Here is a 72,089-nt window from a genome sequence, read left to right as displayed (position 1 = left end):
AAACAAGCCCAAACCATGATACTACCACCATCGTGTTTCATGGATAGTTTTTATGCTGTAATGCAATGTTTTTCTTTCTCCAAACATAACACTTCTCATTTAAGCCAGAAAGCTTTTTTGGTCTCATCCATCCACAAAACATTGTTCCAATAACCTTCTGGCTTGTTCAGTTGATCTTTAGCAAACTGCATATAGTTATTTTTCTTTTGGAGAGCAGCTTTCTCATTGCAGTTTTGCCATGCACACTATTGTTGTTCAGTGTTCTCCTGATGGTTGACTCATGAATAGAGATGAGCGAGCGTACTCGCTAAGGGCAATTACTCGATCGAGCATTGCCTTAGCGAGTACCTGCCCACTCAGAAGAAAAGATTCGGCTGCCAGCAACGGGCAGGGAGCGGCTTGGGAGAGCGGGGAGGAAGGGAGGGGAGATCTATCTCTCCTTCTCTCCCCCCCCCCCCCCCCCGCTCCCCCCTGCTCACTGCCGCAACTCACCTCTCACCCGCGCCGGCAGCCGAACCTTTTCTTCCGAGCGGAGAGATACTCGCTAAGGACAATGCTCGATCGAATAATTGTCCTTAGCAAGTATGCTCGCTCATCTCTACTCATGAACATAAACATTAGCTAGTGCAAGAAAGGCCTTTAGCTGGTTAGAGGCTACCTTGGGTTCCTTTGTGATTTCATGGACTATTATATGCCTTTGTCTAGATGTGATCTTTGTTGGTTGACCACTCTTGGGGAGGGTAATAATGGTCTTGAATTTCCTCCATTTGTACACAATCTTTCTGACTGTGGATTGGTAGACGTAAATTCTTTAGAGATGGCTTTAGAGACTTTTCCAACTTGATAAATATCAACAACTCATCTGAGGTCCTCAGAAATTTCCTTTGTGTGTGCCATGATATACTTCCACAAGCGTGTGTTGTAGTGATCAAACTTGAATAGAGCCCTGTTCTTTATATAAAACAGATCACCCAGTCACACCTGATTGTTATGGCATTGATACAAAACACCTGACTCTAATTTCACTTTTAAATTATCTGCCAATCCTCAAGGTTCACATACTTTTGCCACTCACAAACGTGTTATTAGATCATTTTCTCAATAAATAAATTATCAAGTCTAATATTTTTTCACTCATTTATTTGATTTGGTTCTCTTTTTCTACTTTCAGGACTTGTGTGAAAATCTGATGTAGTTTAAGGTCATATATATCTAGAAATATAGGAATTATCAAAGGTTCAAAAACTTTGAAGCACCACTGTAAAGTCAGAGTGCTTGCCCCAATGAGGGTGACTCTGACTGTCCTTAAATGGCAACTGGGAATGTGACAACAGTTTGGATGTTACATAAGTAATAGATTGACAGATATACATGGAAAAAATATAACAACACCCCAGAATCTATACAAATATATCATAAGACAGACTTTCCTGAGCTGTGACATTGAACTGAACTAGGGCCTTTGACTGGACCAGACACACCTTTAGACTGTGAGTATAACCAGTGTCCCCTGAGAGGAGGAGCCTGTATAAACGTAAACAAACAAATGCTGATTGGCTGGCTGGGATACATAACTGCCAGCCGACCAATCTATCCACACATAAGCAGAAAAATGTCCCCGTCAGTGCCCCATACCAAAACAACAGTGAGCATGTGATGGGATGGCGTGAGATCACCTCCACCAAACCCAGTGGAAATTGTCACACAAGTTCCAAAGTTTTCTGTATGAACCAGTGGAGGAAAGATTCTTTTCAACCTACTACACTAGTAAATAAGAGGATGTTTACCTGGAATCAAAAAATGGCCAGATGCTGTCACATACTGTTTCCAGAGTCAGGAAGGGTATCATCTCTGCTTAGGAAGAGCACCTAGAAGGTGAGTGGGAAGACTTTTAAGGCCATGTTGCTCCTCTCGGAAATAAGACAGACTCTCCAAAGGAGCAACATGGCCTTATAAATCTCCTCACTCACCTCCTGGGTGTCTTTTCAGACACCTTCTATGTGCTTTTCATAAGGAGAGAGGTTACTGACCCACAACACAGGACTCTCAATAGTCAAGCCAGAAATCCCCTTCTCAGGGGCAAAAACCCTGCAACAGTTGTCCGTGTATATTGTATTCTGGCTTTTAGTCAATTTCCAATCATTCTTATAAAGACTTGTATAAAGAGTCTGATATTGAATTGCAGGAATGCTATTGTTCCATCTTCCTTAGTTTCATACTTTTTCCAGACACCCAGAATGATACATGTGACAGGTTATGCAGTGATACTTTGTTTGCCCATACATTTTAGAAAACACACAAGGAAGAACAAGTAACTAAAAAATGGCTAAACTGAAGAAGTATGACTTTAAATGTGATGGAGTTTCATGGATCTTTTGGGACAGATTCTGCAATGAAAAACTGTGACAATTTACAGTATCAATGGCAATTTAAAACACAATACACTTGGATGGGATTTTCAAAACCTCAACTGCAGATTTTCAACTACGCTCGTATATGTTTGAATTGCTATGATTGTCTTTCAATAAAGGAATCCAGAAGAAGTGAAATGCCAGTAGCTGACTGCGATGAGAAGAGTCAAGTTTGGATATTCAATGCAGAAATTGTTGGGATAGTCATGGGTTCAATCATATCTACCAGGTTTACAGGTGCAAAGTCTTCAAACATTTCAACCTCCAAAACATTGCTCACAGTCATAATATCTTAGATCTTATTCTAATATGTCCGGACATCCATTGTTTTTTCCTTGCAGCATGGTAGTGAAGCACCAGAGGGAAGCCAATGCTAGAACTGATCTTATTGCTTTCTATGAGACCATTTCTGCCATTCAATGCATCAGTTGTTGTGCTGGACCTCTCCAGAAGCTGGATCAAAAAATGTGGACTGCAGCGTTTTTCTGTTTGGCTGTTTCAGGCTATGGAAACTAGTCCATTGCACAAAGTGTAATAAAATGTCACCACTTGTGTCTGGCTCAGGAATGAAATAACTGGATGGACATAATTGATATATGTGAACCAAGACAGGCCTACATCATCATCATTTTGGTTACAGTATTGCAATGATTTTGCCAGGAGAGCCATTATAAGATGAGAAAGAGATGTCTTCATTTTGAGGTACCTTCCACTAAATATTCTAGGAGTTTCTCAATTAATAATTAATTTATTTCATATTATTAAAGCATCTCCAAATTATAGGATTTGAGTATCCCTCTGGGTGCCCTGAGAATATTAGCACATAATACAATAGTGATTACTGCACCTTGCAAATTTAAGGCCAGCTACATACTATTAACAGTAGAGTCATCTACAGTCTGCTTATGGATAACCACAGTCATAGAGTAAAAATCCCCATATGCTAAGACACTCATGGATATGTTGAACTAAGCAGTGCACCAAAAATATAATTTGTAATATAAGCCAAGGTAATAATTTGGGCAAGCAGTCTTTATATGCTCCCAAACCTAAGCTGCTAAGTCCTTTGGCATGAGAAAGTCACATCATATCTTGCTTGCTCATATAAATATCAAAATATTTTCTTTATTGAATGTTACAGTTCAGGGTATAACTGATAATCTTCTGAAAGGGTTGGAAACTGATGCGGACTGTCAGTATTTACAACCGCCCACTGACATAACTATAGGGGATGCAGGGGATGCGGTTGCACCCGGGCCCAGAAGCTCTAGGGGGCCCATAAGGCCTCTCTTCTCCATATTGGGAGCCCAGTACTATGAATAAAGCATTATAGTTGGGGGCCCTCTTACAGGTTTTGCATTGGGGCCCAGGAGTTTCAAGTTACGCCTCTGCAACCGCCCATCATTGTGAATAGTTGACTGCAGGGTTGATAACCAGAGATTTTTTGTTTTCTTGGACAACTTATCCAAAGATTATATGAACGGCCAACATTTTTTATAGACACATGAAAACAATGCTGTACAATACAGATTATAAGTAATATATTTCTATAGGTCAGAAACTGATATGACTTCATTACCAGCATCTACTGTGAGCTGTAAAATGATGATAATTACAGTCATAACCTGCTCAAACACCACCAGCCTCCAAAATATTCACATACACTTCTAATATAATGTGAACTGTGATAATGATGATAAATGTACACTATTATTTTAAGGTGCTGGGTGAGCATTCTGATGGGTATTTGGTTGCATGTATGAACGTTTGAACCACAGAGCACCTTGACTAGGGGGACGTTTTATAAGGAGGTTGATTACAGACCCTTGTGGCAGTAGTCACAAGGAAAGTGTGTGCGTAGCACTGGCCATTAAGGCATACAACCCCAGGGACATGTAGTGTACGAACTAGAGCTGCACACCATAAACAGGCTACAATGGACTACAAAAAAGCTGCAAGACTGTAGGAGAATTGAGCATGCTGTACTGCCAGAGGAGTAGCGCTGGAGATTGTATCTAGTGAGAAAGTCCATCCTATGAGAATAACAGATCAGGTGGATCAGACCTGGAAGGGATCCTGTGAGCGGTTGAGAACCATCTCCCAGAGAGTTCTTGGGTGATCCACAAAGGACATTCTGTAATAGGTGCTAATAGTATTGTTGCCAGCACCCATCAGTTTGTACAAGGATTATTGGAGCCACTATATAAAAACATTGCTAAACTGATGAAACAACTAATTTGCAAATGTTTGAGAGTAAATTTACATTTGACATATAAATAAGATTTCTTTTTTGTGTTCCTGGAAAGTCTCTTGATGAAATAGTAGTCAAATCAGAAGATAAACTCCCCAGTAATTGGCAGCCATGTCCGATTTGTTACATAAACAACTAAATATACAGTAAATAGTTTCACTGTATCAAGTACAAGACTTCTCCATGTGTGCTTAACTTAACCCTTTCATGTTTACATTGCTTTTAGTCATTTGTGAACAAGTAAAAATTTAGCTTTTTGAACAATGGAATATAAAGGTGTAGATTGTTAAGGTTTTGATGATTTCGTATACTACCCCATGAAAAGCAATCCATTTCATTTGTAGGCTGAAATAGGCAGAAATTTAAAAAAAATGTCTTCTCTCAAAACTATGACAATAACATCTACAGTTTGTGTTTGCCCGTGGCTATACATTAAATAGATAATGTGCAGACACAATCAATGATCTAAATGTGAAAAACCCATTTAGGTTATGGCCACATGGGGCAATATTTTCATCACAAATCCATGGCAAAATCTACATCTGTTGCATGCAGATGTGTCACATTTTTCTGCAGCTTTGCCCCAAAATTCACCCTATGCAATTCATAGGGTAAAATCTGTCATGAGCATCTGCAGCATAAAATGACATGCTGTGGATTTAGTAGTTAACATCTGCACTGCAGATCGATTCTGCTATAAATTCTGAGCTGATGTTTTGCATAGCATGCGAGTAAAATGTATTGAAATTTCAGCAGTTTTTGCTGCTGCTGTAAAATAAGGATTTTCAAAATGCAAATCTCCAGTGTATCCGTCCCATGTACATGAAACCTTAAACGTCTTTATCTTGTTTACACAGCAACAATATATTCTGCAGAAATGAGACTACAATCTAATTTAACTATCTCAGACACACACACTAAAGCCCCATTTACACGCAAAGATGGTTGTTCAAAATTCACTCAAAAGACAGTTTGAGTGACAGTTTTGAGTGATCATTTTGATAGCTACTAATGGGCACTAATGCCTGTTAGTAGCTAATTAACCTTCATTTGTATTTAAATGAAGCTCCTGTTGCTGTATGCAGATAAATGTGGGTGGTCTGTTATCTGCATACAGCTCCATTGTTCTCCTGCGGGACAGCAGCTGAAAACAATGTTATAAGCCCTTCCACAGAAAATCACAGCGTGTGGTCCCTGCTATCAGCAGTTCGGACGAAAAGCTTATAGTGGTAGCATTTACACGCAACGATGACAGCTCAAAAGACATTGTTTGAACGAATTTTGAACGATAATTATTGTGTGTAAATGGGCCTTAAGCCCAGTTTCATAAAAAGTCAATTAGCCTACAAGTATAGGCCCATTTACATGCAAAGATAATCTTTCAAACAACTGAAAGATTGAAGGATTTTGTGATCTATTTGCATAAAGTGTTAATCATCTTCATTTGCATGTAAAAGGGCCTCCAGGAGCTGTTTGCAGAGCTCGGCATGTGATTAATCACACACCCAGCTGTGCAAACAGCTGCAAGCTTCTGCTTGTGGCTGCCAGTAGAATACAATGTTATCTGCTGACTCCCGTGGAGATAACAGCGTGCTATCTACTGACAGATAAATGTGTCTGCGTTACCTGTTAGTAGTTGAACGATGGATTTTAAGTTCACCTTAAAATCATTGTTCAAACCAAAAGTGCACGATGGCAGTTTTCACGTGTAACGATTAGCGCTTATTTTCGGTCTTGAGAGGAAACCCATGCAAACAAAAGAAGAACGTGCAAACTCTGAATGTGCTTCCCACAGAGCCACTATCGTGCCCTCAAGCTCATCAAATTTGTGCTTTAGATTTCCTTTGCTCAACTCAATCATAAGAGACAAACAACAAAAATCATGGTAGTGCTGGAATTGGTACATTACTGACACAAACGGCACCAGAAGGACCCCACTGACTATAATGGGATGTGGCAGCTTTCCGTCATGTTACCCAGAATTTTAACAAACAATATAGCACATAATGCTGCACTATTTTGACAGGGATTTTAGACTAGATCTATAAAAGAGTCTCCAAAGCAGATGTGAAAACAGCCATAAAATGATTTTCCTGTCTTTGAGGGCTCTTTTACTCGACCGTATGCGCCATAAAAAAAAAAAATCGCATGAATGAAGAATTCCCACTTATTTCCTGCCGTTCACACAAGCGGCTGCTGCGTATCACCAAAAAAATACGCTGCAGTGGGGAAATTCCTTGATCGGCAGAAATCCTCGGAATGACTACTAATTAGAGATGAGCGAGCCTACTCGGCCACGCCCCTTTTTCGCCCGAGTACCGCGATTTTTGAGTACTTCCGTGCTCGGGCGAAAAGATTCGGGGGGCCCCGTGGGTGAGTGGGGGGTTGCAGCGGGGAGTGGGGGGGAGAAGGAGAGAGAGAGGGCTCCCCCCTGTTCCCCGCTCCGTCACGCCTCCCCCCGCCCCCCGGCGCCCCCCGAATCTTTGCACCCGAGTACTGAAGTACTCAAAAATCGCGGTGCTTGATTGAGTAATTACTCGAAACGAGTAGGTTCGCTCATCTCTACTACTAATGCTTAAATAGAGGGAGCTGTCTTCTTTTCCCATCCTTAGATGCAGGTAAACTCCCTCCCTCTCCCTTTTTTTCAGCTTCCCTGGGAGTCTTTGGGAGCTTCCAGCATATCTCTGCAAAAAATAGGGCAAGACCTATGTTTGGACGCAGCATATAAAATCAAAAACGGTCGCCGATGTGCTATTTTTACACGCCCAAAAATCATTCATGTGAGTGAATACATTGGAATCCAATGTTTCAGATGGTCGAGATTTTCATCTCATTTTTTCACACGGGTAAATAGTGGTGTATATACGGTCGTGTGAATAATGCCTATAAACGATATACTAATGGTTTAACTGCAGTAATATTAGTCACTTACTAATGTGGTGTCTCACCTGCAATCATATGAGCATGCTCCCAGTGTTATTCTTTGCCTGTATAATCTCCTATACTCTGAACACCTAGTTATCTTGGCTATCTCCTCTCCCTGGAATAAGAGATGTCACATATCACATGCCTCTAATCGCCACTGCTCTGATTCTTCCTCTTAGGGAGCTTTCAGGAACAATATCATTCAAAAAATCATTTAAACGAGCAAAATTGAATGTAATCATTCAGTCTAAACACGATTCAACGACTGAACGTCAGTTGTTTGTTCTTTGCTCATCATTCATTTTATGCAGGATAAAAATCATTGTTGGCTCATTCACTTGTCGTTCCGTTTAAACAGCAAGCGTTCAGTCCCTCTCATTCACTAATGTGAAAGATTGAACAATACTGAACGATTCTCATTGAACAAGTCAATGATGAATCTGCCTGCCTAATCAAGGCTTCACGAGAGGGAACGAGCTAGCACTGATGTCACCAGCTCGTTCACTCATGCAAATCAGAATCGGCTGATCTAAAAGGAGCCTTAAGGCCCATTTACACGTAACGCTGACACTCAACATTCGTTCAGATTAATGAATTTGAGCAATAATTGTGCAGTGTAAATGCAAAAAAAATTGCTCACTGTTCGTTTGCAAGTCATTAGCACTGACTTTGTCAGTATAAAAACTAACGATGGATTGCGGGTTTCTCGTTCCGTGTAGATGTTCCCTGCTCATCGCTTCACTTAGAAGGTGAAGTGCTGAGCGAGAAGCCCGCGATCCAGCAGCGAAGTCTGTCTGTCTAAACACTCTGCATGAGCGCTAATGACCTTAGCGGTGATGTCAGCGCTCGTGCAGTCGCTTACTCGACTGCTGGCCTGTGTAAAAGGTCCATTACCTGTCTCTAGAGGAATTGTGTATCTGGGCAGCAGATACTACAGCCAGTGAGCAAAAGGATTGCAGAGCAGACAGAGTAACTGCAGCACTACCATACAAATTGGTGTACAGGAGCATGCAAGCAGCTGTAAATATATGCAATGCTTGTGAGAGGCTGAAAGAATCATGGAAAGTATAGTCCTTCCCAGTTATAGTCCCTACCACAACAAGCCCTGGCAGCATAGAAAAGCTAATATTTTTTATAAACTCAGAAAACACCTATAAATTACCCTTGAGCATTACAATAATGTAAGAAGTATTTCTTATACATGAGATAAGTATCTTTGCTCAAGCCACCTATATTATAGTTTACATACTATGCTATGGTGCATTTTCTACCTTGCTTATGATGTCCAGCAGAGCACAAAGCACTTGTGTTAAGCCTCCTGCCAACGGGCGAATATTCACTGGGTTCCTCGCGGCGATAATCTGGCTACGGGGAACACAGTGAATGCTTTCCATAGATTTACTATGGAAAGCGCAGCCCTGCTGTCCACAAGCGGAGAATCATAGCGATTCTCCGCTCGCGGGATTTAAGTCGCAGCATGCTGTGAATGGCCACGATTCTCCACGGTCAGCCTATCTGTCTGATAGGCTCAGCCCGGAGAACTGTCAGCTCTCACCAGCTCCCGGACAGCGGCTCATCTCCGCAGGATATCGCTACGCCCGTAGACAGGCAGCCTTACCCATAGCAGAGATTTCAGAATATACCCCTTAGGCTTTATTTACACAACCGTAAATGCACAGCTATTTAGCAGTGTCAAAAAAATCTCCCAAAAATCACGACCATCTGAAGCATTAGATTAAAATGTACTCATTCAAATAATGGATTTGGGGCGCATAAAAAAATGTGCCAGGAAAACTAGCACATCGGCCACTGTTTTCGGTCGCTGATTTTATATGCCGCATCAAAAGATAGGTCATGCCCTATCTTTTGCCGAAATTCACAGGAAACTCCCATAGACTTCTATGGAAGCGGGAAAAAAGGGAGTGGGAAGGAGTTACTCGGCATACAGCCCTGGGAAGAGAAAACAACTGGCTCTGTTTAGGCATTAGTAGTCATTCCAAGGATTTCTGATGATCAATGGATTTCCACGGTGCAGCATGTTTTTTTTGCTCTTATGCAGCATCCGCCGTATGAATGGCAGAAAATATGCGGCTAAAGTTCAGAACTCGGTCGCGGCAATTCTTTTTTCATGCGATTTTACATTGCATATGGGCATCCGTAAAAACGCATATGGTCGTGTGAAAGAGGAATTAAACATACACACTTCTTCAACTGGGCAATTATCTCATAAGTCAACTGCTAATTGTTTACAATGGACACTTATCGCACAGGAAGTGTATTCCAGTGTGGCGGGTGCCAAACCCACAAAAATCAGTGCTCCCCTTCAGCGCAAGGGGACTTTTTATTACAACCAGAACTTAAGGTATATTTAGATGGAACAATTATCATTCTAAAACTCGCTAGATTGTTCGAATTTGAAGATAATCGTTCAGTATAAACACAGCCAATGATCGAATGATATAATTCATTGTTCATTTCATGCAAACATGAAGATCATCATTGGCTCATTCACTAAGCGTTTGGTTTAAATACCAATCCTTCTGTTGTTCTCATTCACTTATAGAGTGAATGTGACTGAATGATTTAGCAATCGAAGAAGCAAACAATTTATCAGTTTATAAACAGGCCGCACAAGCGAACAGGCAAACTCTGACATTGTTCGCTCATTCGAACAACAAATCGTTCCGTCTAAAAGAGCCCTTACAGCATTATCAACCACTGAAACATAGTATTCATTCAGCTGTACAAGGAAAGGCAGGGTGTTGTTTATTAATTAATTAATTCATAAATTGTACCTCCCTCCTCAATGGCTTCCTAAGCGTCCACCTACCTCTTGCCCTGGTGAGGGCCATACCTAAATAAAATGCATCTAGTACAAGGGAGGGAGGACTTTTTATTACACTATGAGCAGGCCTCAGGATAGTGTGTCTAAAAGCATACCCCTCACGCTCTGTGTTCTTCACAAGTCAAAGTTTGGTAGCAGTCCTCAATGGCCTGTTAAGGATTGCCCTAGGTGCCACTGGAAAAGGCAAAGAAGAAAACCTACACCCATGTTGGATGTCTGGAGCAGAAACACAGTTCTAAGTAATTATTCAGTGAGGTGGGTTCACAAACGCTAATTAAATAACCAAAGTATCCTGCAACTGTCTCCTCCTAGAAGTACATAAAACATGTAGATAGAATCATTGCTGAATGTATAGATGATTCAGTTCTACAAACCTCTTAACTGTTATTACTCATACATAACATCTTAACATAAAGACATGTGAAAGGGAATTACACACATTCTGGTAATAAGCCTGTTTGGGGAACCAGAAACGCTAAAAGTAGTTGCCCAGGAAGAAACATGCGTAAAATGTTTTACTTCCAAATGAGTCCTAATTAGGAGTCTTAGGAAAAATAATTAGTGAAAGCTGACTCCCCCCTTCCTGTCTCCAGATAGCAATTACCCAGCAGGAGTGGGTGTTCACTCAACCTCCTTGGCTCAAAAAGCCTCAGAAGTCTGTATGTTTAAGAACAAACTATTTTTGTGGCATGATTGGCATAGTATGGAGAGGACAGTTTGCCTTGCCATATACCAGATACTACAGTATTTTAGACTATTTCTACAAGGGTTGTCACATTGCTAGAATATACAGTATTGCCTTGTTTAATTATGCTGACAATAGTTTCAATAGTGTCACAATGTAAAGGTTAAAGCATGATTTATTGTCACAAGATAATAATTACACATGAATGAAATTTGCTCTCTCTATTGGTGCTCGTGGGTGCTCAGAATGATTTTTAAAACCTCCAATCGTCATGTATAAATGGGCCTATTGTCACATGAGGTGAGAAGAAAAAGTCAAAAAGTTAACCATAGGCATTAGATAATCACAGCCCAAAACTAACAATTCCAATGGCTGACAAAATACCTTTTTTGTTTTATTTGACATTACTTTGCCTAGATGCAGAATCCTGAAAAGTTGATCTGACATGATGGATTTTTTTAATTTATTCATCTGTTCATAGCATGGATGACTAGTTGTGTTCAATCACAAATTATGATGCAGCATTTTTCCCTTCTTGTTTCCTATTATTTATTGTTCTCTCTTTAAATAAACCATTTTCATACAATATTTCATTAATTGTCAAGGACATGTGTATATACATGTGCAAAATATACATGCGCTTAGCACCAAGAATAGAGTGTGTTCAATGTTTTCATTCACACTATCGCTTTTGCGCGCTATAAAAACACAACATGCTCTATTTTGTGTGCATTTGCGCACCTAAGGAGTCTATGCGGGAGTGCAAATATGCATCCGATTACCACAAAATTGTGCAATGAACTTCGCAATTTCGCAGGGAAATCGATAACACTGGGAACTAATTAGGCTGCACAGTCTTTTTAATCAAGGGCTGGTGTCTCCGGCGCCCAAAGCAAACGGTCCCTGGGAGTACAAAAAGTTCAGTTAACAGCATCGATATGCATGCGATGGAGCCTGATAGCTTGACTGTTACAACGCAAAAAGTTGCGCTATTACGAGCGTATCTACACCTACACTCATAGGAAGAAGCCCTAAGGATGGCTTCACATGAGCGTTTGTGCAAATATGCTCACCACAGCACATGTATTTGCATTATGAACGAGGTTGATGAAGTTAATTTGCGCGCATCTGCGTATAGTACTGTAAGTTTTGCACATACAGGGCCAGTTGATGCACGCACGCAACACATCCCTTCCGAGGATTAAAAGGCTATTTAGCCTAATGAGGTCCAGATGTGTTCTTTTTTTCAAGGAATTGCACAGCATATTGAGCATTTGCGCACCTCCAATTGACTTCTATGAGGCCCTTGGTATACAAATCCACCGTAAAATAGAGCAGGTCTTCATTAGAATGAATCAATTGACATCAATTGGCATTCTGCACGCATATTTTACGCACGCAAAAACATGCGGAAATATGGTTGTGTGAAGAAGCCCTGAGCCTACCTTCACTCGAACTGGAAATGCTGCAACAAACACTGGAACATTTACAGTACAAGCTATGCGGAGGGGATTTTAAAAAATCTCCTTCACATGGTGTGGAAATTAACTGCAATGAATACATTGTTTTTGAAAAGCACTGCAGGTTCTAAATCCGCAGCATGCCTATTTATATTGCTGATTTATGCTGCAGAATTTAACCCCTGAAATAAAAGGCTTAAATTCCACAGCCGGTTCACAATTTAAAATGCGGATAAATCCATACCATTTAGGTGCAGATTTGGGCACCCGGATTTGCAACAGGATTGCTGCTGGCATTCTGTTGTGGAATGCCCTCAGTGATTTTGCCACATGTGAAGGTACCTAAACATGTGGATTTTTATGCAGAATTGAAAATAGCTTAATTCTGCATCAAAATCAGCATTAAGACATGTGGATTTTGGTATGCATTTCCACAGCGACAAATTCCATGGTGTGTTGTGGAACAATTCCATTCTCTTTAAAATCCTTTATAGGCCAGTAACTTAATAATATCAACCATAAGATGGTTACTTTTACAGGTTTACAGGAATAATATTGTAAAATGTATAAAATGTTATGCTATTCTATTGATGATTGTAAATACAACATTTTTAATGTAGCAGGTGTACACTACACAACATGACACTAGGGTATCACAAATACATGATAGATTAGATAGAATAGATTAAATAGGATAGAATAGATAGGTTAGATAGTTTGGATAGGATAGGATAGGATAGGATAGATAGATAGATAGACAGACAGGCAGAATACTTACACTTTTCTTTTTCTAGTCAAAACCAAAAGTGGATCTGAGAAAGGAGACTGTTCACTTCTCACCTATTTCATCAGTCCCTGGTTTTGGTTAACAAGCAAAAAATGTACGTAGAAATAATGATAAACATCCCTTGGATACACAGACACTAATGTGCATGTTTAACTGCTATTAAATTGTGATACTTCACTTGTTCTGTTTCTTGTTCATAATAAGAAGTAAAATAAGAAGAATATTAGAGAAGAAAACTAGATGCAGACACTACATCCTGTGACTGTAGAGCCCTAAAATTTCCATTTGTAATAATTTGATTCCAATGTTACATATACAGTTTATTGACTTTTTTTACATTTAGCAACTTTTTGAAATAATCTTATATTGCTCTTTGTTAGGTCCTTTCCTTATGCTAATTTCCAGAATTTTCTCTATACTATTGTTGATGCTGTTTCTTAGTATTATGCTGTCCATTTTTCCTATGCTTGCATCCTCCCAAATCAGGTTTGTGCTTTGTTTTTTCTTCTTATTTATGTTTAATAATTAGTAGATGGGTAAACAAAAATAAGCAGAAAAAATATTATGAAGCCTTTATTTCACCACAAAAACATGTACAGGTTAATTAATTTTGCAAACACGGTATTAACATGATACACAGATTTTTATAAGAGTGATATAATACTGAAAATCACATCAAATTGCAGTCAGTTACCTAGACCAAGGAGATAGTGTATACTATTCATAGGTTCTAGCAATTCATTTTCACACACCAAGAATCACACTTCTGCTGTTATTTTATTATTGATGTTAGTTTCATGATATCGAGTAATATCTCATGGTTATATTAACATAAACATTGAAACATAGCTCGTATGCAATTCTATACAAAGCTTCGGAGCAATCTGTCCCTACAAACTACCGATTCCAGTGTCCTTGTTTACTTCAGTGTGAAAAGATGAAATACTATAGAAGTGATTATAGTTATGAGCAAACTAAAGTGATTACCATTAGACAAGGTCTAATAAAAGTTAATCTAGTCTCTATTCTACCAGATTGTTAAGGCATTATGAGCAAATATTTACTTGACAGAAGACAGAAACCTGTATGCGGATTTTTTAATTATAGATATGTATACTTAATCTTCGGTAACTGTGAATTAGCGGATTCATATTAGCAAAAGAAAAACTTAAGAAAAACAAAATATTACTACTGCATTAAACAGAGATCTCGTGTATCAGATTGATATTTGATTTTCTTTTGAAATACGCTAGATTTTTCCCCCCCCCTTTACTTGACAGATTATAGAAAAGAACTGCTAAGGAGTTTTCCCATACACTTGCATTTGTACAGCTTTCCAATCTGTTTTGCAGGATACCAGCCGTTTATTAAAAATGTCACAGACTTACGTAGATTACAAAAAAAGGCTTCTGATCACACCAGAGTTCTACAATCGAATGAACAAAATTCTTAGATAGATAGATAAACTAAAGTGCTACAGGAGCTAAATTAAAAATATTCTCCCTTAGTATTTAACATTGATTATATCTATTTTTTTACATTGCAGACCACTGTGACCACATTTCTTCTGTTTTCCAAAAGCCATAATTCTATCACTAGTATGTTCCATATAAAATACAGCGATTAAAACAGAGAAAGCCACCCTGGAACCGTTTGTATTAAATCTGCTAGTAAATTATAGCCGTAATATCCCCATCGTTATAATGAATCATTGCTGTACTCATCGTCATAGTTCAGACGGATCTGGTTACCTGATTTTCCACTGAAAGTTTATAGAATATTGTTTCATTCTTCAACTCTTCTTTACATGTTTTTATGATGCATGGAATTCGAGGGCTTCCTAGGCTGCAGATTAAAAAAGAAATAAAGATTAGATAGATAGATAGATAGATAGATAGATAGATAGATAGATAGATAGATAGATAGATAGATAGATAGATATACAGACAGACCTGGATTCCCCCGGATCACTGAATAGAAATGTGTACAATTTAGTAGATCCAGATGTGGGTCTTCCTGACAATTGTCCTTGTACACTCTGGATAGAAGCCTCGGTCAGTGTTGGTCCTTTATAGTTCTGAGAACATTATTGCTTCTTTAAACAGCGTCGGGCTGTTATCTGTGTGAGCCACTACTGGGTGCGGAGGGTGAGGAGGTTAATGTAATTCTTCTAATTTCTGAAGAGGTGTTTGCTGGATGTGGATTCATTGTGACACTCGGGGCAGATCACAGAGGCTCACACTCCACACAGCCGCTTGTGCTCTAATTATCATCATATTTCTAGCACCCTTGATATACTGTTGATAGGTAATTATTATATTGCGACCTCCATACTTCTGTTGAGTAGATGTGACAACCAATGACATTCAGAAAAGAAACCCATCTTCTCTCAGCATAAACACATTATCAGTGACGATGACAATGGTATGCTTCAGATCTAATGGCTGAAATAACTACAAATATCAGCATGCTCACGCTAACTACCAGAAAGCCTGCTCTCCTCCAGAGTACTTTCCTCTCTAGCTTTATAAAGTACAGTAGGGAAGCTGTGCAGTCCATAATGTTATTACATGGAAGTAACTTTGTTCCCATGTTTTCTATCATAGGAAATGCGTTCAAACGGCAAAACCCAAAGAAAAACACAATATATGACTAAAATAAATGGCTCTCTTGTGTTCATTGCGATATTTTTCCTGTCGAACCCACTAAATAAACAGTGTATATATTCGAGCAGTCTATATGATATATACAAGACAAATTCCACTGTACTGCTTTATTTACTTTTCCTGGATTGATTGTTGCCTACGAGGTGTCACACTAGCACAAGTGACATAATGCAATTTATGCTGTGCCAGCTGCCTGCACATGTGCATGTATATGCAGCTTGCAGATAAGCTGGAACTGCAGAACTACCAGCATCTCCTACCAGTCAGTATCTGGCTTGGGTGTGCAATCGAGCAACGATAGAAACATAAATAGAGTCGAAACCCCTAAGGTAAGACGCAGCAATAACAGCACAGAAAGTGTTAAAGCTTTATGTACTGCTAAAACTTGTTAGTGCATTTAACAAATGAAGCAGTAAGTCCAGAAATTCCTCATAGTCAGGTCTCAGACCTTCTGCTGGAGGAATTTATCACTATGTTTTAAAGCTTGTCTATGTATCAGAAATGATGGATTTTATGGAAACACTATACTGTGATATGGATTCTGCCTGCAAGCAGAAATGTCATTCCCAATATGGTTATCTAGAGAAAAGGGAAATTCATCAACAGATCATAATGATTCGCTTAATGAAACGCCTTGTGGATTGTGGTTGCTGTTTACCAGGCACTAATCCCGGGCTGTATTTATTAGGATGCTGAGTGACTTTATAGGACTGGTCAAAATCCTGCCATGAAATATGCCATGCACACAGCCGCTAGCTCTGCACACAAGAGAGGAAAAGCTTCAGAGTACATGCAGATTAGAAGCCCACCTATATATTAAGGTAGTGTTGCCATGCGCTTGTGCTTTACCCACTCCCAGCTCCCAAAGGATCAGCTTTCAGTGCCTCTCGTTTCTCTTGGCTCCTGGTGCTGTCTGGCCATGGAGACAGGGCATGAAAGCTCAGTCATGAATTGATTCGTGTGTACTAGACCTTTGCTGCAAGCAGTAAAATATTCTTCCGATGCCTTTTATGATTAAAATAATAACAATAATCCTATAATTATAGCTGAGAATAGCTTGTACATAAATAGTTAACTAAGAGATGGTAGAATAAGGAGCCATATTAAAAAGAATATTTACCAATTGATCGGGCATATATCTATGAGAGATCAATGTTGAGTATTTGCAAGAGAGGATGGTTGTTAGGAAGGGAGGGAGGAAGGGAGGAAGAAAGGGAGAAAGAGAGGAAGGAAAGGAGGGAGGGAGGAAGAAAGGAAGGAGGGAGGAAGGAAGGAAGGAAGGAAGGAAGGAAAGGAGGGAGGGAGGAAGGAAGGAAAGGAGGGAGGGAGGGAGGAAGGAAGGAAGGAAAGGAGGGAGGGAGGCCGGAAGAAAGTAAGTAAAGGAGGGAGGGAGGAAGGAAGGAAGTAAAGGAGGGAGGGAGGGAGGAAGGGAGGAAGGAAGGAAGGGAGGGAAGGGAAGGGAAAGGAAAAGAATAGAGAGGCCAACCAAAAAATCATAAGGAAGCCTTATTCACACGACCGTATATACGCAGGTAATTTAGCTGCATCCCAAAACATTGCGACCATCTAAAGCATGGGATTCCAAAGTATTAATTCAGATGACGATTTTTGCGTGCATAAAAAAACTGTGCCTGGAAAAATAGCACATCAGCAATCGCTTTTGGTCACTGATTTTATATGCAGTGCGAAAAGATAAGTCTTGCCCTATCTTTGGCGAGATACACTGGAAGCTCCCATAGGCTTCTATGGGAGCTGAAAAAAAGGGAGGGGAGTGAGATTTTCCTTGTTCTATTTAAAGCATTAGCAGTCATTCCAAGGATTTCTGCCGATCAAGGCATTTCTGCGCTGCAGCGTATTTTTGCCTTTACACTGCAGCCGCCCATGTAAGTGGCCGAGAATACGCTAATTAAGTTCGGAACTAGATCGCAGCTTTTCTTCATTCATGCAATTTTACGGTGCAATTGGGCGAACGTAAAAGCGCTTATGGTCCTGTGAAAGAGGCCTCAGAATCATGAGGTAAAAGGTTTCTAGACAATTCATCTTCATGATTTCACATCCAACAGCTACACCTACTAGAAACATCTTGCAGGAAAGATCCAGAATTGCCCATGCAACACCTCATGGTAAATGTATCATTGTACTACATAAAGGCTTTGGATGTAGAAGCAAATGTGGATGCACTGCATGAACAAACATGAAATGCCTTTCCCGAGCTTCCAAACATTCAGAAGGTGGCTGCACTGAAAAAAAAACTATACAGTGATTGTTTTTTTTTTCTGTTAGGCATCTTCCCCTTTAGAAGTTACAGCCAAAAACTAATAATGTGTAATATTACATATACTGTACAATACTGTGAAAATAAGAATAAACCTTAGGGTAACAATTGTATATATCAATCTGGCAGGAAAATGTGTTATAGTCTAGTATGACACTAAACTTGTTGAATTGATTCCTTTTGAATACATGAATGATGTAAGATCCAAATTCAATAAACAGGATTTACAATTCAGGTTTTGCTTATTTTCATACAATTAATCAGAAAATTCTTCCAGAATCTTATAATAGCATAAATAATGGTGAAGACATTATCCCTTTTCCTTTCCTACTTTTTTATACTTTTGTCTGAAGGATAAACATGTAAACATGATAGAAAGACATAAAAACATTTGTGTCAACAGGTGGCCCACAGTATCAATGACTGGAATGATAGTCTAAATTGACATAAAGGGCACCTTTACACTATGGGAACTCCTGTGCTATCCTGTTTACAATGTTATTTTTCCTTTTTTCCATGCCTTGTCAAAAGAACATGGATCCCATGAATTTTAAGGGATGCAGACTGATGCGAAACATAAATTTGCAGGAATAGAGGCAAACATAATATCCATTAATGCATTCTGTATAAAAAATACAAAACCAGAAAATTATACGGCAAAATTAGGCAGTCATGAAGATGCCCATATTATGCCATGTATTCTGTAAATTGCAAAAAAAAAAAGGCGCAGATGAACAAAACAAAGTATTCTTAGGACTCCTGCACACTTGCGTTTTTCTTACGCGTTTTTTTCACACAATTGTCAATGGGACTTTCTAATGTTAAAAACGCATCGCAGAAAAATTGCAATTGTCCCATTGACAATTGCGTAAAAAAACGTGCAAGAAAAACGCAAGTGTGCAGGAGCCCTAACATTAGTATCCTGCAACCTGCTCCATGTTGTTGGAGAACTACAAGTTCCTGCTGACAATTTGCAGCATTTAAGGCATGCTGGGATTCACAATTTCACAACAGTTGGTTGTAGCAATGCATTTTTCTGGCCAATAAACCTATATATATTCCAAAACCTCTGGCAGTATTAAGTGACCTATTAGAAAATATCCTCCAGTCCAAAACAAGCTGATCCTTTTATTGTGGGATATTTTCACTAAAGACTGCTTGTTACACTGGTACATGAAGGTGGCTGCTCCCAACACCTACTGTAAAAATCAACTTCCACCTATGACTCTGTAATGACTCATTTAACCATCACAATTTACTTGGATACAAGACTTTAACTCCTTACGCACTCTTCACATGAGTGTATGCATATTTGTGTGTGCCTGTGCTCAGCTTGTTTTGGACTGGAGGATATTTTCCAATAGGTCACTTAATACAGAGTTTTTGGAATATATATAGGTTAATAGGATGGGAAAAAGGAAGGACTACAACCAGCTCTGCGTATTTGCAGAATGAGGGCTCCATCGCATGAGCGTATGCATTTTTGCGGTCACCACACGTGCCGTTAAATCGCGTGAATAAAGAAATTATGCAATCAAGTCCGAAGCTTCATTAGCGGTTTCTCATCCATTCACATGGCTAGGTGCGACGTATTTGCGAAAAAATATGCCGCAGCCCGGAAATTCCTCGCTTGGCATAAATCCTCAGAATGACTTCAAATGCCTAAAGAGAGGCACCTGTAAGCTTTTCCCAGCATTGGACGCTGCTAAACTGCCTCCCCCTCCTGATTTTTCAAGCCTCCATAGGAGTCATGGAATTTCTATTAGTCTATGGGAGCCGCCAGCATATATCGATCAAAAGATAGAACCAGAACTATCTTTTCCAGACACACATAAAAGTGCTGCCGGAATAGTCAGCGTATGTGCTACTTTTCCACATCAGGCGATTGTTTGTGGCGCAAAACCGTCCATGTGAATGAATGCATTGGAATCCAGTGCCTCCAATGATTGCAATATTCATCTGGGCGTAAAAACGTGGCTACATGACCTTACCAAAATGCTGGTATGAATAAAATCTGAGGCTGCCTTCACATGAGCATATATACGCAGCTATTTACCTGCGTAAATACGCCAGGCTAGCTGAATGAATGTATTGAATCCAATGCATTCTTTCTGTTGACCGACTTATTTATGCGAGTAAATAGTTGAGTGTATACGCTCGTTTGAAGGCAGCCTGAACTATGCATTTTTACATGCACATCAACATATTTTAGGGTTCTTTCACACGAGCTTTGTTTTGACGCAGAGTAGGTGTGTCTAAAAGAACCCATGGTATCCTATGGGTTCTTTTAGATGAACGATTTTTTGACGCGCCGAAAACATTGTGCCGATTTTATACGCTGCATTCAAAGAAAGGTCTTGTCCTATCTTTTGCTGAGATACACTGGAAGCTCTCATAGACTCCTATGGAAGCTGAAAAAAGGGCGGGGAGGGAGTTTACCTGCATTCAATGCTGGGAAAAGAAGACAACAAACTCTATTTAAGTAATAGTAGTCATTCCACGGATTTCTGCCGATTGATGGATTTCCGCACAATAGTGTATTTCTGTGATGAAATGCAGCGGCTGTCCATGCGAACAGCAGAAAATATGCAGCTAAAGATCAGGATTCGTTCGCAGCAATTCTTTGTTAACGTGATTTTATATTGCGTACGAGCAACTGTAAAAACGCATACGGTTGCGTGAAAGAGCCCTCAACTACAATTTGTTGAACTTTTATTTACTGTATTCTTTATTCCCCCAAGGGAATTTGAAGATGTGATAGTTTGATAGTACAGTGCATTATTTATGTAATGCACTTTACTGAGCCTATGACAGAAGCCTATTAGACTTTGTGAGATGCAGGCATGGTCTAATAGGCTGAGTTATGGGACAGACATAACCTTTTGTCAGGCTTATGGCTGTCATGGGAACCCATTGGTACCTTGCAATCACACTGCAGGTTGTTGATGGGTCACAGAAGGTTTCTCCTCCCCCTGTCATCTGATTGCATGCTGCAATTGCTATTGATTGTGGCATGTAAGGGGTCAAGCTACCAGGATCTGAGATTTCTCTGCTCCTGGCTGTTGGAGCAGAAGCCTGTCTATCAGAAGTGAGCTGAACTATTTCCTTAAAAAGATGTATGTGCAGGTTTAAAGCCCACTAGTGAGCTCATTAAAAGGCATATTGGCGTTTACTAAGGGGTTAAACTATCCATTACCACATCACTCCAGGAGATTGACAATTCCACAGCTACATAAAGTCATACAGCATTACTGGTGGAATTATGACTTGTTATAATAGTATTATTGAGGGTTGTGACATGTACATAAATGCATGAAAAACACATGTATACATTTTATAGTCGTACTATTCCTAGTTTCCTATGGTGGATTGCTATTATAATACTTTTTTTCTGTACAAGGGATTAGTATATGAAGAATCTCAATCAGAGAATTCCACAAGGGGCATCAGCTTGGTAAATAGCAGAACAAAACAGCCATTATAATCCCATCCATTATGAGTATATTATACCGGTTCTATATAGCAATACTTGCCTTGTTATGTGAGATAATAGCACATGATACATTTACATGTGTTTACACATATTACAGATGCCAGTTCTGGAGTATTCTCCCGCCACCCATCTTTTTGCTGTTATTATGTCAATATTTGCCCCATGTAACACTTAAGGAATCCCTTCTCCCTAATCCCTACGGACCTTTCGTTTATAAACCATATTTTCTCTTCTGTAACCACTGTAAAGGTTTCTAGCAGTTTTCTGGTAGTTTTATTTCTGAAAGCTGAGAAAAATGCAAACAGACAGAGCTGAGCCTTTCAAGTCCATTTCATTAGTTGCAGGAATTCAGCCCTGTGTATTGTGCTGGCTCTTCCAATTAATGAGTTACTGATGGAAAAAGCATTAACTGGAAAAAGAGGCATTTTCCCTTGCTCTCCCATATATGCAAATAGTGGTGTGATGAGAGCGTTTCCCAAAATATACAGTGTTATGGGACAAGTGTTAAGTGACATTCAGCTTTAAAGTGTCATCAAAACACCTTTCTATAGTATAGGCGCAGCTTAAAACTCTGCTTCCAGGATCGCCCAGTATGAAAGTTAAAGCCACCCAAGTCAGTCATCAGTATTACAGGTTCCCCAATACATGCTCTAACCTTCTACTATAAAGTCACGCCATGCCGTGTTTGTTTCCAGTAATTGGTCCCCTACTTTAGCTTTGCTGGCTCTTGGGGGCTGAGAGGATTTTTACAAATACCACACAAGTGGCATATTTAGCATTCTCTTCCCACCAAAAACCAGGTGTGAGATGTGTTTTCATCACAATATAGATAACAGGGGTGTATGGAGCTCCCCAGTGAGGGCTATGCGCATATAGCATTGTGACCCAGCATTCACTAAACATATACACCGCTCCAGAGTTTACCTAATAAGAAGCCAGAATTGTTGTATTTCCATCTCCAGAGAACAGAGGCTTCCTTCCTGAAATCTATATGTGAGGTATGTACTGCATTGGGAACACTGCACTATGCAGGTTTCCTACAATTACAAATAAGAAGTTAAAAAGCATTAATTAACACATCACAACATGTAATAATAATTACGGAATTACAGACAATAGTAACAGATAAACAGCGTAGAAAAGTGTGTTTAACGAGATGTTGCGAGATAGACGGAGATTATGTTTAAAGTAAAAAGACAGACAGATAGCACCATCTCATAACATTTATTGGACATTTTGTACAGGTAGTTATGTACCAGCTATTTAGGCATCATTGTGATATTTGATAAAATACATATGCTGCAGTGTAAATTTCAATTTTCAATTCAATGTGTATATATATCAGTGCTTAAAAGTCTTAGGCAGGTGTCATAAAAATGTGACAAAGAAAGGCTGTTTTCAAAAATAGGTGCCTTAATCTGCAAAGGGGCAACCATCCCAAACACGCCAATCTCATTAATGACTATCTTCAGTGTAAAAAAGAAAAATGAGTCCTGGAAGTGATGATATGGCCCCACATACATGAAGAGACACAAGAATCTGAGTAAACCTACATCTACAGAAGATCTATGGTTAGTTCTCCAAGATGTTAGGAACAACCTCCCTGCCGAGCGTCTTCAAAAACTGTGTGCAAGTGTACCTAGAAGAATTGATGCTGTTTTGAAGGCAAATAGTGATTTGTTTTACATTTCTCTTTTGATCATTCACTTTGCGTTTTATTAATTTTCAAAAATAAACTATTAAAGCTTCTGTTTTTGAAAGCATTCTCACTTGATCACTTTGATTTATTACATTGAACACGTCCTTTGTATGGTGGAAAAGATGCCACCTGCTACCGTTGATCACGGAGAACTATAGGCATATTACAGTTCTTTTCATTTGATTTCATGTAGCTGTCAAGCCCCTGCTCAGCTGCTAAAACATATATAACTAGTCTAATTACGTTTAATTATACCACTCTTAATTTCAGCCACTAATCACACGGGAGGGAAAAGCTATAGATATCTAGCAAATACTATCATCAGAAGCCAACAACCTCTTCATTAGCTTGAATAGCATAGGAAAACAGAATCCATCTATTATCAGAAAAGATGTTATAAAAAGAAATCAGGTGGAAAACTGATTTCATATAATGCAAAAACATGGACTGCTGGTATACAGATCTCCACGGTATTCTACAAGGGTCCCGACAAATCCACTTACGGAAATCTCCCATCACAGAAGGTGTCACATAAAGTATGATGATTGGTATTATGTATGCAGCTGTAGGATTTAATGCAGAAATGTGAGTTCATTTCGATCTTCTCTTTATCTATAGTGACGTGCAGGCGGTTTGTGTATTCAATAGATTGAGGAAAAGCTCCAATGCTGAACCGGACAGAGAAACGCAGTAAGTCAGCCATAGACGCTGCCAGGTGCACAATGTGAACACCCAGCTATGTCTTGGGCTAGGCAAGAAATCACTGACCGAGCAAAACTGTATCTTAACGAGCTGGTTATAGTGATCAACAGCCAATATCACTGTTGTGGAAGAGGTGCAATACACAAGTGACCACCACCAGTATATCTCTACAACATAAGTATATTATTAAGGGTAGGTTCCTTGCGCACTGTTGTACACCTACTCGCAAAAAGGGCTGTTGTTTAAATAAAAAAAATTTTTAATATATATATACACATATTAATAGTGAGCATTGTTTTCTTGTTATTACTGTCATGTATGTATGCTGAAGTTCAAAGGAAACCAATGTCATATCTATAATCTATCAACTCCATATCTATCTACCTAGTATTTATTTATCTACATATCTGTCTATCATAATCTAAACCATGCTTCCATGCAATAGCGTGCATCGATTTGGTCTGTTCTGGGTCAGTGAGCACTTCCCATCAAGTGTTTGTGTTTAGTGACAGGTTTATCAGATGCTACGTGGAAATGAAGAAAGGTACAAGATCCTGTAAAACCTATATATGTCCCCAATGAGGTATATAAATAGAAAGGTTAGACGAGGAAAGAGTTAACGTAGAGCACTGCATTTTCACACGGATATATATTTGATAGATAGATAGATAGATAGATAGATAGATAGATAGATAGATAGATAGATAGATAGATAGATAGATAGATAGATAGATAGATAGATAGATAGATAGATAGAGTTCCTAGTATACATTAAATATTAGGGATTCTTAATATACTTCTAATATTGGAATGTGGCAGTGATGATGATGATGACTACAGAGAACTGGTTTGCTGTGTTCGGGAGTCATTCACCTGCCTGTAGACAGAAGAGGCGCTAGAGCAGTGCAGACACCTACACTCATTACCCAGGGATATGATGACTTGTTGCTGAGGGAGGTGTTCCTATACTTTTCCATACTGACTGCCATTAATTAAGCTGCCATCCTTGCACATTACAGACTATCGTACATTATATTTAGGAAGGAGCAATGATCTGGATTCACTTGTTCCCTTTAAACAATTCAGTAAAAAGAAGCCGGATGCCAAACTTCGTGGTTGGTTGGTCAATGCCATAAGAAATCCAGCGCTGGATTTATAGGGCAGAGAAAAAGGAGCCAGGACTGCATGCTGTGATGAGAACAGTATAAATAAATCCGGGACTACTGCTGTCTCATCCAAGCGCCAAGTCTCCTCTGAGGACAAGTGAATGTTTTCACACTGGGAGCGATCAAGTAAGTAGAGGTTTTCTTCAGGCACATGGACTTCCTTCTATGGATGGGGTACAGTAGATTGGGGAGCTCAGCTGTACATATACTCCATCAGGTGACTTTATTATGTAATACACATTATATATAGACAGTCATCGTTCCAGACTTATTATTTATTACCCATTAGTGAATAATCTGTAATGGACAAAATACGGCCATTGACCATAATCGAACACAACTGGCATTAATAGTGTTATTATTACAATATGTAACATTGATGTTTTGTTCATGTTTCAAATATTCAATTGTTAATAATAAATGAAGTCGTCCCTACATTTACACCATAAAGGCTTGAAAATTGTGCATACATACTAGTGCACTTACAGATAGATTAGATAGATAGATAGAATTATCATTTTATTGTATAGTATTAAATGATTATCCGCCATAGACATATACATATACTCACCTTGATATTAGTAATATATTAAATTCTGCGTGCATTTTTTAGAGAAGATTTTTTATTCTAGATGGAAAAAATATCCCCATGCTAACAGTTCCTTAAGGAATTTTTATTGCTCTGGAATTTCTAGGGTTAATAATGTGTAGGCTTCACCCCATTTCTAGGCAGAAGGAACGTGAGTGGCATTGGGTGCATTCCTTTAGAGCAATGTGAGGTAAAGCAGCCCGAGCTCGATGACCTTGTCATTTACCCTGTAGATGTGACACATTAACCATTGTTAGCAGGACTCAGGTCTGTAGAAGGTATGTGATCATAATATTTGAAGGTATTTTCCAGCTCCACCATAATGATCTCTTGTTTCCTGCAATGTAATAAGTGTCAGCAAATATGGTTATGCTGGGTCTGCTTTCCATCTAGAGGAAAATAAATAAATAAGGAATACATTGAGGAAAGTGGAAGGTTGTAGCAAATAAGTCATCTGATCTGTTGATGTGAGGATTAAGTGATGGTTAAACACAATATGGTAACTGGGACTGTACAGGAAATTTGCCTGGTGCTCAGGATCTCATTACTGCAGAATAATAAACACACGGATTGATGTCTCCCGTAGAATATACTGGGAATGAACAGGTACATACACATCTCATAGACGAGCACTATTTGTAACAGTGGTTCACAACACATTCAGGACTATTCATGTTCCATTAAATATTGTAACAATGTAGCTGATCTTGATAGAATTGAATAATTTCATCAGACTGCAGTTTCCTGCCCTGGTTGGCCATTTCAGTGTACCAGCAACAGGAAAAAATAACAAAAGACTCAAAGGTGGGTGTTGACGTTTTTAAGAGTGATAGATTAAGTGCCCTTTAACCCCTTGGAAGCCGGGGCATAGACCACTGTCTGTTGTGTACAGAAAATGTAATTGATGACATCTCATATGAAGAACAGGAGTACTGTGCTGGTTTTATAGCCAGCTCTCATGTAAGGGAGGTCATGTCTGTTATTTGGAGGACTCTTGTGCAATTCACAAAGGAAACAGGTAGAGACATAAATTCTAGGAAGATGTTACGGAAATGATTTTCATTCTGTATCCTGAGATGTGTCTATCTCACGCTCCTTTGGAGACATTTGATTTTAGTTAGAATTTAAATGATGCTGATGATAATAATAATTTTAACAATAGTATAAACATGATAGGACCATTTATAGAGCATTGACTCTTTAACATCCCATATACCTGTGCAGTATATCAGTTGTATACTGAGGCATGTCATCAGGAGTGCGTAATAAAAAGTTCGGTACCATGTTAGCCAGTAGAGAAATAAGGTAATTTTGTAGAAATGATACATTTTAATTGCTAACAAAAGGAATGATGTTGCAGCAAGCTGTCGAATCTACTTAGGATTCTTCACCAAGATTCTAGCAAGACAGATCTGAAGAATCATAGACATAATGTGATAAATTTGCACATAAAACAGTAACAGAAAAGGATGACGGAGAGAAAAGTCCTGCATTACACCTTTGGGACATATAGCAGAATTACTTCTAGGCTGCGCTAATGCACTGGATTCCAGGCCTGTCCCTGGGCGCTAGTAAAGGACTCTGAAGCCTGAAGCCAGGAAGTGTTGACTTACCTCTGCCTTGTCTACCTGTCATATACAGGCGTAACAACAACTGTCACAACACATAAGACGTACATATACCCGGGACCTACAGAATACCGGGATATATATGTGTGCACACACACACGTATATGATCATATAGTGTGTGTGTGTGTGTGTGTGTGTGTGTGTGTGTGTGTATATATATATATATATATATATATATATATATATATATATATATGATCATATAGTGCCAAGTTTTAAGATATGTAATAACAATATTAATGATAATAATAAGACCCTCTATGTCAAACCACGCAAGCGAAATCAGCCTATATATGTACAATATGTAGTGTCAATATAGTGTATTACTTCTACGCCATTGGACCTGTTCTGAGCACTCATTATGGGCCTAAATAATGTGTATTATGTGAGAATATTACATGTGGGAAGGAAAAATACTGTCCATGTTGTATACAGAAGGAAGAGTAATTACGATTGTGATATGTAGGCTCTGATAAGAGATTCAGTGATATTAGAGTAGGTGAGGACAAATGATAGGTTAGAGGAGAGCTAATCTGATCATGTGATTTATTAGAGCTATAACTGTAAATCTGAGAGGAAAGGGGGTGAATTAGAGGTGTATAGCTAAACATAGCAACATGCCTGCCACGTACATTCCTGATTGGGGGGATAGATGCAAGCACAAGCTGGAATATAACCATCACACACCACGTGCCCCCAGGGTTTCAGCTCCATATGCAAGTGATATAATATGATGTGCCTAATATATGACCTGTTAGTTATTACAGAAAACCAGTTTACGCCCCGCCATATCACATATTATGTTTACCCTAATTTATTACATTGCTTCTATAAAAACTGTTCTTACTTGTCCATCCTACAACTCAAATTATAATAATTATAGTGGGAGGAAATGACACCGAGTGCATCCTCTGGTTATGTGTACAGATGATTGTGATAGTATGCTTGGAATAATAATATAAATGGATAGTAGAACCGATATTCTGCAGACATATGAGCACTGCTCCATTATTCCATGATGAGAACATTGCAGCGACTCCTAATGTGGAAAATAAAGTGACCTCTGAATTCGATCTCAGCTCTGCTAATTCGATAATTTGGAGAGAAGGACAAGATATGGTTCATTTATTTAGCACAATTAGGTCCTATGTTGAAAGCACATTTGTCCTAACTCGTTTTAATATCTAAACTAAAATCATTAGCCACAGGTCCATCTCACAGTAATTACCAGGTCCTATGGACTATTCCGTGCAATACTATTTTTGTTATCAATGCTCCTATGCACTGTATATTTGTCAGAACACATGGAATGTATATCCCTAAAACCTGGTAATTCTCAGGAAGCATCGTGATTGTGAGAGCGCTCGTGAAAGGGCCATTTCAGCAGGTAATGTGAGGAGGATACATCCCGGAATAATCCCCTATTAATGAGATCCGCCACTTTTCTACACAAAGGCCTTCTTTCCCACACTAATATCTCGATATTTCAGCCAGAACCCCATTGTATATGCCAATGAAATCTATCTGCACATCACTTTGGGGGACTAGACTGTACCTGATATTTTCTAAGTGAAGATACCACTTCTGCACTGTGTATATATGGTACGCAAAAAGTCAGCGTGGAGAAATGCTACAAAGCAAGAATGCTTTCAAAAATAGAAGTATTAATAGTTTGTCAAATACAATACAAAGTAAATGAACGTAAAGAGAAATCTGACTCAAAGCAGTATTTGGTGTGACCGCCCTTTGCCTTCAAAACAGCATCAATTCTTCTAGGTACACTTGCACACCGTTTTTGAAGGAACTCAGCAGGGAGATTGCTTTATCCATCTCTGAGAACCATCCACAGATCTTCTGTGGATGCAAGCTTGCTCAAATCCGTCTGGACCTTCATATAATCCCAGAATGGCTCGCTGATGTTGAGATGGGGCTCTGCGGGCCCATATAATCACTTCCAGGATTCCTATTCTTCTTTACTCTGAAGATAGTTCTTAACAACATTGGCTGTATGTTTGGGGTAGCTGTTCTACTGCAGAATAAATTTGGAGTCAATCAGATACCTTCTATTTTTGAAACAATTATTCAGCATTTTTTGCACACCTGCTTAAAACTTTTGTACAATGCTGTATATATATATATATATATATATATATATATATATATATATATATATATATATATATATATATATATATATATACACACACTATATGGTGTAAGCGTCATATATGAGAGCTCCAGACATCCTCACTGTGGTGACGTCCACTGTATTTTCCAGTTGGCACTTGGGATTGTGATTGACAGGGCTCTATTTAAATCCCAATCCAGCAGAACGTGCAGTAGTCACATCAGGCAGGTCCAGGAGGCGGGCAGCTCCCTGCACTGACACTGGTGACATCACCCAGCTCTTAGCTGACACTGGGCACAGATATGGGCTACACAATCACATCATACCGGTGGATCAGTACAGGGGAGGAGGGGGTGCGCCATAGGTTTATGTTGCTTAGAACAGACAATGGAACTTACTGATCTACAGGACAGAAGTGGTTGAAGAGACTATTGGCATCCTGCTGTAGTAAGGAGCACTTCTCTATGTGTGGGTGATAATTTCCTTCCCTTGAATGGTGTCACAGAGGGACAATCTGTAAGGGACGCTGCTATTTTTGCTCCCTTATGGAAGAGAGCAGCCCTCTGTCCCCTAAAGCCAATGCTTTCAGTATCGCCTCTCTGATTTCAGCCTCAGAACAAGTGGACACAGAGGAGCACAGCGCTGCCCTGGAGAAGCTCTGCAGGTTCCAGTGCCACCCCATGAGAATGCACTTCAGTGCTGTTACCAGGGATATGGAGGGTAAGTGTCCCTGTCACTAATCATTCCCATAAGTAGCTCTCATCATCACAATTTCTCCCTGGCATCTCTGTAGTCACAATGTCCCAGACTGTCTATGCTTGCCAGCAAGTGCCCTTGGTAATGCCCTGGATCAGAAATGTGTAACGCAGGTCCCTAATAATAAACTTATCATATGCCTTAATTCGCTCTTGTCCTCATCTTACCCTCTACTAGTCTCCTGTACAAATGTACAGCACAGAGCACACTAGGGAACACATATAAGAGAACTGCCTATGTAAAATATCCCCTGTATCTGCCACAGTCAAGGTGTGTGGAAAGCAAATCCTAATTTCAAGTTCACCAAGCAAATAAAAGTTTGCCCTGCACACTTAAATTAATAAATCGCACAAGAACTTTGTGTCTATTGTATCGAAATAAATAATTGCTTAATATTAACATTAACTTGTTAATATTAATATTATAGACGCATTTAGAAGACTACAAATATAGTCGAAAATAGAATATAAGAATAACATAATGATAACAATCATGAGAAAAGCGATCACAGGCAGAGCTGCACTACTACATTGCGCTGGCTCTGCGACAGATCACCAATAGGTTGCATCTATACTGAATCCCCTGAAGCAGGCGGCTATTTTTATTACACACAAAACCATGTGCAATATTAGTACCTCATCTCATAGTGTGCGGATTATTGAGTGAACCTATTATTATGAATACCACTTATTGTGTAGTAATAATAATGATGATTATAATAGCAATAATAAATATATTTTCATCCAATGATCACACAAAGTGAGACGTACTGTACTTCTTCCACATCTAAAGAATTCAGCCAGCTGGTTAGGACTGACGTTTACTTGGAGTCATTCTGAAAGATTATGATAAAATAAAATAAATATATATCAATAAAAACAAGTACTAAAGTAGTTACGTCCATTCGTATTTTATTTTCTATAATGTCATAAATGAGTCAGGTTACCACAACATTAATATTCATCTCAATAGTAATAAACATCATCATCATAACTGTAAGCTTCTCAACAAGGATATTTCCTACATACCCCAAAACAGAAGGCTTTAACATATTTTTGCTAGGGCATACGTTCATTCGTGGCCAAAAGTTTTGGTATTAATTGAAATTCAGTGAAAATGGGGGTTTTCTAATTAATTTTCATAGCAAGGAAAGGCTTTACAATTTATTGCAATTCATCTGATCACCCTTCATAACAATGTAGCGTTAATGGAAATTGCCACTATAGAAGGTGAAGCAGCAAACTTTATGAAAAACAAAATTTATATCTTCTCAAAACTTTTGACCACGGCTGTATATCATTCCAAATGTTTCTCCGGTGCTTACCATAGTTATTATCAGCAATAGGTCACAATATAGCCAGGAAGGAAGAGGATCCATTAATTGTGAATACAGTGACAATCCCTATCCTAGCAGGCAGAGATATAGGGCAGGTACAAAGGAAAGTATATGGCACCTCATTGGTGCTTGGTGTTTGCTTTTAGTGGAAGAAAAATGCCCTGTGTTGTGTTGTTGTGGATGGAGGGCTACACAAGTGTGTATATCTATTGTTTAAACAATAGGAAGGGGAGGGCAGTAGTGGAAGAGAGGAGGGGGTGAGGCAAGGGTGACGCCTTATATAACTGCACCGAAAAGTGGGTGTCATGAGGAGGAAGCTCTGGTAAGAAGAGGCACTTGTGTGTCAATCATCCCATCAGGGTCCCGCAAGCGAGGACAGGGCGCATTACCTGCGAGTCCAGGCTTTTGCTTATCTAACTAGAAGTAGGAAGCGGTTCTCTAGAGAAGGGGAGGCCCTGCCTTCTGAGCAGCGACGAGATAAGACACGAGATTCTGGGCTGCCGCACAACCGGGAGCTCTACCCACTACTCACCGCAGTGCCAAGGGCAGAAAGAAGGATTTCACTGGCCCCATCTCTCCAGGAATGTTGCCCATATACTGGTTCCTCCAGGCAGTCCCGGGACTATAGCTTCTCGCAGATCATCTGGGCTGAGTAAACACCAGGAAGGGAGCAGCCTACAGATCACCTACATTGTTCTCCCAAATTCCTGCATGTAGCAGTGTTAGCCTGGACTCAGGTAGCCAGCCGTGCTTGGAACAGCACACAGCCGCACATCTGCTTTGTCCTTTGCTTTATTCTCTTTGCTCTTTTTTATTATTTTGGGTATGATCTCAGCAATCTCCAGTCCCTGGCTCACCCAGCTCTCGCATTTCTGCGATGTTGCAGCTTTCACAGCCAACAGTCTAAGTAGCTTAAACGCTTCAGGGGGCTACCACCTCTCCCCATCTCCGGGGGACCCCTACAGCCAGCACGAACCTCACTACGAACCCTGCTCTGCGGCTCAGCATTCCTACAGCTTCGGCCCTGGTTCCAGCCATGCCTGTCCGGACCCCGAGAGTGCCGGAGCCTCGTCCTCCAGCTGCTCGTCCTCCTCCACCCCTGGGAGCAGCAGCAGTAACAGCAGCAAAGCCCCCATCAAAAAGAACCCAAAAGTGGCCAACATCACGGTGCAGCTGGAGATGAAAGCGCTCTGGGACGAGTTCAACCAGCTGGGCACAGAGATGATCGTCACCAAGGCTGGAAGGTAAGGCGCTTATATCAGTGCGGTTATTTTACACTGTCCGAGTGTTTGTTGTTACATTGCATGACTCGGATAAAGATCTAGCCCCATGTTGTAGATGTATGAGTTATGAATTGGTGTTACATATTCTAGGCCATTGGAATATCATTGCTAATGAGACACATTTCTTTCAACTGTAATCCTCACCCAGTCCATCTTTCACTACATTCTGTCAGAGGTCCCAGGCCAGAAACTATGCGGCCAGGGCACAGTCATTCTCTAGGCCTGAGACCAGTAGGCTGGGGGAGCTAAGAGCTGGCAGTGGAAAGTGTGACCACTTTAGAAAGATGATTTCATAGTGGGAATATTTCTTGCTGTAATTACAATAATTGGCATACAACTTGTGGAGGGAAAACCTGAATAATTTACAGTGAGCTGTTATGAAAACATGGCCACTCACCACCTGCTAGACTCCATTATGTAGTGTCAGAGTATAGCGCGCTAACATTTTATACTACATTATCGTATATAACAGATGCACACAATGAAGGGTTGATCCGAGCAGGTATATTTACTGACACTAAGGCTTTCATTTCACTAATTCCTCTCCCAAGACTCTATCACCACTCAGCACGGCAACATAAAGACTACTGGGATTATTGGAAAATGTGGAGATTTGTGCCTTGTAAAAGCCTATAGGCTCCAGAGTGCTGACTACACAGGGCGACAGCAAGGGCTAATCTGGAGCTAAATAGCAGGACTCCCACGTCAGGTAGACAATGGAGAGATCAGGATATGTTGTGGCTTTATCCCGCAAATGATTTATTCCATCGATTGTAGAATCCCTAATATATCATATAAAAAGGAATTCATATATGTAGAGAGAAAGTATTCGGAGCGGCCTGTGATCTTATCAGTCCTTGATAACTTTAGATGCAAAGGAGAGTATGCATGTAATAACAATATATTTATTTATGTATATGTATTTATATTATATATATATATAATATAAATATATCTTTATATTATGTATTTATATTAGTGCTATTATATAATGTAGGATATTCTGCTTCCAAACAACCTCTCCGCAGTTTGTTCTCCACGCGACAAATAATGCAGGCCTCCAGATATCCGTAGAGATTTTAGCTAAATAATTTTATATTTATCGATGCAACCACGGTAATCGTCTAGAGGGATATTATAGACTGGATATATGTTATTATGTGAAAAGAGATGACGTTACAGCAAGCTTTCGAATTCGTTTAGGAGTTTTCATCAGACACCAATAAAATAAATCTAAAGAAGCATATATATACACACATAAAAGGTCACAAATATAACACAGTGTGGTTAAAATTTGCGCAAGATTACTTTACTCAAGACAATTACAGTTTGCTCTACTGGCTAGCACCATAGCACTCTTTTTTTTACTTTTGTTATTATGTGTTTTGTGTTCAGAGCGGTAGACCTTTCCATCATTTGTGGATGTTGCCGGTTTATCGATATTGTTCTTAGATTATAAAGCTTCCTCTAGAGGTGACCTGTATCTCCTATATCTCTGCAGTGTTTGCTTTCTTGCCATCCCAGAGCTCAGAGTAAATATTTTTCCGAGTTACTGAATCCAATTACTTCTCACCAGGTGATTCAGCAGAATAGATAGAAAAAGCAGTGAAATAAAAGCAGGATGTGTCAGCGTTAGGCAAAGGGAAAATAAGTAGAGAAATGTCTGAATTGCAGTCCCTCCCCAAATCCACAGCCCATAAAGTGCAGTTGTATAGTATTCAGTGCGGGTGTTTATAGGCCCCTGCTGGTGCAGAAGTGGGAGCACTGGCTGTAAATCGACTTTAAATCAATTTCAAAGACAGATAAATAACATTAGTGTCACACGGAAGAGGCGATTACTTCTATCACACTCGGGATACTCAAGGACAACATTTATTATTTAATTATGATATGGACGCTTTTACTTTGCTGTTGTAATATTTCACAATAATTCTAGGAGATGCCAAATATTCCAGGAATTAATTAGTTTGCGTATCCATGCCGATTTTACACCAAGTTCTTTAAGGATAGCGTGTACTGTAAAACTGCAAAATATGACTGTTTTATGAAACATCACGGTAATGGCCTAAATAGATGTAGAAAATATCCCCCAAATCTGAGATGTCGTTCTATCTATCTATCTATCTCTATCCTGCAATGTAATACACATACAGAGAGAAATTGTTTTGATACAACAAATTACACAGAAGTATATACTATGATCTTGGCAATGAGGGATTATATAGTAGAGGGAGCTATGTATATTTAACGTAGTATATAGAGAGATGATTTGCTAGGGCATACTTTTCCTTTTGTTGGGCACAATATGAGACAGTCATTTAATAATTCACAGAGGTCCCAGAATTGACATCTCTAGTTACCAGGCGGGGAGACAGGGATTGTGGACGGGGTGGATGGAATGTATGAAGTGACATCTCGCTACATTTAGACTCCCAAGAAAACTAGCTTAGGAGTTAAAAGCGCCTTTGAGCAGTGGAAGTGATGGGGAAAATCAGTGATGTCTGTGGCAGCCCAGTATTCTCTACCTGCTGTCCCCCATTGTACTGGTGACATGGCCACCATCCACACTGTCTCCTGCACATTCCTTAGCATTTTCTAATTATCAGCCTCAACAAATGCACGAGTCCTTAACGAGTTTTTTTGCAAACTGCAGGCAGCCAGAAATCAAATGATAGGATCACAGGTAGACTGACGGCAGAACATTACTACTACTACTACGGTACTACCACTACACACACGTACAAACATATATATGCGCGTGTGTGCCCAGAAAGAAAAGTATATTTTATATTAGAATATAAATACAGCATTTTACTATTACTTTTATCATTATTATTGAAATTGAAACAAATCAATCTATCATCGAACTATCAACCATTCAATCAACTAATTAGATTCCTAGGCTCCAGTACAAAACTACCAATGACTGTATATATTATAAATAATCTGACTATAAGTGTATTTATTTCTATAGCTGGATGGATGGACTAGGTGTTGTGATTGTTCTCTGTGTACCCTTTGCTCACATATTTAATAGAAAGCACAAATAGTGGTTGGATCGGGATAAATAGTAAAGATGTAATAAAATGAATTTGAAGAGAATACAATATATACAAGCAGTGTTTTTCTTTAGTGAGAGATAAATTGATAAGTGCCGACCGCTATTATTAGGAGGAGAGCAGTAGCCTGCAGTAATCTTTGCAGGGTCTTTGAAATAGACAGGGAATACTAGTGTACAAGTACAATTATAGGCTCATCAATCACGAGACAGGACGAGTTCTTATAATTGTGATGATCAGATAGTGGCAATCCATTGTCAGTATCACCCTGTATAATATTGTCCTCTCCTTCCCCTCGCCAGGCGCATGTTTCCCACCTTCCAGGTGAAGATATTTGGGATGGACCCCATGGCTGATTACATGTTATTAATGGACTTTGTACCAGTGGACGATAAGCGCTACAGGTAGATGATTAATATACTGTAGCTCTACACTTGTCATCATCTACATAGCACTATGTGTACTGCATGACACGTATGTGAGGTGGTGCACATGTGTGTATAGAAATCACAATGCTCACGTACAATGTCCACATCACACACACAAATTAAAATATTCATATTCTAAACATGCGTTCGTACACTACCACATAATACATCCATATAATAATACACAAGATAAATACATATCACACACGTGTCATGTGTCTTTCCCTATAGATATGCGTTCCACAGCTCGTCGTGGTTAGTGGCGGGCAAGGCAGACCCCGCTACCCCGGGCAGGGTGCACTATCACCCGGACTCTCCAGCCAAGGGCGCCCAATGGATGAAGCAGATTGTTTCCTTCGACAAACTGAAACTGACCAATAATTTACTGGACGACAATGGCCACGTGAGTGATAGCCGGTCATCACTGTATAGCCATCTTTATAATAACCTGGGGTGGGGGCTATAGCCATTGTATACTAGACAACCTTATCTATCTAATATTTATTATCTATCTATTTATCATATATCACTCTATGTATCGATCTATGTATCTATTTATTATCTATCTACCTATTCATTATCTTTTTATCTCTCCTATATTTATCTGTTTATCATCTATTTATCATCTATCTATCTCATATCTATCTATCTATCTATCTATCTATCTATCTATCTATCTATCTATCTATCTATCTATCTATCTATCTCATATCTATCTATCTATCTCATATCTATCTATCTATCTCATATCTATCTATCGTTTGTATATGTCCTGTAACGTTATAAAGTACTCTTAATTTACAAATCGGTGAAAAGTTTGTATCTTTCTGTTTTTATTAATCTATGCATTCATATATCATTTATATTTTTTTATATCTCTATATGCATCTTATGTCTAATATCTATTTTTCCTCAGCTGTTAATCTATATCTGTATATCTATATATCAGTTTAAATTAATTTCTAGCTCTGTATTATCTATCTATATACTATTCCATACACACACATATATGTATTAATCTCTGTCTGTCTCTCCACTGACTACATCACTGTAGACCTGTGCCATTTGTTTTAGAGTGCTGCTGTCCTTGTCACAATTCTGTATTTCTCTTCCACTTGGTGACATTGTAGCTGTATATATTGTATATATCCCCATGTCATGCTACTGAGCATGGAGGACTCGGATTACCGGTGATTTGCGGTAACTCTCCGGGCTTCTTCCCTCCAGATCATCCTGAACTCCATGCACCGGTACCAGCCGCGCTTCCACGTGGTGTACGTGGACCCCCGCAAGGACAGCGAGAAGTACGCGGAGGAGAACTTCAAGACCTTCGTGTTCGAGGAGACCCGCTTCACCGCGGTCACCGCCTACCAGAACCACCGGGTGAGTAATGCGGTGATGGAGGGCAGGTCAGTCATGGTGACAGTACATTATGTCACATTCTTGTCTAGCGGCTATATAGCTGGTAGAGGCTACAGCAACGTACAGAATGCTTGTCTGCAGCATTGGCAATGGAGTGCTTTACATTTCCTAGCAGCGCCCTGACATTGAGTAGAACCTGCCCACTTTATTGAATCCCTTCCTCAGCAGCTTCATAGACTTCACGATTTCCCGCCAAATACGCGAGTGCAGACCAGGCCCAGACAACAATTACCATTCATATCTCATAATTCATCTTCTGTTTTCCCTACTGAGAATCTGTCAATGGTTAGAGGCAACAAATCTCCCAATATTTTCTCTTCCTTATCACATAACATAGAGAGAGGCTGTTTAACCTCTTAAGGACACTGATGTTTTTGGCTTTGTGGATACTGTGACTTTTATTAGTTTCTACTTTTTCTATTACTTATCCATATCAGAGTTTTCTTCAAGGTACTGGTTGTATTTCTATAATGGCGCCACTTAGGGGTACATATAATGCATTGCAAAAATGTCATTAGTTTTTTTTGGTTTTTTTTGGAGGGGGGGGGGGGGGGGGTTAAAGTTCTCAGCAATTCTGCAACTGGTTTTCTTCTACCCCTTTCACATCGTTCACCATGAGGTTAAAATGATACGTTAACTTTACTTTCGGGGTCAATGTGTGTCGCCACATTCTAAGCGCCATCACTTTTTAAATTTTCTGTCTACTGAGTTTTATGAGGGCTTGTATTTTTGCATGATGAGCTGTAGTTTACATTGGTACCATTTTGGGGTACATATGATATTTTGATCACTTATTCCATTATTTTGGGAGACAAAATAAAAAAACTGAAATTCTGGTGGTTTTTTTTTTTTGTCTTTGTTCACTGTGCAGTATAGATGACATGTGAACTTTATTCATGTGTCCAGTACACTTAGCAATACCACATGTATATAGTGTTTTATGTTTTCTTGCTTTTGTACAATGAAGGCACTTTAAATTGGTATTTGGGTCCCCGTATTCAAAGACCCATAACAGTTTTTTTCCATCAATGGAGCTGTGTTTGAGTTTGGCATTTGTGGGCCAATCTGTAACTTTTATTGGTACTCTACAATTTTTTGATGTTTTTTTCTTTTTATCCCTTTCCTTGGAAAAAGGATAAACAATGAAGCAATTCCGGCATTGTATTTTATTTATTTTTCTGGCATTCACGTGACAAATTTATAGTTTGGCTCGTTACAAATGTAGCAAGTTATGTGATTTTATTATTGTTTATATTTTTTTACATAATAAAGAAGACAAAATAAGGAAGGAAAACGAGGGTTTTCTTTTTATTCTTTTTTAGTCGGTTTTTATTATTTTGTTAATCTGTCATGGTTTTTTCTTTTTTAGTCCCATTACGGGATTAAAACATGCAATTGCTGGATTACTTCTAGAATACGTTGCGGTAATATAGTACAATGCTTGTCACCACAGGGTTAATGTAATTTATTTCTGTCGTCGTTTGTGTTATTTTACAATGCATATTTACAAGGAGACAGAGTGATTATAAATGTACCCCTGGAACTGACAGGAAATAAAGGAAATAGATAATTGGTCAAATTTTTCTTTTTGTGAACAATTTACCCAAAAATCAAGGGCAGTAAACATCTGTTAATCTGTATGAATTTGGAAAACCTTAATGAATCATAAAGGTTATAAGTGATATATGTCTATAGCTTAGATACTAATATGAACACAGTACCACATGAAATGTAAAATGATCATAATTACAATAATCAATGCAACTCAAGTATAAAAAAAGAGGGACACATAAATTATATTTATTTTAAATCCCCTATTTTTTTGGCTTTTAGGAATTTACAGGCCTATGGTTTTGGCTAGTTACAATATAATGATGGGATAATAGCTAGTTATAGATCAGCCACTATAATGATGATTATAAGACAGTATCATTGACAATCCTCCCCAGTTATTATACACATACAGCCACTTTCCAGTTTCCATCTGCTTAATGCATTGTCCAGCAGCTAGTCCAGGAAGTGGGAGCAGAGTGTATGTCTGGCCAGTAATACAAGTGATGGACCTCAGGAGGAAAAGAAAACAAGTCTGAACCCCACAGGGATATCATTACCTATGTAAACCCAAAGCCACTGCACTCTGACTCTATATTACCTCCCCACTGTGACATGTCAATCACATAGTGTTTGGACAAATCAGCTTTTTTGTTTTCCTAGATGTGCTAGGCCTGCTGTACTACTAAGGAAGTGGCTGTCACTGCTCCTTCACCACATATATATCCACATATAAACAACAATAGGACCATAGGAGCCAATAAGTGTATTTAAAAAAATAATAGCATGAACTACAGCAAGTCCTGCAGTGCTATAGTAAGTGTATGTAGTGTAGGCACTGTTATCATTAGTATTAGTTCACTAGGCCCCGTAGTGTATTGTATATTGTTGTTTTTATTATTACTATTATATCAGTACTGTGTGCTGTTGTTTTTATTGCTATTATATTAGATCTGCAGTGCACATCTGTTGTTTTTGTTGCACATCTGTTGTTTTTGTTGCTATTAAGGCAGCTTCAGTCGACTGTATGTGGAAATACACTCATCTAGAGAAACATATTTGTGTAGTGAACAAGGTTGATGAGGTTGATTTTTACACGTGTCTGCAGATAATACTGTACTTTTTTGCGCATGCAGGCCAGTTCACACCCGTGCGGCACACCCCTTCCATTATCCTAATGAGGTCCAGATGTGTTGTTTTATTCACAGAATTGCAAAGCATATTGAGGATTTGCGCTCATATTGAGTGCGTATTCATGCAGCTGCCATAGAATTCTATGCGGCCCTGGGTGTGTAAATATGCAGGAAAATAGAGCAGGTCCTTTTTTTTTGCGTGCGCAAAATCCGCTCGTGAGGACGAATCCATTGACATCTATAGGTTCTATTCTTCGCGCATTGTGCACGTATATTTTACGCAAGGTAAAACGTGCAAATACGGTCGTGTGCTGAAACCCTTACTATTATTTCAGAACAGCAGTACACATGTTGTTGTTTATGTTTTTACTATTATATCAGGTCTGAAGTGCACTTGTGTTGTTTTATTGCTATTAATATATCAGGTCTGCAGCGCACTGTGCGTTGTTGTTTATATTGTTAGCACTCCTTTTTTTATTGCACTGTTGTTTTTATTGTTATTACTTACTATTGTATCAGGTCTTGCAGTGCACTTTGTATTACGGGTACAGTAGGCATGCAGTGCGTTGTTACTAGTACAGCAGGCACGCACTACACTGCGTATTATTATGAATACAGCAGATTATGCACTGCATTGTCAGTTTTTGTGGGTCTAGCAAGCCATACATTGTACTGTCTTATTGTGGATACAGCAGGCTGTGCTTTGTACTGTGTTATTACCAGTACAATAGTTCATGCACTGCATTGTGTGTTATTAGGGGCACGGTACGGGAGGCCATGCACTGCACTGTGCTAATACAGGTGTAGCAGGCTATGTGCTGCAGTTTGTGCATTGTGTTATTATGGGTACAGTAAGCCATACACTGTATTTTCTGTTATAATAGGTGCATCGTGTGTTATTATGGATACAGTAGAACGTACACTGTATTGTTTGTTATTACAGGTACAGCAGGCCATGCACTGCATTGTGTGCTGTTATGCATACAGGAGGCCATGCAGTGCACTGTGCCTTATTATGGGTACAGCAGGTCATACACTGTATTGTGTGTTATTACGGATATAGCAGGCTATGCAGTGCACTGCATATTATTATGGGCACAGCAGGTCATACACTGTATTGTGTGTTATTATGGCTATAGAAGGCTATGCAGTGCACTATGTATTATTATGGGTACAGTAGGTCATACAATGTATTGTGTATTATTAAAGATATAGCAGGCCATGCAGTGCACTATGTATTATTATGGGTACAGTAGGTCATACACTGTATTGTGTGTTATTACGGCTATAGCAGGCTATGCAGTGCATTGTGTATTATTATGGGTACAGCAGGTCATACACTGTATTGTGTGCTATCACTGTATTGTGTGTTATTACGGCTATAGCAGGCTATGCAGTGCACTGTGTATTATTATGGGAACAGTAGGCCATACAATGTATTATGTGTTATTACGGATATAGCAGGCTATGCAGTCCACTGTGTATTATTATGGGTACAGCAGGCCATACAATGTATTATGTGTTATTACGGATATAGCAGGCTATGCAGTGCACTGTGTATTATTATAGGTACAGCAGGTCATACAATGTATTGTGTGTTATTACAGATATAGCGGGCCATGCAGTGCACTATGTATTATTATAGGTACAGCAGGTCATACACTGTATTGTGTGTTATTACGGATATAGCGGGCCATGCAGTGCACTATGTATTATTATAGGTACAGCAGGTCATACACTGTATTGTGTGTTATTACGGATATAGCAGGCTATGCAGTGCACTATGTATTATTATGGGTACAGAGGTCATGCAATGTATTATGTGCTATTACGGATATAGCAGGCTATGCAGTGCACTGTGTATTATTATGGGTACAGTGGGTCATACAATGTATTGTGTATTATTACGGATATAGCAGGCTATGCAGTGCACTGTTTATTATTATGGGTACAGCAGGTCATACAATGTATTGTGTGTTATTACAGATATATCAGGCTATGCAGTGCACTGTTTATTATTATGGGTACAGCAGGTCATACACTGTATTTTGTGTTATTACACATATAGCAGGCTATGCAGTGCACTGTGTATTATTATGGGTACAGTAGGCCATACAATGTATTATGTGTTATTACGGATATAGCAGGCTATGCAGTGCACTGTATATTATTATGGGTACAGCAGGTCATACACTGTATTTTGTGTTGTGGGTACAGCAGTCCATGCAGTGCATGCACATCATCACATATGACTGACACAGGGAGAAGGAAGCAGTAGTCCCCAGCGTTCTTGTGAGCTTGGCATTTTCCTGATGACCTGGGACAGCTGCTCTGTCTCTCTCTCCCCCTCTCCCTGCCTAACTCCTGGTTTCTATCACTTTGACCTCTAAGTCTGAAACTGTCACAGAAAGGGCTTAAAGTTTGTTTTTCAACCCATTCCGGAAACTCACAATCACATACTTTATCCACGGATTTACTTAAATATAGAGAATGCCCTGCCTTGTTCCAGATGAGCCAAATAAATACACACTTATGATTTAGCTAGTGATCTGTCTTAGCTGCTCTGCTGGTGACCCATCTCTGTAATGTGCCATATTCCTACAAGTGCATGCTACACCCCGTCCTATTCTCCCAGTAACCACAATCTCCTTGAATTGGTGTTTGATAGTTCTTTTGTTTAGGTCTGTGGACAAGTACCATATGTTCACTTATAGATAATAATAGTTGGTTGTTAATTCTTCATCTATTAAACCTTTATGGTTGTTGTAGGAATAGAAAAAAGTTTCTACTCTGCGGAAGGTCTCTCTGTCCGACGATACTTTTAGTAAAATATATACCATGCACTGAAAGATCTCTAGACAGTGATGGTAATGCATTAAATAACTGCATGAAGTAAACTCTGCATGCAAAAAAAAAATCAGATTCATTTTCTTTTCCCCCCTGATATTACAATATTACACATATTATAAAATGTTCATGCAAGGTAAATGCATAAAGTGCGTGGGATTATCAGGAATTTGTTTTTGCTTTTGATCACTGAACAAGTAGTACATTTCTAAAATAAATAGGGATGTAGACAGGTGCGGGCCAATGCTGCAGGGTATGTTGGCACTATATAATAATATAGGATAACATATAGCTAATAATATGTGCGCAAGTTAATATCGCTGCTTGATATTTATGTACAGTGAAGTCAAACACTTAGGCCGTATTCACACACGGCGGAAATGCTCAAACCACAATGGAAATTCCGCAGCTTGTACAGTGCAGGGCATGTGGAGTAGATTTCGAAAGTCTCCTTCACATGCGGCGGAAAGTTCCTGTAACAAAGCTGCGGATTCTAAATCCGCAGCATGTCTATTTGTACTGTGGATTTCAACCCATGAAATATAAAAATACAATGAAAAATGCAGCCAAATCTGCACCATTTAGGTACGGATTTGGCTATAGTAGATTTAAAACAAACTTGCTGCGGGTTTTCTGCTGCGGAAAGCCTGCAGTGGACATGTGCCATGTGAAGGTACCCTTCGGGCCTTTTCAGATGGGAGGATTTTCGGTCTGTGTGTGTATTACACGAACAACACACAGACCTATTATAGCCTACGAGGCTGTTCGCACAAATAGTCCGTGTGAAAAAAATCCCTGCATGGTTTGTGCAGATGGAACAGCACCCGCCATGTCCGATGCATATTGTGCCTGAGTTTCCTGGGCGCAGCACAAATGCTCTTGTGAATAAGCTCTTACCATAATTCCCAGATTTGTTTTTTATATTCGGTTAACCTGTTCTCTTATTTTTAATATGAATTCCTGTTACGTGTCGATAGAACTCTTTACTGAATGTTTCAGTTCTGGCTGAGTTACACCTAGTCCATTTTGTAACATTTTTTACTATGCGTGGTTCAACATAAGAGTTTAATCTTGTTTTCCAAATGGTGAATTATTACAGCTCAAGCCTATTGGAATAAATAAAATTGTCAGCTGACAACAAGTTTTACTCTTTTTTTTTTGCATTGGTATTTTAGTAGCTGCAGGCTTAGCTCGGACTCACTGACAGTGTATTGCGCATTTTATTTTATTCTTGTATTACTGTTGTTTTATCAGTAGTTTCTAAATAAATTTGAGTAGGATTGCAAGCAGACAGATTCTTTTTCAGAAAGCTCCAGACCCCTTCTTAATGGGAAAAAAGTTTATTTTTGTAATTTAAAAAAATTCTGCTATTTTGTACCCATTTTTCACACATCATATCACTAATACGGAGGTAGAAATGCTACAAAGCGTTACATTTGCCGCCTTTACTCTTATTTAGGCCTTATGCACATACAGTTCTGAAAAGAAGAGCTAAGACATTAAATATGTTTGATTTTGGTCATATCTAGCTGAGTATTTGCAACATTATTTTTTTAAGCTTGGTGTTTTTAATGTTTTTCAATTTTATTTTTATATCTATTTTTGTTCATATTTTTCCCATGCTAAAGCTACAAATACAGATTTGTAATAGAGATATAACACAAATATAAGATATACACTCTATCAAGGACACCTTTTTTCCAAGCTCCTTTCCTCTCTATTTCAACATCTGATGGAATATGCTGTATATTGAGTTATGCAGACTTTGTATAGAAATACAGCTGTGAAAACATATGGATGTGTGTATTGCCCCATTGACTAACATAGGCTCTGTACTCTAGATCAAAACAAAGTGAGCTGCACGCAGTTATGGTTGTGTGCATGAGGCCTTAGCAGTTATGAATTTGATACTCAAAGGAAGGTCTCGTGGGTCACAAAGCTGAGTTCTTATAGCTGCATCTACGTATACAGCTCTTAAGACACGCTATGTATGCGATCTGTGCGCAGCTCGTCCCGTGACAGTGTAAACAGACAGAGCTACATCCTCATCCACAGCCTCGGAAATCTGCTATATTTGTTTAATGCTGGTGTGAGGAATGCATGCCTAGTTTAATGCTCTCTAAAAAGTTAAATAGTGTTGATTATCACTTATTAAGCTGATTAGCACAAACCATATAGTTGTAAATATATATGTATGCCCAGCGCTAAATGCTAAAAGTCAGTTCAAAGTTTTTCTATAGTTTGAATTACAAGAGCAAAATGTTCTACATATGGCGAACTAACTGTCCTAATATTTCAGACAGTTACTGTGCCCTATGACCTTTAATACGTGAGCTTGAAAGACAATAGCATAAATAACATAGCAATTACAGAATACTTATCTTTTATCTATGGGTCATTACTTTAGTGAAATAATTGTATTTTGTTTTTTCTATTTTTTTAGATAACGCAACTTAAAATTGCTAGTAATCCATTTGCCAAGGGCTTCAGGGACTGTGACCCAGAGGACTGGTGAGTAAAATGGAATGATTGCAATTACTGTAGAAGAATATATTTGTAGCTACACTATCAGTAAATCCAACTCCATCTTTTTCATCAATACGATACCGTTTATTAGTAGGTTCGAAGGAATAGTGTGTAATACTGACATACGCTTACACGTGCAGCTTTACAGACTGGGTTAACTGCAGCAAGCAGATCTTTACTAAACAGACACTTGCATCATATCTTCATAGAGCAAGTGCCTACTTGTCCCAGGCCTCAGTTCACTGTGTTTACACAAGGTTGTTAGAAATTCACTACACAGTGAATAGGAGTAAAACGAGGGTAAGAGACGACCTTATTAGTAAAAGAGCTGCTGCTGCATTTATCAATATATGTTCTACTAAATAAAGGGTATCGTGTGAGATCACTGGTGTAAAATTAGCATGTTCCCTTAATAGAAAATCCTGATGCTTTTTTCCATTTCTTGGTTAAAGAACAACAAAGTTGTTTAATAATATGATAAATTCCGGGCTTCCTTCTTACCCTAAAAGAAATGCATGTATAAAAAGCCAGATTATTTAACTGGTACACTTGTTTTTTTTTTCATGTGTTTTTGGTTGGTGTTTTTTTCTGGCCTTTTTATTTCCTATAAAGAAGAGTCTGCAAAAATGACGGAACCAAAGTCAAAGTAAAGCATGTGACAATCGCAAAAAAAAAATCACCAACCCCAAAAACATATGTGTAAACAAAGAAAAAACACAAAAAAACGCACTGTTTGTATCATGCTTCATATTTTTCTACCGACTTACAATAAACGTCTGACTACAGTGTCAAGAAATCTGGCAAAAATGCAAAAACCGCTGTGTGTGAAACCGGCCTTATGTAGTGAATGCTACAGATGGTGGCACAGAATATTAGGCAGGATTAAGATGGGTTAAAACTGTCCGGTTAGAAATGTTTAGAAGTGAATTGTATATGTGTGACCTTGCAGGCCCAGAAATCATAGACCGGGATCCCTCCCACTCATGAGTGCTTTTGCAAGGTCCAGGAATCCTGTTTCATCACCTCCACAGAATGGAAGTGACAAAGGTCAGTAGAATTGCACCCTGGGTAAATATGACATAACTTGTTGTATATGATGTAGAACACTTTTGTTTAATATTGGTACAGTCTGACATCACAGTAAGGTTTTAATGCATTTTACATATTGCATTGTATATGGTATTTCTTTCCATTTTACCAGCTATACAATGATAGTCTCAAAAACAACACCTTTTTTGGAAGACCATCCAGGTCAAGCTCAGAATTTTTTGAGATACATTTTTAATTTCTTTATATAATTGGGACCTCTTCACTCAGTGGTTCACATCACTGCCGTAGGGCCAACCCCCGAGTTTCTACAGTTTTTATTTTCCTGTATTTTATTAAATAGAAGCCTTAAAGCAAATGTCTAGATCCATTCTGCATTGTTATGAAGTATGGACCAGCGTCGAACACAGGAGCTCCATGCTATAATATGGTCAGAAGGAAAAGAAATCAGCTGATTGTTTATTGTGCAAATATTAAACTTGCCTCCTATTACTTCATAAAGAAAGACAAGCAACACATTCAATGACTTTAATCTCACACTTAGGTCCCTTTTACACAGAACAAGTGTCGGACACAGAAGCGCCCGACAGCCGTCCCAGCAAGGGCGTAACTATAGAGGATGCGGTTGCACTTATGCCCAATAGCCTTAGGGGGCCCATAAGGCGTCTCTTTTCCTTATAAGGAGCCCAGTACTATGAATAAAGCATTATAGTTGGGGGCCCTGTTACAGGTTTTGTATTGGGGCCCAGAAGCTTCAAGTTATGCCTCTGCGTCCCAGTGATCACTCAGTAAATGGAGGCAGAGCGGGCTGGGGGTTGTTCCATTCACAATAAACAGGGCCTTTGTCATTTGAATTTTATGCCTGCCCGATCCAAACAACGAACGAATTATCATTCATTGTTCATATGGTGGAGGCATTTACAGTGAACGATATAATTCAGATTCCCGCGATCCAGTGAGAATTTGAACAATAATTATTCAGTTTAAAGGGCCCTTACAGTGTATTTACTCTTCCATTAAGGCCTCCAGTTAGAATTTCATCGCTTTGTTCCATTTTTTGAGCAAAGAAATGGAATTAAAACAAATAAACGTTTGCTTTTTTCCCCATTGATTTTAATGGTTTAAACAAAAAACAAAACAGAAAGCAAGTGGAAGGCTTTCAGTTTTGTTCCATTCTGTTCAGTTCTCATTTTTTAACAGAACAGACAGCGCAGTCTACAGTGCTTCTTTTCAGTTAAAAAATGGAAATCTAACAGAATGGAAGCAAACTAAAAGCTTTCCATTTTTTAAAAACCCATTGAAATCAATGGTAGAAAAATGGAAACCTTTATTTCCCTTTTAATTCCGCTGCTCTGCTCCAAAACTGTGATTGAAAAATGGAACAGAGAAACATACTTATAATGGACAGCCCTATAGGAAGTGTGGATGCACCCTTAGAGACATCTAAAAAGAGGATATAGGTATGGCAAGCTATAGACAAGATTAGATAATCACCAGTGACCATCAGCTCTGCACTATGAAGTCTTTGCCAAAAACAACTCCCCCAGCCATGTCTCCCGGGGAGAGCCGGACTAACGAGATTCACATCCAAATTGTTTTAGGTTTTGAATGACATTTCAGTAGAAGCTGCAGTAAAGTCATGGATGTCAGAATGTATATTACCTATATGATAAAAGAAACCTTCTTTTCATTTTCTTATACAATTCATTGGCCAACAGATTGCTGTATTTCAAGTTAGTGATGGTGACAGCGACCTGCGGTAGGGTGGCATTATAATAATAACAACTATATTTACATTTGGGTTTTCAGGCTTTGCGTAGTGTTATGCTTCAAATGTAATATTCTATAAAATGACTTTTTCACTAGCTTGCAGCCCTAAATTGTGTTTCTTTAATTTGGTCTATTCTATAAATTGTAACTGTTGGTGCATTCTCCTTATTATTAGCAGGACACGATAGAGTTCCCAGTAGTTGTATATAGCTTGCACTTGTTAACCTCCTTGTGCTGTATCCTGAGCGCAGGACGGAATTGGCAGGTTTAGGGTGTTTTACCACACACGCTGCGGGAGTTTTTCTTGCTACTTGCTCTAAAAGTGTCACATACTGGTACTTTATACATGTATTTATTTTCCATTATGCAGTGCAAACATCTCCAGAGACACCAAGGGGCCCATCCTCTAGAGCACACTTTGGGTCTGGTCAAATAAATGCAGTCTGTGTTTGTTTAGGGTTACACAACATTAAGAAATTTCATGCGTGCACATACTTGTCAGTCATTTCTTTCAGATTTCATCCCTATAAGAATGTCTTGTCAGGAGGATTCAGCACAATGATAATGATTGGAGGGTTTTTCCACACAACGGTTCTGTTGCTTTTCTTCCCCTCCCTGCACTTAGACTATGGAGTCCTGGAAGATACATAGCTTACTTTTCAGATAGACTCGCTTGCATTGAGAACAGCTTTTGCTCAGAACAATTGTAAAGCCCCCTGTTTATTTTACTAACAGGGTTGAAGAACGTCTGATCCGCTGAATACAAAACAGCAATAATAACACATATAGATCCATGAATTTCATTTCAGCTTTGTGTTTTCCAGTTCGGCGACTGATATGAGCTTGTAAGGGCTCTAGTTTGCCATTTGGAATGAATGATAACATAAATGCACTAGAAGAAAATCATTAATAAAGTCGTTCTTCATTAGAAATTTCAAATGCCTTTAAATATAGTGCTTTTTTCAGACCATATAACCATTTTTTGACTTTGTCAGTGTAAAAATGTGCTCCTTCAATAGTTCTTAATTAGTGACTCAACTCACAAACAATGTTGTTTGGACAATTGTTATATGTAAATATGATAGTACAATTAGAAAGAAATGCTGTTAAAACAATACTACATGTAACTACAAGTTGAACTATTATATACAGGGGTGTAACTATAGAGGGTGCAGGGGATGCGGTTGCACCTGGGCCTAGGAGCCTTAGGGGGCCCATAAGGCCTCTCTTCTCCATGTAGGTAGCCCAGTACTATGAATAAAGCATTATAGTTGGGGGCCCTGTTACAGCTTTTGCATTGGGACCCAGAAGCTTCAAGTTATGCCTCTGTAGCAGCATGGTTTAGGTATGGGTACGGGTACAGATACAGATAGAGGGGGACCCAGCTCACCTTTTGCATCAGGGCCCCTGATTATATATATGATCTTTGTTAGTCATGCACTGAATTGTGATTAAAACAAACTCCTCCAATACCATATATAATTCTGGGGATGAGGCGTGATATATCATGAACAGCTAAAAAACATATATGTGAAACCGATCCCCACAAAAAGTGCATAGAGTTCATCAATCATGGCTGAAATAGAATGCTTATAAGTTAAAAAGAATAATACAGGAGCAAAGGGATCTTGCCAGCATTGTAGGGGGGTATGTGTGTCGAGCTGTTTGATGACATAGCAATAGAATGGGTGCGTGTCTCAGAGATGTAATACCCTGTGCTATCTCCAACATGCAAAGGATGCCTCATGGTGACTTAACTGGTGCAACGTGATGTTGAAAGTACAGCATTACGTACCATTACTCCTTCAGAACATCTTATGGACTGATGAGGCTTTGTTTATGCAGGATGGAGTGTGTAACCATCACACTGTGCATACCATGCTTCATGATGCATGTAACAAGCACAACACCAAAGGCGTTTCGCCCTAAATGTCTGGTTTAGAATTTGGGGTGAGCATTTCCTTGGCCTGGTTTTCATTGATGGCACCCTCAATGGTGACCGATGTCTGAGCATTTGTAACACAACGTCAGATGAATGGCTTGATGACTTGTTATGGGTGCAACGGAGACAGGTTTGGTATGAACATGATGGCGCCCCACCTCATTCCCTGATGTTAGAAAAATGTACCTGTTGCTGCTTATTTACCATGTCTTCCTCACAAGACCTTTTATTTGATTGGTTGATTTTATTTCACTAATTGCATTAATTCATCATTTGCTTTATTATTCTAATTTGTCTTAAATGGATTTTGTTCAATTATTTTATTGCTGGAACAAGTATGCTACTCACGCATACTACATGCAATGCTGTAAAAACAAAAAAGGTGTGTAATAATAGAGTGGTGTTACTATAGGTCAAACTAATTAACTCTTTAAAGAGTAACTGCACTTTTCATAAACGTTTGACATGTCATAGAGACATGTTAAAACTTTTGATCAGTGTGGGGTCCTGCTGCTGAGATGACCACTGATCGCTAGAATGAAGGGACTGCAGCGCTCAGCTGAGTATTGTTCTATCTTGGCTGTCTTCCTACTTTTTGGCTCCTCCTGGCTGCTGAAGACAGCCGCATAGATATCTATAGAAAGCTTCTGTAGACCTCTATGTGTCCGTCTTCAGCATTCAATAGGCAGTCTATAGGCCATCTTCAGATGTCCACAAGAAGATTTCTATAGACCTCTCTGCGGCCTTCTTCAGCTACTGGGAGGAGACAAAAAGCAGCAAAGAAAGTCAAGGGGAAAACAGCTACTCTTTAAGTCCGAATTCACTTTTAATAAAATATCTTTTTTTCGCATTGAAATGTGTCTTAGTCAGCACAGTAGAGGTCCTTTTACATGGCCTGATTATTGGGCAAGAATGTTCCTCTGAAAATGTGAACCTTCAGCCAATGAACTAGTGAACACTCTTTCATTAGCTGTTCGGTGATTTTAAGCAAGCATAAAAATGCTTGCAGATTATCTGTACATCTCCCCATGTGAACAAGAAGATGTACAGCGAGCCTATGGGAACGAATGATTGTAAGTACGAATGTTTGTCTCCATAAGTCAATTCTCAGCCAGCGTAAAAGAAAACTAAACAAGCGCCAATCAACATGCGTGTCAATTGGTACTCATTAAATCAAGCCGAGAATTCGTCAGAGTCAAAGGACCCTTAGATTATCACTCTCTGTATCTATAGAACATAGAAGAGATAGGATATCTGAGCTTAATAATGTAATTTAATTTGAACTATCATTTCTATTGTAGATGGAGACAGGAGAGATTATGAAAGGGACACCAGTGGCACTCCATTACATGGCGACGCAGCCCATCAACAACTCATGTCCAGAGTTCTCAGCCCATCACTTCCGGTACCCGGTGGACTTGTTCCTCTTAGTACTGGGAGACCCAGCCCTCCCCATGAACTGCGATTGGACCCCCATTCTCAGGGTTCAGAACCTCTTCATCACCATCCATATAAGTACCCAACAAGTTATGATCACTATCTAGGAGCAAAAACAAGACCAACTCCCTATCCCTTACCAAGCATCAGAGGACATGGTTACCACCACCATCATATGAACCCAGCAGCAGCCAATATGTATTCTGCAGCCGGTGCACCTAGCAGTTATGAATATGGACCAAGATAACTGGAGTGAATAATCTTATTGAACAACTATTTAAACTTATTAGACAATGGATGTTTTTGCATGATTTTAATTATTCAGTAGTGTATGCTTTGGATATTACATTACTGCTGAAATTAAAGTTGCTCTCACTTTAAAGTCATTAGGGCTGACGTACAGTTACCATTGTGACTGTGACAGCAACCAACAAGCAAGCTGGATATTCCACCTAATCCTGCTGGGGCTGTTTATGACATTATGTCACTAGAAAGGACACACTCTGCCAACAAAGGCACTTGAGAAGTGTCAGTAACTTGCTGTAATGCTGTGCTGGGGGAGGGTGATGAGCACAGAGCCTTAGGAGGAGTAGTAAAATGGACCTTTACACAAGTTCAGCTTTATCAATGCTACTGGAAGAGAAAGTGCAGGATCGACCCTACTCAGCAGCACTGTTCCATGAACGAGTGATCCAGGCCTGTTCACAAAGGGTATTGACTTCTGCAGGGTCAAGTGCACTATTCTTGCTTTAAAGAAGCCATATGCTTTTGTTGTGATGTTTTCCTTTATTTCCTGGAAATAAATGTACAGTATGGTGGGCTCAGGTGCAGATGAGCCTGGAGGTATTAAAATAACTCTTCTTTGTTTTTTTTTTTACTTTTGGAGAGTGAAATTTTGGCTGCACCATTTGTGAATTAAATGCACATTATGTGCAATTAAACTACAACTATGCAAGGATTTTACGGAGTAGCCCATGTTCCTTCACTAAGTCACCAACCACTTTAAGGGAGCTTTCACACAGTGCGGAATTATTCCTAAAGACGTAGAAAATTCTGCACCAAAACCTGCATATACAAATGAGGGCTATGAAGCAGAAATCTACAGCAACAGATTAAGCTGCGTCTTTCGGAAAAATTCTGCACTGTGCAAAAGCCCCCTAATGGAACTACTTTACAGATTAATAATTGTGTTGCAGATAGTCAATGTATAGTAATGCATGAATCAGCTATGTCCTTACTCACTTGTTTCGAAGAGTCATCTATCTCTGATCATTGTAATGTAATGAGACACTACAAGATGTGTGCTGTGTAAACCCGACTTCTATTAATTTGCCGTGTATTTTTGAAATGTAAGTTCCATTACTTTAATAATTTTAATATGATGCCGCCTTGTCAGTCCTTATGTATCAGGTCATAACGAATCTCTTCAAATCTGTTACTTTTACAGCAGTTTGGCTAAAGTCATAGGTTTGTGCCAAAGCTTCTGATCAACCCAGTGATTTCTAAGAAGCCAATCTGCACCCTACTGCACTGGCCAAACTATCCGCACCCATGAAGTTTTATTTATTTCGCTAAACAGAATAAAGCAACTCTTATTTATTTTCCAGATGAGATTGTATTATACCATTACAAGGTGATCTTGTGCAACTAACAATTCATTTCTGCAAGCACTGTAAACACAAGTGTAGATACATTTGTAGATATGTATGTAGAAAAACAACCTGTTAAACTGAAAAAGAATGGTTACTTATAAATGTTATCTTGTCTTCTTTTGGAATGTACCCTTGTGTTCTTTATATGGACAGTGGGAAACAAATATTACTGATGGTTAGTGGCAGGAGAAGAATATTAGGGCCCGTTCACACTTCCGTTAGGGCCGTCCGTTATAATTCTGTATGTCTTTTCCATTTCTGGAGCAAAAGAATTGAATTAAAACCAAAATAAACATTGCAGTTTTTTTTCCTAATGATTTCAAGAGGTTTGCAGAAAAACGGAAAGCAAACAAAAAAGCTCACGTCTGTTCTGTTAGGTTTCATTTCTTTACAGGAACAGATAGCTCAGTCTGCAATGCTATTTGTGCACTTTAAAAAATGGAAAGCTAATGAAACATAAGCAAGCTGAAAAGCTTCGTGTTCGCTTTCCGTTTTTTGAAAACCCATTGAAATCAGTGGGGAAAAAATGTAAACGTTTATTTCCAACGTAATTTTGTTTCATTGCTCCAAAAATGCAACAGAAAGATGGAATTATGTTTGTAAGCCATAGCGCAGGTCTGAACCCCGCTTTAGTATATATATATATATATATATATATATATATATATATATATATATAGATAGATAGATAGATATACACACTAAGGGCTGGTTTACACCTGCGCTACGGCTTTCAAGCATAATTATATATATCAGATAATGACTTATAAGGGAAAATGTTGCCTTGCAGAGAATATGGTAATACTGTACATGAAGTAGTGTGTAGCTGCTATAGAACATATGTGTTCTCATAACAAGAGGACAAAGCAGATGTGTTCTTACAGAGCTTGTTTACCCTCATGTCAAGTCCAGTAATTATTGATATCTTCCATAAGGGCTTCTTCAGATGAGCTTCTTTTATTGCATTTTTTGGGTACTGGAAGATCCCGCACACACAATGCAGAAAATAAAACCCATTTATCTCAATGGGTTCATTCTCACTTCTGTTTTTGCGCTTGTCTTTGTGGCACAGAAAAATAGGACGTGCTCTATTTTGTGCATATTTGCGCACCAAAGAGCCCCATAGAGGTTTATGGGAAGTGCACAAACATGCACATCTGCACTCGCGGGTAGTGTGAGAGAGCGGTGCTTGCGCAAATATGCACAGTATTTGTGCAGGCAGGCGTGCAAACAAATTGTGCAGGGGCGAGCGTATTGTGATACACTCTTGTCTGAAGAAGCCCTAAGGCCTTATTTGCACAACTATATTTACGCAGGTATTTAGCCGCGTAAAAAAAATCGCCCAAAAATCGTGACCATCTGAAGCATTGGATTCCAATGTATTCATTCAGATGAACAATTTTTGGGCACTAAAAAATTGCGCTGTGAAAAAAAAAAAAAAAATCGCACCTACGCGACTGTTTTCGGCCGCCGATTTTACACGTGGTCTGAAATGAGAGGTCTTGCAGGAAGCTCCCATAGACTTCACTAGAAGCTGGCAAAAAGGGAGGGGAAGGGATTTACTCGGTGTACAACACTGGAAAAGAACACAGTTGGCCCGATTTAAGCATTATTGGTCATTCTGAGCATTTTGCAGCGATTTATGGTTTCCATTGCGTCTGCATATTTTTTTGCCGACAAGCAGCAGAGGCCCGTGTGAATGGCTGAAAATATGTGGCTAATGATCGGAACTCGATTGCAGTTATTCTTCATTCATGCGATTATACAGTCCGTATGGGTGAACGTAAATATGCATACGGTCGTGTGAAGGAGGCCTAAGGCAGAGTTTTTGTACCATCCCAGCACGGCTTCACTATATCAGTACACATAGCACCACTAGCACTTTTGATGGAAACAAAACAATGATCATTTTTTTATTTTCCAGATCTCTGAATAAACTGACATTTTTCCCCATAATCTTAATTACTGGCGTACCTGAAGAAAACGCTGATCTGAATACTTCAAAACAAATGGGTACATATAGTACCCACAGAGGACTGAAATACAAAGGTTTTACAATTCTTTCTACTGATTAGTTAATCTGGTTGGCCATTGGTCAGGGAGATACCAAGGCAATGATCTGCTGAGCAGAGCTGAAAACAGATCACATAATCAGCATATCAGAATGTAACTAATTGTTAGAAAGGGTCCTTACAACACAATTTTCCCACTTTATTAAAGGGGTTTTCCGAGTTATTGACTTTGTATAGTTTTGGGCTCCCTGTGCCCAAAACTACATAAAATCAATATATTCACTGTGGTGCCAGACTGCAGTTTGTCGCCATGGCATCTGCAGGTGATGTCCAATAAAACTGTCATGTGGGCTTCTAATATAAAAGCACTGAGGCAAGTTTATGGGACGTCACTGATGCCGTCCCTGTTGGCCTCCTATTGGCTGCAGCGGCCACGTTGGTAAGCGACCCATGAGACTCCTGCAGCCCGAAGTAAATAGAGACTGGAGCAGCGGCCAGCGGTGGTGGTGGAGGAGCACAAACAGCGGGAGGGGAGTATTTTTTTTTTACAATGTGTTCCTCCATTGTCACCAATGTCAGGGGTTCTCGGAAAACCCCTTTAATAAATGTGACCCTTCTCTACAAAATTAGACAGTGTATGGTTACCTTAGGACTAAACAGAACTGACTTACTGTAACTCCTGCTGTCATCTATAGCATTTGACAATTAGGTAAGTTGCACCCCGTCACAAGCCACCAACACCATCAGAGCTATCATGTCACGTGTATATACAAACTTTGCTAGAGACAAATACACACAAATCTAGAAATAATACATACAAAAGAAACGTAGCTGGAAATTGGATTAGGCTTAAAGGGAAAGTCTAGGTAAAGTTTCATTACTGACTAGTAAATTAATTAACATACCAAGGTGGTTATTTCTTCACTCTGGTCCCTTAAATGCAAGTTCAAAGATGCATTCGAGGTACCAGATCCTTAATACCACAGACAATAAAGGCCCATTTAGACACAACGATTATCGCTCAAAAGATGTCGCTCAAGCGACTTTTGAGCGATAATCGTTGTGTCATTTGCAGCGCAAGATGATCACTTAAGATGAGCGATCACCTTGCGCTGCCAGCGGAAGATGCAGAAGACAAGCGGGGTATCCCCGCTTGTCTTCTGCATGCAGCTGTTCCCCTGCTCCGAGTGCCTGGCTGTTATACAGCCGAGTATTCGGAGCGAAGGATGCAGAAGACAAACGGGGTGTCCCCGCTTGTCTTCTGCATCCAGATGTTTTCTGCACGGAGCATCCGGCTGTTATACAGCCGAGCGCTCCGTGCCCGGTATGGAGAACAGAGCTGGACCGCTCTGTTCTTTATACCCAGCCTGCTATCAGGGAGCAGGATACAGCTGAAACAATAGTATCAGCTGTATCCCGATGTGAATCCCTGATAAGCACGCTGAAAGACAACGATGCGCGACGGGGTAATGAAAACTGCACGATGTAAGTGCAGTTACACAAAACGATTATCGCTCAAAAGACGGCTTTTGAGCGAATTTTGAGCGATAATCGTTGTGTCTAAATGGGCCATAACAATATGGTTACACGTTTTACTATTTCTGAATATCCCCTTCTCTGATAGCACTTCCTTCTCTGTAGATATTGGGTTCAGCTCTATCTTAGAGACTTAAAGGGCATTTCCAGGGAAATACTATTGATGACCTATCCTCAAGATAGGTCATCAATAGTTGATCTGCAGGGGTCTTCTGCTCGGGACTCCCACCGATCAGCTGCTGTCAATGCTACTACACACAGTGGTACAGAGTGGAAGCTGCTGCACCAATCCCTGTGTAGTGGCTGGCACTTGTAACTGCAGGTGTAGTTCCATTGATTTTACTGAGGGCCGTGCCTGCAGTTACCAACGCTGGCCACTACACAGGGGTGAGAGCCAAATGCTTCCGTTCTGCATCCTATGTAGTGGTTCTGACAGTGGGCGCCCAATCAATTGATCAATCGGGGTCCCAAACGACAAACCCTTGCCGATCAACTATTGATGACCTAACTTGAGTAGTATTTCCCTGGAAAATCCCTTTAATGTCCTGCTTGACTCCAGCATGCACTCTGAATATAATACAAGTAATACTGAGAACTCTTCATTTTAGCTCCTGTATTTGGACCAAAAAGCATAGAGTGTTACCTGAAATGGTACGGAGAGTGCTCAGTATTACCAGTATTATATGCAGAGTGAATGTATAGGGCAGGGAGAGCAGGAACTCTGTTTGCTGCAACTTTAGGGTTCGGTCACTGGCCTCTGTGGTGTGCCGCCGGCATTCAGGGGAACCTAGCACCAGTTTTAGGCCAGTGAACCGCTAGCAGCACTACCATTGTGCAGTATCTATTATTCCCACATTGCTATTGCCATCCATGCTGATAAAGGCATACCTGAGTAATAGACTTTTACTTGGGCTTCTAGGCATTTGTCACAAGTAGGAAGTCTCACTTTGCTGCTTCTAGCGTAATGAATAGGTGCTTTACAGCAGAGACTTCTTACAGTAACATGCACCTGCATACATTTATTTCACTTTGTTTTGAAGGTGCTGTCTAACTTTTTTTTTTGCTTTGAACATTTGGTGGGTATGACTGTCTCCATCTTGGACGTCAACTCCAATCCATCTATCAAAGCTTGATTTTAATTGCAGCTGTATAGTTTATTTTGGAGGCCTAGCCCCGAAAAGAGGTGCGTCTGTCAGTGTCTGAATGAATCGTCCTGTGTAAAAGGGCCAAAAGGGTCCATTTAGACTTGCCAATTTCTTGTTTGAACGAGCCACTGATGTCGCTCACATTCACTGTAAAAGTGAATGAGAATGACTGAATGACTGGTATCTAAAGCAAACGATTAGTGAATGAGCCAGCAATGAATTTTGTGCCTGCATAAAATGAAAAGTAAACGATTTAACATTCAGGCATTGGCTGTGTTTACACTGAATGATTACACTAGCAACACAATTTTTGTAATCGATAACCAGACAGGCGGCTTAAAGGAACTTTAGTGCGCTGAATTCAAATATGATATTTGCTTTTTTTCTGCCATGTAAGGTTTTCCAGTTATGGGCAATAATGTAATCCAATTGCTGGTGTACTTAATTTTTTTAAATATGCCTATACAATTAATCCAGTCGGCTCGCCATTAACCTTAATTAATAAAAAGAATAACAAAAGTGATTGTGCAACTATTTCACAATCACTGTTACACACCGCGTGCTGACTGAACACTATAAGGGTAGGTTTATGTAACATATAGGGTCTGTTTACACGTGGCAGAAACACTGTGGATCATCCACCAGTAAGTTGTAATTAATGAACTGTTTTTTTACAGGTCATTGGTTAGACTGGGACTATTTTTCATGAGCACCATCGAGTATGCTAATACTTGAACGTGCATCAAGCTCGGCAGAGTACGTTCACTCAACTCTAATAGTAACTTTCAAATTAGTGTATTGAAGAAATAATAGTATTAGGTTCCATAGGGAATAAATAATCAAATATCAAGCATGAAACAAAAAATATCTAAAGATACAATGCTATGAATGTTTTGCTTTGCTTAGTTGGGTATAATATTTCTCTTCTAGTTGCTCAAGCCACGAGAAATATTTACTACTTATATGCAAGTATAAAGCAGCATGACCATTTTCTTTAGTTTTGGAGGTTCCACAATATAATTTAGCTTTAGGTTTGAATTTTGAAAGTCCTCCTTTTCGGCCACTGCCTAATATCCTCAAATATAACTAGTTTCTTAATGATACTTTTCATAAAGATGCTATTTGTAATAAAAAAAAAATATGGTAGTCGATTTCTTAACACCCATCAGTGTCATCATTCGTTCTCAAAGCAATAATTATAAAACTAACAACCTGTATTTATATAGGATCAACATATGTTGCAGCGCTCTCTCATTTGGGTAAGTAGCAAACATACAAAATGACAACATTAAAGTGAAAGTAAGCAAGGTGTAGGTCTACAGCTTGTTGCCATCAGTAGCAGAAAGATGGTATTGAAACCGAACCTGTTGATAGTGTGTCCAACTTGGATCATACAAAAGAAAACAGGACTGGATCCAATTCTGAACCTTGTGAGGAAGTAGACAAGGACACACTGGAAGTTATTAGAAATATAGGGTATAAACCAGTACAGAAGAATGTCACTTGGGCCATGTCACAGCGTTAGCCCAGGCCCATGTGATCCACACTGGTGCATGCTTAGTGTCATTTTGGCACTGGGTGCTGACATGATCACTTCTCTATGGTCATATGGCGGGATTGTTTGACTGGGAGGCGTGTGTCTCAACTAGCCAATCAGCACCTGTTTGTATACATTAATTCAGGCTCTTCCTCGTGGAGGACAACACTTAAACTTCTTATCAGCTGTTGTATCTGGTAAACTTGTCAGTTCCCATCCTGCTCCATAATCAGATAAGTCTGTCTGGTTTAGTTGAATACTCTGGATGTTATTACATCTTTCTCAAGACTGTTTTGATATTCTGTTTCATCTCATGCAAAGTGTAGTGTTTTCCATTCTTGACTTATTCTTTGTCATTCTCAATAGAAAATAGCATCCCTATTTGCCATCTAGGGAAAGACAAGGACTCCCCAGGTTCCTGACATGGGGTCACCCTCTTCAGGGCTAGTACTCCACTTTTAGGTAGGATTTCGTCACATTAGTAGGTGAGGGTCAGATTTCCTGTTTCTCCACTTTTTGGTTATGTTATTGATTGTTTTGTTCTCCGCGTTATATATTATGTGTATTTCCAACCTCTTAAGGACAAAAGATTACATCAGAACTGGACGAGGTGTTTTGCATTCAACTCACATGTAACAATCCAGAGGTTCAGAATATGTGTAGATGTAGATGGTGACCTGTATCTAATGCAACACATTCATTCAGAAAACTAAAAATGAGTACTGTTCCTTAGATTTGGCTGTTATAAGGTTTATATACACTTTGGATGTACAGAGGCCGAGAGGGGCTACATTTCTGTGTATACAGGAGTTAAAGCAGATAGAGTAGGGAAAGAGATAGTCACAAATGGTAAGTGTGGGTATTTCACTGTATATTGGAGGAAATTATTGCATATCATAATTAAAAAAATATTAATTACACCCAAGATGCACCCGCACCTTTTTAATTACATAACCCGATAAGACATATGGTAAAAGTATGTTGCTAACAACAAGGGGTCCTAAATCCTTGTTCTTGGCCAGAGATCAGGACAACCATATACTGTCAAGTCTTCATCAAGACAAGTGAGAGCATCCGAAACAGTCCAGCATGCTCACTCAGTTCTTTCCCTTTTCCCACTGTCCATCAAGTGGGTTATCCCACGATTTTAACCTATCCCCTATGCACAGAACAGGAGATAGGTGTCTGATAGGTGGGAGTCTGGCGGCTGCTATCCCCCACTGATCACAAGAACAGGGGTCCTGTGTCCATTCACCATTCCATTCATTTTCATGGGTTTGTAGAAGAGAAGTCTAGTACAGTGCTTAGCTACCTCCAGCAGTCCCATAGAGATGAATGGAGCACCAACATTCATACTCAGCAGCTCCTCCATTCATATGTAGTGGGGGAGTATGGGCCCACCATTTTTATGATCAATGGGGTCCAACTGCTGGCACCTCCACTGATCAGATGTTTATCCTTTATCCTGTATATGACAGCTATTTTTATTTCTTGAGACAACCTCCAAAACACAAGCCATGAGTGCTAGCTGTGCCTGAGAAGCTTGGGTACAACTCGCATCAAACAGCACATGGAGACCAGTCCATGTGCTATTCAATTTACACAGATGACGCCTGTTGACATGCATTGGCATGTCCTAATTCTTTTCCTTGAAATGGTCAGAAATAGAACATGTCATGAGTGTTTTCATGCGGAACATCATTACTTTTATAAAAAACATCAATGTGCTTAGCCTAATAGGCATATAATGCGGCTGTGCGCGGTCTGTGGATTAACATGGGTAGCATATGATGCAAAATATGGTAGTGTGCACCTAGCCTAGGAGATGTATACTCTACAGTGAATATCAAAATTAGGGAATAGAAAAATGCTGATTGTTATGGTTATTATGAACAAGGGAAGTAAGGAGAGCCAATAACTAATATTGTAGAACAAGTCCTGGAGATGGTTAACAGATGACAGGGAAACTTTAAGTTGTAGAAGGGCACAGAGAACTTTCCAGACATACTCTATCATAAGTAGGTTCAAGGGCTCACACTCACTTGCGATAGCGTTTTTGCGAGAAAAAAATTGCAGCCATATTGCAGGTGCGAACTTGCGTTTTTTGTGCGATTGCGATGCGTTTTTGTTCTCTTGCATGGTAGGAGTATTTAATGCCTCTCTTGCGCGTTTTTTTATGGTTTTGCTTTTGTCCAAACTTCCTCCGCACTGCTGATGTACTGTTCTGTGAGGGTATATATATATATTGCCATATGTTCTTTATACTTTTATACCTATATGCAAGTTCTATTCAATTCCAAATAAGAAAAAACTTAATCTGTCACCTTAACATCAGATATGCCAAGAGGCCTTGCCAGGCGAAGACAAAATGTGTCTTGAACAAAATGTATCTTAAAATGTACAGCAATGAAGAATCGGACGAAGGCCGCGTGTACTTGGCCGTTTTCCCAGAAGCAAGATATCAAGATGTTCCACTATGTACATAATTTTCACTGTCTTAGGCCGGAAATCCGGAGTTCCCATATATGGTTATGAGCCCATCAGCTCTTGCTGGTGATGGGACAAAGGGTATAAGATCTCATGTAATCTGTAATAAAGCACGACGGCGAAGCGCAGTCATGTCCCGTGTGAGGAATGATACCAGACCTCTGTTTGGTGTTTCTTTCTTTACGGCCGGCAGCGGGGCAAGTGGGGTGGGCCTGATTGGTGCTGTACTTAGAATTTTATTACCCTGACAGCTGTTTCCTTGTAAAACCGCACCCTTCCCATTAGTCACTATTCCACACAGAAAACATAGCATCATCGCATCGCATTCTCGCACGCGTTATGTGTTTTGCGATGCGAGATTACAGCACTCAATTGACTTATATAGGCGAGAAGAAAATAGCACATCGCAAAGAAATTGGACCATAGCACGCGAGGAAAAAACGCAACCTCGCAGACGTGAAAACATCACAAATGAGCACAGCTACATTAGACTCAATGCATTTCAATGTCATACAAAAAAACGCAGCCTCGCAACATCACAAGTGACTGTGAGACCTAAAGAGAATGTATTACCTAGGTTTTATTTTTTCTTCTAAGTAAACCCAAATACTGCTTTTCTTCTAATTTATTTTTATTTTCTTATTGTAGTTTTTTTTTAATTCTACTTTTTGTACATGATAATGCGGGTGGCTATCTTGCTAAGATGCTGTTTAAAGCATTTAGAAATATGCTTTACTGCAGCCACATGGACCACAGGAACCAAAAGTCTGGAAATGACTCATTGACTTTTATGGGATCCTTGTACAGAGAAGGGGAGGAGGTGAGAAGTTCCCATCACCTATTGTGAATGGTGGATCCTGTGTTATCTATATAAAAATATTACTGCTCATTAAAATCTTCCTTGGGATGATAATGAGATGACTGCTGAAAAGTAATATCTACAGAACAGGAAATGTCAGACTATTATTAAGCTTGGCCAGAATGAAAACTGCAGTATTTCAGGACCTTACAAAAATATAGATAGTGACATGGTAAATGGAAAAAAAATCACCAAAAATTCTCAAAAATATGTTAAACATTAAAAGGTTATTTAAACAATAGATGGTTTTCTCATGACACAAAAAATAGAGCAAGCTGCAACCTGCTTGCTACAAAAAAACTTGTTTCTATTGCAAATGTATCTTAAGTAGCTGGAAATTTACAGTAGGTTTGCAAGTTAACAAAAAACTTATATATATATACACATACATACACATATAGAGTATTTACATTGTATATCTACTCATACATACAAGTTGGGACGCAGTGTAAAATGCAAATAAATGTTAAGAAAAAAAGAATGCAATGATTTGCAAGTCTCATTTAAACTATATTTTATTCACAGCACAAAATAGAACACATATCAGAAGCTGAAAGTGAGACATTTTCCTATTTTATTGAAGAAATTAACTCATTTAGAAATCGATAGCTGCAACACATCTCAAAAAAGTTGGGACAGGGTTAACTAAATGCTGGAAAAGTGGTACTAATGAAAAATAGCTGGAGGGATAATTTTCTTCCAAATCACATAACTGTGTATAAAAAAAAAACATGTTAAAGAGGCAGAGTCTCTCAGAAGCAAAGACGGTTACAGGTTCACCGATCTGTGAAAAACTGCACCTAAAAATTGTGGAACAATTTCAGAAAAACGTTCCTCAAAGTAAAATTGTGAAAATTTTGAATATCCCGCCATCAACAGTACATAAGCTCACCAAAGATTCAGAGAATCTGGAGAATTTCATGTGCACAAAGGACAAGGTCAATATTGGATGTTCAAGATCTACGGGTCCTCAGGCATCACTGCATTAAAAACCGTCATGATTCTGTTTAGCAAATCATTTCATGGGCTCAGGAATGCTTCCAGAGATCATTGTCTGTAAACACAGTTCGCTGTGCAATCCATAAATGCAAGTTGAAGCTGTATCATGCAGTGAAGAAGCTATATATCAACGCAATCCAGAAATGCCAGCATCTTCTCTGGGCCAAAGCGCATTTAAAAGGGACTGAGGCAAAACGGAAAACTATTCTCTGGTCAGATGAATCAAAATTTGAAATTCTTTTTGGAAACCATGGATGCCGTGTTATCAGCACACAGTTCAAAATCCTGCATCTCTGATGGTATTGGGTTGCATCAGTGTCTGTGGCATGGGCAACTTACACATCTTGAAAGGCACTTTCAATGCTGAGCCGTATATGTTACTGCCATTAATTTCTAAATGAGTTAATTAAAAAAAAAATGAAATGGTAATATGTCTCACTTTCCCCTTCTGATGTGTGTTCCATGGTAACTAAAATATGGTTATATGGGATTTCCAAATCATTGCATTCTATTTTTCTTTATATTTATGTACATTTTATACAGCATCCTAACTTTTTGGGAATTGGGGTCATATCTTTAGAATGGTTAGAAATATATATATTTTTATGATACAGAGGTCCAAATCTCCCACATAGCCATAAAGATATTGAACATAATTCTAGCTGTCTGTAGTCACAACTTGGAGTCTAGGAGGATATCCCATACGGGTTTTACATCAGGCACCATAATATTAGAGTATACAGGGAGTTTTTAAGGCCCCTCTAGTGTTGGCTACAAGCTGCTAAAAAAATGTATCATGTGATTCTAAATTTATGCAGAGTTGTTGGAGCAATGTGTCAAAAAAACAACTCTAATCACTAAAAAAGTAAGACTTTAAATAGCACAGAATGTTGGAAATGATGATTAAAAAGTGGACATTCATTTTAATGTTCTACTTGCATACAAGTGAATACATAAAAAGTCATAGAACTACATCTAACATTTGTGAAATTATTGTACATGCAACAAACACAGATGTTTCCTCAAGCATATATAAAGGATTAGAGCATTTTAAGACATGCGACTACAAATCTAATATTCTGTTATAAGAAATGAGGTGAAAAACTACATCCCATAATATACAACAGTTTAATCTACATATCTGCAGATAAATTAGTCTAAGTTGTTAGATACATTAAGCTGATTAAGAAATCCAAAAGCTTCCTAATTTTTCTTTAGGCACACGTCATACTGTGTAATGTTTGTAAATATTTTTAACTGAAAGTAGGATATTTTACTCACTGTAACTCTTTACTTATTAGCTGCATTAGAAATAGGGGCTCACTAATTAAAAACAGAGACTTGGGGACCACCCAACTTGGATATTGCAACCCCCTCTGGGGAGGTCACAACCCCAGCTTTAAGAACCAGCGGGCGATGACATATGATACTGGAATATTTTTTCCATAATCTCACTGCATGTTCATCTAAGATCGGTGAGGCTGCATGTGCTGTGATCACTGCAAGCAACATATGCTTTTTAGGAAGCCAAGAACCTTTCAGAAATCTTTTGACGGATGAAAAAAAATAAATCTATGCAACATTACAGAACACTTCTTGTCTTTCTGTCAAGTAAGAGGAACGTATTGTAAGTCAACAAGGAAAAAAGATCCTGATCGTTCTCCTCTCCCAATATTCACTTTATTTACATGTAATCTAAGGCAGATCTGCAAATACTGGCAAGGCTAAAAAGCAATGTCCAAACTTTTCTTTGCAAACAATGCTGTGATGGATATATATAGAAAGCTTAACATAATAATAGCAAGAAAAGCGAAGAAAAAATAGAATAAGCTTACATTATTTCAATGCACGACGTATCAACAAGAAATCATTAACTCGCTCAGAGCATATAGACATGGATACACAGGAAAGAGAGAACGCTTGCGGGTGCATAGGCCATGACCATTTAGAATGAAGGAATTTTAAGAACTCTCACTGTATATTTTGACTAGAAAGTAATGCCCAGTTGACAAGCTCTACCAGTTTTGGATCCCCTTTTTGTCTTCCTCCCCCACCCCTACACCACATCTTTGGCAGGAAACTCTGCAGTCCTACAAGCCAAGCCTAGCTTGCTCTCAGCGCTCAAATGATTAATGAACCTACAGGACAAGGCTTTTTAAAGAAATGTTTTTCTACCGATCAAGCACTACCAAGGCAAAAAAACATTATTATAGGGAGTGGAGACAGACCCTAGGTAGTCCAGCTTTCTAAACAAGTGTCTAATGTAATGTTTTGGATATATGTAAGAATGAGTGTATATACAGATGTTTGTATATGCAGTGTATGTGTATATAAGCATATGTATACAATCAATTGCATATACACACACACACTTAGATTACACACATAAAAATAAATATATCACAAGTTCCTCCAAAAAGTTTTCAATTGCAGTGTTCCTAAATTCCAATTAATTTCCATTCAATTTTATCATTCAATGGGAAACATACTGTAGAACAAGCAAAATAATCAGGTAGGAAAGATTACTATTAGAGATGAGCGAGCGTACTCGGAAAAGCACTACTCGCTCGAGTAATTTGCTTTATCCGAGTATCGCTGTGCTCGTCCCTGAAGATTCGGGTGCCGCTGCGGCTGACAGGTGAGTCGCAGCGGGGAGCAGGGGACAGCGGGCGGGAGAGAGGGAGAGAAAGATCTCCCCTCCGTTCCTCCCCGCTCTCCCCTGCAGCTCCCCGCTCCGTGCCGGCACCCGAATCTTCAGGGACGAGCACAGCGATACTCGGATAAAGCAAATTACTCGAGCGAGTAGTGCTTTTCCGAGTACGCTCGCTCATCTCTAATTACTATTCATAATATAGATGCCCTCCATCAATAACCTGAATGAGGCTTCAGAAATGTAACTTGTTAGCTTCTAACTTTGCTTAGTTTTGCAAAGCAAAGTGTCATGACCTTCGGGTTTGACATGTTGTAATGAAATGATGCTCATAGATGGTGGTGCATTTCAAGGCTTCATCCATAAGAACAAATTTCAGCTCCATACTAGCTCCAAGTTGTGGCACTCATTGAATTGTATGGGTGCTCTATTTTACCTTTATATGCTTCCAATATAATACTGAGACATACCAAGGTGTATATTTCTCTTTCAGGTTACGATGCATGGTCCTTCAGATGCTGAATTATGGGGTTACAAGAAATACAGCATCATACAGATCACCATACAGATGGAGTGTCTATGGATCTCTAGTATGTGGCTCAAGGACTCCCAATGTCACCTGCACACACATGGCTATGATTTACTAAGACTCGAAAATCTTTTTAACCCTTTCCAATCCAATTTGTATCTTGGTTTTCCTAGGGGGCTTACTCTTTTTCTGTTATTATACAACAGCGCTATATGCTGGCTAAAGCCAGTACTGCATGAGGTGACACATTGGATAGGCTCTGATAGCAGAGAGGCTGGCAATATACAGTAAGAGAACCCAGACAGGCGTCTTCCAACATCGGAGCTGTATAGCCTTAAATTATAATGTCTTCAGAGGTAAGACGGTGGATTGGAAAGGGTTAATGTCAAACTCAACCAATATACCAAACGATCATAATTTATTATTGAACACAAAGTAATCAAATAAGTGGCTTTTCAGCCCATTTGTAGGTGATAACAATTAAGGTTAAGTGTGTTTGAATAGGGCTCTATCAGCTTTGAAATTTTGCACTATTCTTTGCACAACCGTGAAGGTACTGTCAAGTTAGATGGGGACTGTTGGTGAACAGTTATCTGAAACTCAAGCTAAAAACTTTAAATAGGTTGAGGTCACAGATCTAGGACATTAGCTTTATGTTTGGTTTTCTTGAGTAACTGGGAGATAAATCTCCCAACTTACAGTTATCTTGCAGAGTGCAGCAGGTTTTCCTAAAGGATTGTGATCCACTTCATGAACTCAAAGCATCATTATGGTTGGGAAAGTATGCAAACAATGTTTTTATAGGCTAAAATGTTCAACTTTAGTCTGATCAGACCACAGAAACTTTTCCATCTGATTTCAGAATCCTCCAAATGTGTTTTTGGTAAACTTTAACTGAGATGTAAGTTTTTTCTTTATCACTCTCCTGTAAAGCTGCCGGTCAGTAACCACCACCCTCAGGGGAGGGGAATGCAAGGGTGGCACTCTGCTCACAAAAGACATTAGCAGCAGATCTTTAAGTTCCTATCGAAGTCAATACCTTGAAGTCTTTGTTACGTTCCCCAAACCATTCCTGAAGAGTTTTTCGCAGTGAAGCAGAGTGCATTATCTGTCTGAAACAAGCCACTGCCTTTAAGAAATACTGCTATCATGAATGGGTGAACTCAGTCTGCAACAATGTTTAGGTAGGTGGTACATGTCAAAGTAAGATCCACGTGAATGTCAGAACTCAAGGTTTCCCAGCAGAGCATTGTCCAGAGCATCACACCACCTTTGCTTCTTTCTATAGTGCATCCTAGTGCCACCTCTTCTCCAGATAAGTGCACCCCTCTGTCTACACGATGTAACAGAAAACATGATGCTTCAGATCAGGCCACCATTGTTACATGGTCCAATTCGGTTGCTCATGTACGCATTGTAGGTCGTTTCGATGGTGGATAGGGCTCAGCATGGATATTCTGACTAGTCCGCAGTATGCAGCGCTTACACAGCAAGCTATTATGTGCTGTGTGTTCTGACGCCTTTCTTTCATAGCCAAAATTAAAATTTTCAGCAATTTAAGCTACTGTAGCTCTTCCATGGGATCTGACCACGTGAGCTAGCCTTCACTCCCCAGGTGCATCAGTGATCCTTGGGGCCTATGAGAGGATCAGTTTTAGTGTATGGCCCTGATCTTAACATGGTACCCCTACTCAAGGATGGTGCATTAATGATGGCAGACACAGCACAATTCAATGAAACATAATGTTACTCCACCATGGATACAAACAAAGGGAAGCAGCTTTGCAGGTTCAGTCTTAAAGGGGTACATAGCTTAGGGGTTACAGTCTCGATTGGCACACAGCTTGATGGTTATAATCTCAATTATGCACACAGCTTAGCAGTTACAGTCTTTGTTAAACTTACAAGTTAACTTACAGTACAGAGTGAATGTAGGGCCACTGTGGGCTTTTTTTTATTGGCTCAATCTCTGATCTTTGGTCTCACGGTCAGGGGTGACAAGGCTTTCTCCTGTGTGTGGTTCAGGAACAAGCTGCAAGTGATCCGAAACCACTTTCAGGATACAGAGGGCATTCTTCCTGGCACACCCAAGTAATAGAGCAGTCCAATTCAGGGCAAGGCACTGGAAGCAGCTGGCAACTGCTCAGCAGTATTCAGAGAGTCTCTGTTTTATTAGTAACAAATCTCGTCAGGGTCCAACTCCTCTCCACAGACTCCACAACTCCTCTCCTCCTGATCTCAGCTGTAATATCATTATTGAGTACTGCTCACCTGAATCCTGACAGATTGCATGTCAGAACGCAGTATAATGCAATACTATGAACAGTATTGCATTATACTATATAAGCGCTCAAATGATCGCTAATTCAAGTCCTTTGGGGGGGGGGGGGGCTTAAAAAAAGTAAGTAAAAATGAGTAAAAAAAAGTTTTACTAATTATTAGAAAAAATAAAAAGCCAGTAAGTTAAAAAAAATTTCTCCATCAAAACAAAACAAAAACTTTTTTTGCATTGCTGCATCAGTAAAAGTTCAATCTATCAAAGTATACATTATTTATCGCAGTACGGTAAATATCAGAAAATGAAATACACAATCTTAGAATTGTGCTTTTTTTGGTCACCCAGTCTACATGAAAAATTTTTATAGAAAGCGATCAAAAAGTCATATGAACTCCTAGTCATAATAAAAAATGGTAAAATAGTCATACAAAAATGCACAGAAGATGTACGCACATATATGAAAAGTGATTTGGCTATAAAATGCCGGACTGGTTGGGCTAGTAGCTCATTGCATCAAGTGGTTAAAAGCTGTAATATTTTTTCAGTATTACATATTATAAAGAACATTTTTTAAAAGTTTGTTTTAGCACTAGACATACCACTATGACTATATGTAAACACATATGCACATACATTTTCTAACATTCCACATATTATTATAAATGCATATGTGCAAAGTATTACACTGTAGCAAAATGGCATGATGAAAAGCACAGTTCTGTGAAAACATTGTTTCATGTGCTAATTAGTAAAAGTCTATAAACTATACTCATTTGAAATAAAAAAAAGCATGCCTTGGGACTGACAGGTTTAATTTATCATACAGCTCCCATAACTCAGTTCAAGCAGAATAACAGAGTACATGAGCACCACCCATTCCAGATGCAAGGAACACATTGATCCCGGCTGCTTACTTGCCAGGATGTAATCCTAAATGGCAGGCTTCTTGCACAGATCCATATTTGTCTCAATGTAAACTATTTTTTCACATCTGATTTCTTCTGCTATAGCATACTCTAATAATTGAAAGCAAAGGGGTGGCTAAAGAAAAGAACTTCAAATTCCTAAGGATACCAAGAAGCAACGCCAATGCTCTTGGGAAACATTGAACATTGTGCGCGCTTGAGGAGCTTTATAATAGCGGATGCAGAAAACATTACTGCTATCATTATTTTACGCAGTATAAAAATGTAAGCAGCAATCTCAATAGTTGCTATGAGCAATTTACCCAGATTTCCTAAGGTTTAGCTTTAAAAACTCCAAAGACCACTAAAACTTTATTCACAGTGCAGATTTGGTACAATTTTTCAAATAAGTTTCTTTAGATGATAAAATATAAGAAGCCTAGAGATGGTTTCACACAAGAGTATTAGTATCCGTCTACTGACCCAAACTTATAGCAGTGTTGGGGTAAGTAGGCCAATGATTGGGCGGGGACACTTGTCCATATTATAGACGAATGAATACACCCATAATGTGCTTGTGTAAAACTCACTTACGTTTCCCCTCTATAAGAAAGAAGGATTGGACATCTAGGATTCCAACATGCCCAATCCTTTAGGCCACCTGCACACGACAGGACTGGATTTCGCATGCGGAATCCCACAGCGGAATGCGGCCCTTGGAGCAGCGGCATCTGCGTGTACCTGTACTTTGGTCTTCAATCTGTACTGCAGATGGTTTGCATGGTGAGCCATCAGACATGCACAGTACAGATTTTTTTACAATTCCTGCTTTTCCCGTGTCATTGCTAGGTGATGACGCAGAATCCACAACCTTTCCGCAATATGATTGTGGAAGGGTCATAGATCGGACAGCTTCCATTGACTTCAATATATCCGCGAAAAAATGGAGCATGCTGCAATTTTTCCTCCGCTTGCAGAAACAGCAATTGGTTTCCACAAGTATGCAGGAAGCATCGATTTCCCATAGCATGCTAGGGACGCTTTTTGCTGCAAATCCGCAGTGTGGACGCCTGCCACGGATTCCGCAGCAAGTATCCGTCTGTGGGCAGGAACTCTTATTCCAATAAAAAACGCTGAGTTGCTAGACACCGCTTACTTCCCTCTCCCAATCAAAACAAGCATGTAAGCTCAGACGATTTAAAAAGTCTTTGCTCCATTTTTTTATTTGAAGTGCTTCCCAACCACTACTCAA

General features: G+C 39.3%; 1 protein-coding gene across 3 annotated transcripts; it reads left to right on the top strand.

Annotated features, from left to right (window-relative positions):
- The first annotated feature begins 30,002 nt into the window (after window positions 1-30,002).
- TBX1 (T-box transcription factor 1) lies at window positions 30,003-54,019 on the top strand. Of its 3 annotated transcripts, none has more exons than XM_066603487.1 (9): window positions 30,003-30,158; window positions 30,321-30,431; window positions 32,690-33,047; window positions 36,448-36,549; window positions 36,805-36,976; window positions 37,801-37,956; window positions 45,970-46,037; window positions 47,002-47,099; window positions 52,113-54,019. In XM_066603487.1, exons 2-9 carry the CDS (start codon window positions 30,392-30,394, stop codon window positions 52,493-52,495), a joined length of 1,377 nt encoding a protein of 458 aa, XP_066459584.1. In that variant the 5' UTR covers window positions 30,003-30,158; window positions 30,321-30,391; the 3' UTR covers window positions 52,496-54,019. The 3 variants fall into 3 exon arrangements, with proteins under 3 accessions (XP_066459584.1, XP_066459583.1, XP_066459582.1); XM_066603486.1 differs by having other exon boundaries at window positions 30,005-30,179; XM_066603485.1 differs by having other exon boundaries at window positions 30,005-30,431.
- The last annotated feature ends 18,070 nt before the right edge of the window (window positions 54,020-72,089 follow it).

Source organism: Eleutherodactylus coqui, chromosome 5 (genome assembly GCF_035609145.1).
Source record: "Eleutherodactylus coqui strain aEleCoq1 chromosome 5, aEleCoq1.hap1, whole genome shotgun sequence".
NCBI lineage: Eukaryota > Metazoa > Chordata > Amphibia > Anura > Eleutherodactylidae > Eleutherodactylus > Eleutherodactylus coqui.
This window is presented reverse-complemented; position numbering and strand designations above follow the sequence as displayed.

What these genes read in the sequence shown, in the direction of transcription:
- TBX1 (XM_066603485.1), top strand. Translation starts at nt 30,257, where the DNA reads ATGGAAGAGAGCAGCCCTCTGTCCCCTAAAGCCAATGCTTTCAGTATC. An exon ending in TACTGGACGACAATGGCCAC is followed by an intron (nt 36,977 to 37,800) that starts GTGAGTGATAGC and finishes TCTTCCCTCCAG; the next exon opens with ATCATCCTGAACTCCATGCA. An exon ending in ACAGAATGGAAGTGACAAAG is followed by an intron (nt 47,100 to 52,112) that starts GTCAGTAGAATT and finishes TTTCTATTGTAG; the next exon opens with ATGGAGACAGGAGAGATTAT.